Source organism: Globicephala melas, chromosome 6 (genome assembly GCF_963455315.2).
Source record: "Globicephala melas chromosome 6, mGloMel1.2, whole genome shotgun sequence".
Taxonomy (NCBI): Eukaryota; Metazoa; Chordata; class Mammalia; order Artiodactyla; family Delphinidae; genus Globicephala; species Globicephala melas.
In genome coordinates, this window is record NC_083319.1 from 91,601,252 (window position 1) to 91,673,340 (window position 72,089).

The 72,089-nt window shown below is 37.3% G+C and overlaps 1 protein-coding gene across 3 annotated transcripts; it reads left to right on the top strand.

Annotated features, from left to right (window-relative positions):
* Positions 1 to 35,098: 35,098 nt before the first annotated feature.
* ZNF658 (zinc finger protein 658) lies at positions 35,099 to 53,937 on the top strand. Of its 3 annotated transcripts, none has more exons than XM_030832480.2 (6): positions 35,118 to 35,213; positions 36,864 to 36,907; positions 37,712 to 37,770; positions 43,139 to 43,265; positions 43,508 to 43,618; positions 50,640 to 53,937. In XM_030832480.2, exons 3-6 carry the CDS (start codon positions 37,756 to 37,758, stop codon positions 52,976 to 52,978), a joined length of 2,592 nt encoding a protein of 863 aa, XP_030688340.1. In that variant the 5' UTR covers positions 35,118 to 35,213; positions 36,864 to 36,907; positions 37,712 to 37,755; the 3' UTR covers positions 52,979 to 53,937. The 3 variants fall into 3 exon arrangements, with proteins under 3 accessions (XP_030688343.1, XP_030688340.1, XP_069901908.1); XM_070045807.1 differs by having other exon boundaries at positions 43,523 to 43,618; XM_030832483.2 differs by lacking the exon at positions 36,864 to 36,907 and having other exon boundaries at positions 35,099 to 35,213.
* The last annotated feature ends 18,152 nt before the right edge of the window (positions 53,938 to 72,089 follow it).

The following is a 72,089-nucleotide window of genomic DNA, read 5'->3' on the forward strand; positions in this document are numbered from 1 at the left end:
ATGCACCAACATTCGAATTATAGGGGTTCCAGAAGAAGAAGAGAAAAAGAAAGGGACTGAGAAAATATTTGAAGAGATTATACTTGAAAACTTCCCAATATGGGAAAGGAAATAGTTAATCAAGTCCAGGAAGCACAGAGAGTCCCATACAGGATAATTCCAAGGAGAAATACTCCAAGACACATATTAATCAAACTGTCAAAAATTAAATACAAAGAAAACATATTAAAAGCAGCAAGGGAAAAACAACACATAACACACAAGGGAATCCCCATAAGGTTAACAGCTGATCTTTCAGCAGAAACTCTGCAAACCAGAAGGGACTAGCAAAACATATTTAATGTGATGAAGGAGAAAAACCTGCAACCAAGATTACTCTACCCAGCAAGGATCCCATTCAGATTTGATGGAGAAATTAAGACCTTTACAGACAAGCAAAAGCTGAGAGAGTTCAGCACCACCAAACCAGCTTTACAACAAATGCTAAAGGAACTTCTCTAGGCAAGAAATACAAGAAAAGGAAAAGACCTACAATAATGAACTCAAAACAATTAAGAAAATGGGAATAGGAACACACATATTGATAATTACCTTAAATGTGAATGCACTAAATGCTCCCACCAAAAGACACAGATTGGCTGAATGGATACAAAAACAACACCCATATATATGCTGTCTACAAGAGACCCACTTCAGACCTAGAGCTGCATACAGACTGAAAGTAAGGGGATGGAAAATGATATTCCATGCAAATGCAAAGCAAAAGAAAGCTGGAGTAGCAATTCTCATATCAGACAAAATAGACTTTAAAATAAAGACTATTAGAAGAGACAAAGAAGGACACTAGATAATGATCAAGGGATCGATCCAAGAAGAAGATATAACAATTGTAAATATTTATGCACCCAACATAGGAGCACCTCAATACATAAGGCAAATGCTAATAGCCATAAAAGGGGAAATCGACAGTAACACATTCATAGTAAGGGGACTTTAACACCCCACTTTCACCAATGGACAGATCATCCAAAATGAAAATAAATAAGGAAACACAAGCTTTAAATGATACGTTAAACAAGATGGACTTAATTGATATTTATAGGACATTCCATCCAAAAACAACAGAATACACATTTTTCTCAAGTGCTCATGGAACATTCTCCAGGATAGATCATATCTTGGGTCACAAGTCAAACCTTGGTAAATTTAAGAAAATTGAAATTGTATCAAGTATCTTTTCTGACCACAATGCTATGAGACTAGATATTAATTACAGGAAAAGATCTGTAAAAAATACAAACACATGGAGGCTGATACACTAGTTAATAACGAAGTGATCACTGAAGAAATCAAAGAGGAAATAAAAAAATACCTAGAAACAAATAACAATGGAGACACGATGACCCCAAATCTATGGGATGCAGCAAAAGCAGTTCTAAGAGGGAAGTTTATAGCAACAGAATCCTACCTTAAGAAACAGGAAACATCTCGAATAAACAACATAACCTTGAACCTAAAGCAATTAGAGAAAGAAGAACAGAAAAACCCCAAAGTTAGCAGAAGGAAAGAAATCATAAACATTAGGATAGAAATAAATGAAAAAGAAATGAAGGAAACGATAGCAAAGGTCAATAAAACTAATAGCTGGTTCTTTCAGAAGATAAACAAAATTGATAAACCATTAGCCAGACATGTCAGGAAAAAAAGGGAGATGACTCAAATCAATAGAATCAGAAATGAAAAAGAAGTAACAATTGACACTGCAGAAATACAAAAGATCATGAGAGATTACTACAAGCAACTCTATGCCAATAAAATGGACAACCTGGAAGAAATGGACAAATTCTTAGAAATGCACAACCTGCCAAGACTGTATCAGGAAGAAATAGAAAATATGAACAGACCAATCACAAGCACTGAAATTGAAACTGTGATTAAAAATCTTCCAACAAACAAAAGCCCAGGACCAGATGGCTTCACAGGCGAATTCTATCAAACATTTAGAGAAGAGCTAACACCTATCCTTCTCAAACTCTTCCAAAATATAGCAGAGAGAGGAACACTCCCAAACTCATTCTACAAGGTCACCACCACCTTGATACCAAAACCAGACAAGGATGTCACAAAGAAAGAAAACTACAGACCAATATCACTGATGAACATAGATGCAAAAATCCTCAACAAAATACTAGCAAACAGAATCCAACAGCACATTAAAAGGATCATACACCATGATCAAGTGGGGTTTATTCCAGGAATGCAAGGATTCTTCAATATATGCAAATCAATCAATGTGATAAACCATATTAACAAACTGAAGGAGAAAAACCATATGATCATCTCAATAGATGCAGAGAAAGCTTTTGACAAAAGTCAACGCCCATTTATGATAAAAGCCCTGCAGAAAGTAGGCATAGAGGGAACTTTCCTCAACATAATAAAGGCCATATATGACAAACCCACAGCCAATATTATCCTCAATGGTGAAAAACTGAAAGCATTTCTACTAAGATCAGGAAGAAGACAAGGTTGCCCATACTCACCACTCTTATTCAACATAGTTTTGGAAGTTTTAGCCACAGCAATCAGAGAAGAAAAGGAAATAAAAGGAATCCAAATCGGAAAAGAAGAAGTAAACCTGTTACTGTTTGCAGATGACATGACACTATACATAGAGAATCCTAAAAACTACTAGAACTAATCAATGAGTTTGGTAAAGTAGCAGGACACAAAATTAATGCACAGAAATCTCTGGCATTCCTATACACTAATGATGAGAAATCTGAAATTGAAATCAAGAAAACACTCTGATTTACCATTGCAACAAAAAGAATAAAATATCTAGGAATAAACCTACGTAAGGAGACAAAAACCTGTATGCACCAAATTATAAGACACTGATGAAAGAAATTAAAGATGATACAAATAGATGGAGAGATATACCATGTACTTGGATTGGAAGAATCAACATTTTGAAAATGACTCTACTACCCAAAGCAATCTACAGATTCAGTGCAATCCCTATCAACCTACCACTGGCAATTTTCACGGAACTAGAACAAAAATTTCACAATTTGTATAGAAACACAAAAGACCCCAAATAGCCAAAGCAGTCTTGGGAACGAAAAATGGAGCTGGAGGAATCAGGTTCCCTGACTTCAGGCTTTACTACAAAGCTACAGTAATCAAGACAGTATGGTACTGACACAAAAACAGAAAGATAGATCAATGGAACAGGATAGAAAGCCCAGAGATAAACCCACGCACATATGGTCACCTTATCTTTGATAAAGGAGGCAGGAATGTACAGTGGAGAAAGGACAGTCTCTTCAATAAGTGGTGCTGGGAAAACTGGACAGGTACATGTAAAAGTATGAGATTAGATCACTCCCTCACACCATACACAAAAATAAGCTCAAAATGGATTAAAGACGTAAATGTAAAGCCAGAAACTATCAAACTCTTAGAGGAAAACATAGGCAGAACCCTCTATGACATAAATCACAGCAAGATCCTTTTTGATCCACTTCCTAGAGACATGGAAATAAAAACAAAACTAAACAAATGGGACCTAATGAAACTTCAAAGCTTTTGCACAGCAAAGGAAACCATAAACAAGACCAAAAGACAACCCTCAGAATGGGAGAAAATATTTGCAAATGAAGTAAGTGACAAAGGATTAATCTCCAAAATTTATAAGCAGCTCATGCAGCTCAATAACAACAACAAAAAAAGTAAGCCAATCCAGAAATGGGCAGAAGACGTAAATAGACATTTCTCCAAAGAAGATATATAGACTGCCAACAAATATATGAAAGAATGCTAAACATCATTAATCATTAGAGAAATGCAAATCAAAACTACAATGAGATATCATCTCACACGAGTCAGAATGGCCATCATGAAAAAATCTAGAAACAATAAATGCTGGAGAGGGTGTGGAGAAAAGTGAACACTCTTGCACTGCTGGTGGGAATGTGAATTGGTACAGCCACTATGGAGGTTCCTTAAAATACTACAAATAGAACTACCATAAGACCCAGCAATCCCACTACTGCGCATATACCCTGAGAAACCCATAATTCAAAAAGAGTCATGTACCAAATTGTTCATTGCAGCTCTATTTACAGTAGCCCGGAGATGGAAACAACCTAAGTGTCCATCATTGGATGAATTGATAAAGAACATGTGGCACATATATACAACGGAATATTACTCAGCCATAAAAAGAAACAAAAGCGAGCTATTTGTAATGAGGTGGATAGACCTAGAGTCTGTCATACAGAGTGAAGTAAGTCAGAAAGAGAAAGACAAATACTGTATGCTAACACATATATATGGAATTTAAGGAAAAAAAATGTCATGAAGAACCTAGGGGCAAGACAGGAATAAAGATACAGACCTACTAGAGAATGGACTTGAGTATATGGGGAGGGGGAAGGGTAAGCTGTGACAAAGCAAGAGAGAGGCATGGACATATATATACTACGAAACATAAGGTAGATAGGTAGTGGGAAGCAGCCACATAGCACAGGGAAAGCAGCTCAGTGCTTTGTGACCGCCTGGAGGGGTGGAATAGAGGGTGGGAGGGAGGGAGATGCAAGAGGGAAGAGATATGGGAACATATGTATATGTAAAACTGATTCACTTTGTTATAAAGCAGAAAGTAACACACCATTGTAAAGCAATTATACTCCAATAAAGATGTAAAAAAAAGAAAAAGAGAAAGTGTCCCTGTGAAAGAACAGACGCTGGACTTACTAGACTTTAAACCAAATGTCTTAATATGGTAGAAGAGCTAAAGGAAGCCATGGACAAAAGAATCAATAAAACTGAGAACAAAATGTATGAAGAAATTACAGAATATAAACACGGAAATAGGGGGGACCTTGAAGATGGCGGAAGAGTAAGACGCAGAGATCACCTTCCTCCCCACAGATACACCAGAAATACATCTACACGTGGAACAACTCCTACAGAACACCTACTGAAGGCTGGCAGAAGACCTCAGACCTCCCAAAAGGCAAGAAACTCCCCACATACCTGGGTAGGGCAAAAGAAAAAAAAAAAAAAGAAAAAACAGAGACAAAAGAATAGGGACGGCACCTGCACCAGTGGGAGAGAGCTGTGAAGGAGGAAAAGTTTCCACACACTAGGAAGCCCCTTCGCGGGCGGAGACTGCGGGAGGCGGAGGGGGGAGCTTTGAAGCCGCGGAGGAGTGCACAACAATGGGTGCGGAGGGCAAAGTGGGGAGATTCCCGCACAGAGGATCGGTGCCGACCGACACTCACCAGCCCGAGAGGCTTGTCTGCTCACCCGCCGGTGTGGGCGGGGCTGCGAGCTGAGGCTCTGTGGCTCGGGTTTCGGTTTCAGACTGGGGTTGGCGGCTTGAACATAGCCTGAAGGGGTTAGTGCACCACGGCTAGCCGGGAGGGAGTCCGGGGGAAAAGTCTGGACCTGCCGAAGAGGCAAGAGACTTTTTCTTCCCTCTTTGTTTCCTGGTGCGTGAGGAGAGGGGTTTAAGAACGCTGCTTAAAGGAACTCCAGAGACGGGCGCGAGCCGTGGCTAAAAGCGCGAACCCCAGAGACGGGCGGGAGACACTAAGGCTGCTGCTGCCGCCACCAAGGGGCCTGTGTGAGAGCACAGGTCACTCTTCACACCCCTCTTCCGTGGAGCCTGTGCAGCCCGCCATTGCCAGGTTCCCGGGATCCAGGGACAACTTCCCCGGGAGAACGCACGGCGGGCCTCAGGCTGGTGCAAAGTCACGCCGGACTTTGCCGCCGCAGGCCCGCCCCGCACTCTGTGCCCCTCTCTCCCCGCCGGCCTGAGTGCGCCAGAGCCCCCGAATCAGCGGCTCCTTTAACCCCATCCTGTCTGAGCAAAAAACAGACGCCCTCCCGCGACCTACACGCAGAGGCAGGGCCAAATCCAAAGCTGAGCCCTGGGAGCTGTGAGAACAAAGAAGAGAAAGGGAAATCTTTCCCAGCAGCCTCAGAAGCAGCGGATTAAAGCTCCACAATCAACTTGATATACCCTGCATCTGTGGAATACCTGAATAGACAACCAATCATCTCAAATTAAGGAAGTGGACTTTAGGAGCCAAATCTATGATTTTTTCCCCTATTCCTCTTTTTGTGAATGTGTATGTGTATGCTTCTGTGTGAGATCTTGTCTGTATAGTCTTGCTTCCACCATTTGTCCTAGGGTTCTATCCATCCATGGTTTTTTTAAAAAATTTTTTTCTTAATAATCAATTTTAATTTTAATAACGTTATTATACTTGATCTTCTTTCTTTCTTTCCGTCCTTCCTTCCCTCCTTTAGACAACGAATCATCCGAAATTGAGGAGGTGGTCTCTGACAGCAAGATTTATGATTTTTCCCCCTTTACCTCTTTTAGTGAGGGTGTATGTGTATGCTTCTGTGTAAGATTTTGTCTGTATAGCTTTGCTTCCAACATTTGTCCTAAGGTTCTATCCGTCCCTTTTTTTTTCTAAATAAGAACTTTTTAATTCAATAACTCTATTATACTTTATTTTATTTTTACTGTATCTTCTTTCTTTGTCTTTTTTCCTTCTTTCCCTCCTTCCTTCCTCCCTCCCTCCCTCCTTTCTTTCCTTCTTGCCTTCTTTCCTTCGTTGCTTCTTACTTTCTTTCTTTCTTCCTTCCTTCCTTCCTTCCTTCCTTCCTTCCTTCCTTCCTTCCTTCCTTCCCTCCTTTCCTTCTTTCTTTCCTCATACTTCTACTAATTCCCTCTACTTTTTCTCCCTTTTATTCTGAGCCGTGTGGATGAAAGGCTCTTGGTGCTCCAGCCAGGAGTCAGGGCTCTGCCTCTGAGGTAGGAGAGCCAACTTCAGGACACTGGTCAACAAGAGACCTCCCAGCTCCACATAATATCAAATGGCGAAAATCTCCCAGAGACCTCCATCTTAACACCAGCACCCAGCTTCACGCAGCAACCAGCAAGCCACAGTGCTGGACAACCTATGCCAAACAACTAGCAAAACAGGAACACAACCACACCCATTAGCAGAGAGGCTGCCTAAAATCATAATAAGGCCACAGACACCCCAAAACACACCACCAGACGTGAACCTGCCCACTAGAGAGACAAGATCCAGCCTCATCCACTACAACACAGGCACTAGTCCCCTCCACCAGGAAGCCTACACAACCCACTGAACCAACCTTAGCCACTGGAGACAGACATCAAAAACAGCGGGAACTACAAACCGGCAGTCTGCAAAAAGGAGACCCCAAACACAGTAAGATAAGCAAAATGAGAAGACAGAAAAACACACAGCAGATAAAGGAGCAAGATAAAAATGCACCAGACCTAACAAATGAAGAGGAAATAGGCAGTCTACCTGAAAAAGAATTCAGAATAATGGTAGTAAGGATGATCCGAAATCTTGGAAATAGAATGGACAAAATGCAAGAAACAGTTAACAAGGACCTAGAAGAAATAAAGATGAAACAAGCAATGATGAACAACACAATAAATGAAATTAAAAGTACTCTAGATGGGATCAATAGCAGAATAAATGAGGCAGAAGAACGGATAACTTACCTGGAAGATAAAATAGTGGAAATAACAACTGCAGAGCAGAATAAAGAAAAAAGAATGAAAAGAACTGAGGACAGTCTCAGAGACCTCTGGGACAACATTAAACGCACCAATATTCGAATTATAGGGGTTCCAGAAGAGGAAGAGAAAAAGAAAGGGACTGAGAAAATATTTGAAGAGATTATAGTTGAAAACTTCCCTAATATGGGAAAGGAAATAGTTAATCAAGTCCAGGAAGCACAGAGAGTCCCATACAGGATAAATACAAGGAGAAATACGCCAAGACACATATTAATCAAACTGTCAAAAATTAAATACAAAGAAAGCATATTAAAAGCAGCAAGGGAAAAACAACAAATAACACATAAGGGAATCCCCATAAGGTTAACAGCTGATCTCTCAGCAGAAACCCTACAAGCCAGAAGGGAGTGGCAGGACATACTGAAAGTGATGAAGGAGAAAAACCTGCAGCCAAGACTACTCTACCCAGCAAGGATCTCATTCAGATTTGATGGAGAAATTAAAACCTTTACAGACAAGCAAAAGTTGAGAGAGTTCAGCACCACCAAACCAGCTTTACAACAAATGGTAAAGGATCTGCTCTAGGCAAGAAACACAGAGAAGGAAAAGACCTATAATAACGAACCCAAAACAATTTAGAAAATAGGAAGAGGAACATACATATCGATAATTACCTTAAATGTAAATGGACTAAATGCTCCCACCAAAAGACACAGATTAGCTGAATGGATACAAAAACAAGACCCTTATATATGCTGTCTACAAGAGACCCACTTCAGACCTAGAGACACATACAGACTGAAAGTAAGGGGATGGAAAAAGGTATTCCATGCAAATGGAAACCAAAAGAAAGCTGGAGTAGCAATTCTCATATCAGACAAAATAGACTTTAAAATAAGTACTATTAAAAGAGACAAAGAAGGACACTAGATAATGATCAAGGGATCGATCCAAGAAGAAGATATAACAATTGTAAATATTTATGCACCCAACATAGGAGCACCTCAATACATAAGGCAAATACTAACAGCCATAAAAGGGGAAATCGACAGTAACACATTCATAGTAGGGGACTTAAACACCCCACTTTCACCCATGGACAGATCATCCAAAATGAAAATAAATAAGGAAACACAAGCTTTAAATGATACATTAAACAAGATGGACTTAATGGATATTTATAGGACACTTCATCCAAAAACAACAGAATACACATTTTTCTCAAGTGTTCATGGAACATTCTCCAGGATAGATCATATCTTGGGTCACAAATCAAGCCTTGGTAAATTTAAGAAAATTGAAATTGTATCAAGTATCTTTTCTGACCACAACGCCATGAGACTAGATATCAATTACAGGAAAAGATCTGTAAAAAATACAAACACATGGAGGCTAAACAATACACTGCTAAATAATGAAGTGATCACTGAAGAAATCAAAGAGGAAATCAAAAAATACCTAGAAACAAATGACAATGGAGACACAACGACCCAAAACCTATGGGATGCAGCAAAAGCGTTCTAAGGGGGAAGGTTATAGCAATACAAGCCTACCTTAAGGAGCAGGAAACATCTCGAATAAACAACCTAACCTTGCACCTCAAGCAATTAGAGAAAGAAGAAAAAAAAAATCCCAAAGCTAGCACATGGAAAGAAATCATAAAAATCAGATCAGAAATAAGTGAAAAAGAAATGAAGGAAACAATAGCAAAGATCAATAAAACTAAAAGCTGGTTCTTTGAGAAGATAAACAAAATAGATAAACCACTAGCCAGACTCATCAAGAAAAAAAGGGAGAAGACTCAAATCAATAGAATTAGAAATGAAAAAGGAGAGGTAACAACTGACACTGCAGAAATAAAAAAGATCATGAGAGATTACTACAAGCAACTCTATGCCAATAAATTGGACAATCTGGAAGAAATGGACAAATTCTTAGAAATGCACAACCTGCCAAGACTGAATCAGGAAGAAATAGAAAATATGAACAGACCAATCACAAGCACTGAAATTGAAACTGTGATTAAAAATCTTCCAACAAACAAAAGCCCAGGACCAGATGGCTTCCCAGGCGAATTCTATCAAACATTTAGAGAAGAGATAACACCTATCCTTCTCAAATTCTTCCAAAATATAGCAGAGGGAAGAACACTCCTAAACTCCTTCTACGAGGCCACCATCATCTTGATACCAAAACCAGACAAGGATGCCACAAAGAAAGAAAACTACAGGCCAATATCACTGATGAACATAGATGCAAAAATCCTCAACAAAATACTAGCAAACAGAATCCAACAGCACATTAAAAGGATCATACACCATGATCAAGTGGGGTTTATTCCAGGAATGCAAGGATTCTTCAATATACGCAAATCTATCAATGTGATAAACCATATTAACAAATTGAAGGAGAAAAACCATATGATCATCTCAATAGATGCAGAGAAAGCTTTTGACAAAATTCAACACCCATTTATGATAAAAGCCCTGCAGAAAGTAGGCATAGAGGGGACTTTTCTCCACATAATAAAGGCCATATATGACAAGCCCACAGCAAACATCATCCTCAATGGTGAAAAACTGAAAGCATTTCCACTAAGATCAGGAACAAGACAAGGTTGCACATTCTTACCACTCTTATTGAACATAGTTTTGGAAGTTTTAGCCACAGTAATTAGAGAAGAAAAGGAAATAAAAGGAATCCAAATCGGAAAAGAAGTAAAGCTGTCACTGTTTGCAGATGACATGATCTTATACATAGACAATCCTAAAGATGCTACCAGAAAACTACTAGAGCTAATCAATGAATTTGGTAAAGTGGCAGTATACAAAATTAATGTACAGAAATCTCTGGCATTCCTATATACTAATGATGAAAAATCTGAAAGTGAAATCAAGAAAACACTCTGATTTACCATTGCAACAAAAAGAATAAAATATCTAGGAATAAACCTACCTAAGGAGACAAAAGACCTGTATGCAGAAAATTATAAGACACTGATGAAAGAAATTAAAGATGATACAAATAGATGGAGAGATATACCATGTTCTTGGATTGGAAGAATCAACATTGTGAAAATGACTCTACTACCCAAAGCAATCTATAGATTCAATGCAATCCCTATCAAACTACCACTGGCATTTTTCACAGAAGTAGAACAAAAAATTTTGCAATTTGTATGGATACACAAAAGACCCCGAAAAGCAAAAGCAATCTTGAGAATGAAAAAAGGAACTGGAGGAATGAGGCTCCCTGACTTCAGACTATACTACAAAGCTACAGTTATCAAGACAGTATGGTACTGGCACAAAAACAGAAAGATAGATCAATGGGACAGGATAGAAAGCCCAGAGATAAACCCACGCACATATGGACACCTTATCTTTGATAAAGGTGGCAGGAATGTACAGTGGAGAAAGGACAGCCTCTTCAATATGTGGTGCTGGGAAAACTGGACAGGTACATGTAAAAGTATGAGATTAGATCACTCCCTAACACCATACACAAAAATAAGCTCAAAATGGATTAAAGACCTAAATGTAAGGCCAGAAACTATCAAACTCTTAGAGGAAAACATAGGCAGAACACTCTATGACATAAATCACAGCAAGATCCTTTCTGACCCACCTCCTAGAGTAATGGAAATGAAAAGAAAAATAAACAAATGGGACCTAATGAAACTTCAAAGCTTTTGCACAGCAAAGGAAACCATAAACAAGACCAAAAGACAACCCTCAGAATGGGAGAAAATATTTGCAAATGAAGCAACCGACAAAGGATTAATCTCCAAAATTTACAAGCAGCTCATGCAGCTCAATAACAAAAAACCAAACAACCCAATCCAAAAATGGGCAGAAGACCTAAATAGACATTTCTCCAAAGAAGATATACAGACTGCCAACAAAATCATGAAAGAATGTTCAACATCATTAATCATTAGAGAAATGCAAATCAAAACTACAATGAGATATCACCTCACACCAGTCAGAATGGCCATCATCAAAAAATCTAGAAACAATAAATGCTGGAGAGGGTGTGGAGAAAAGGGAACACTCTTGCACTGCTGGTGGGAATGTGATTGGTTCAGCCACTATGGAGAACAGTATGGAGGTTCCTTAAAAAACTACAAATAGAACTACCATATGACCCAGCAATCCCACTACTGGGCATATACCCTGAGAAAACCAAAATTCAAAAAGAGTCATGTACCAAAATGTTCATTGCAGCTCTATTTACAATAGCCCGGAGATGGAAACAACCTAAGTGCCCATCATCGGATGAATGGATAAAGAAGATGTGGCACATATATACAATGGAATATTACTCAGCCATAAAAAGAAACGAAATTGAGCTATTTGTAATGAGGTGGATAGACCTAGAGTTTGTTATACAGAGTGAAGTAAGTCAGAAAGAAAAAGACAAATACCGTATGCACATATATGGAATTTAAGAAAAAAAATGTCATGAAGAACCTAGGGGTAAGGCAGGAGTAAAGACGCAGACCTTCTAGAGAACGGACTTGAGGTTATGGGGAGGGGGAAGGGTGAGCTGTGACAGGGCGAGAGAGAGTCATGGACATATACACACTAACAAACGTAGTAAGGTAGATACCTAGTGGGAAGCAGCCGCATGGCACAGGGATATTGGCTCGGTGCTTTGTGACAGCCTGGAGGGGTGGGGTAGGGAGGGTGGGACGGAGGGAGATGCAAGACGGAAGACATATGGGAACATATGTTTATGTATGACTGATTCACTTTGTTATAAAGCAGAAACTAACACACCATTGTAAAGCAATTATACCCCAATAAAGATGTCAAAAAAAAAACAACATGGAAATAGAAACTATAAAAGGAACCAAATAGAAATTCTGGACATGAAAAGTACAATAAAAAAAATGAACAAGCCACTAGAGGCTTTCAAACAACAAATGTGAGGAGGTAGAAACAAGAATAAACACACTTGAAGACAGGACATTTTAAATTCTTCAGTCTGAGGACCAGAAAGAAAAAAGAATGATCAAAAGTGAGTAGTACCTAAGAAACCTGTGGAACACACATATAAACGTATACATAATGGGAGTGCCAGAAAGAGAGGACGAAAAGAAAGAGGCATAAAGAATATTTGAATAATGGCTGAGACATTCCAAATTTGGTAAAAGACATGAAACTACACATCCAAGATGCTCAATCAAGTCCCAAGTAAGATAAACACAAAGAGATACACACCAAGACACATTATACTCAAATTGTCAAAAGCCAAAGCCATAGCCAAAGAGAGAATCTAGAAAGCAGTAAGAGAGAAGTAACTTGTCAAGTACAGGGAATCCTCAATAAAATTAACAACAAATTTCCCATCAGAAACCATGGAAGCCAGAGAGCAGTGTGAAGACATATGTAAAGTGCTCAAAGAAGTAAACCATCAATCAATAATTCTATATCCAACAAAATTGTTCTTCAGAAATGAGGGATAAATAAGATATTCCAGGATAAACAGAAGAATAGGGAGTTTGTTTTCTCTACAACAGTCCTAAAAAATGTTAAAAGGAGTCCTTCAGGCTGAAATAAAAGGACACTAGACATTAACTCAAAGCCAAATGATGAAATGAAGAATACTGGTAAAGATAATTAAATAAGTAAATATAAAAGCCACTGTTGTATTTTGGTTTGTAACTTTTTTGTATATGATTTAAAAGACAAATGCATAAAACAGTAATTACAAAATCTGTCAATGGGCAGAATGTATAAAGATGTATGTTGTGACAATAAAAACATAAAGTGGAAGGGACTGAGCTGTAAAGGAGTTCAATTGTATACTACTGAGACTAATTTGTATACTATTGAACTAAGTTGGTATTAATTCAAAATATATTGTTAAAATTTAAGATAGTAACTGTAATTGCCAGAATAACCACTAAGAATATAAGTGTAAAATACACAGAAAAAGACAATGAGAACAGAATCAAAACAGTACACTAAATAAGACTGATTAAGCTCAAAAGAAGACCTAATGGAGGAAGTGAGGAACAAAAAAGATACAGAAAACAAATAAAACGGCAGACTGATTTGCTTATCAGTAATTACATTAAATGTAAATGAATCATAATCTCTAGTTCTTTATCTGGTAGAAAAGATAAAGAAAACAAGATCCAAAGAAAACAAGATATACTCTTCTAGTTACTCATTTTAGATCTAAGGACATATATAACTTGAAAATGAAAGAATAGAAAAAATCTCCACGCAAATATTAATCAAAAGAGATCAAATGTGGCTATACCAACAGAAAAGATAGACTTTAGGTCAAAAAGTGTTACAGGAGACAAAGAAGAACATTATATAATGGTAAAAGAGTCAATTCACCAAGAATATGTCACAATTATAAATACATATGCACCAAATATTATGAAGCAAACACTGACAGAATTGATGGGGAAAATGACAGCTCTACACTAATATTAGGAGACTTAAACACTGTATTAAACAACCAGACAAAAGATCAACAAGGAAACAGAGGATTTGAACAACATTATAGACCAATTGGATACAACAAACATATACAGAATATACCACCCAACAACAGCAGAATACACATTTTTGCAAGTGTACATGGAACATTTTCCATGATATACCATGTTAGGACACAAAACAAGTCTTAATAAAATTTGAAAGACAAATCATACAAAGTATCTTTTCTGATCACAAAGGAAAGAAACAAGAAATCAACATCAAAAGGAAAATTGGAATATTCTCAAATATGTAGGAATTAAACACACTCTTTAATAACCAATTGGTCAAAAAAGAAATCACAAGAGAAATTGTAAAATATCTTGAGACATATGAAAATGGAAACAACATACTAAAACTTATGAAATACTGCAAAAGCAGTACTGAGAGAAATTTATAGCTGAAAAGCCTTACATAAAAAAAAGTCTCAAATTAACAACCAAACTTCACACCTGAAGTAACCAGAAAAAGAAGCAAAAGTCAAAGCAAATGCTAGCAGAAGGAAGGAAATAATAAAGATTAGAGCAGTGATAAACACAATGGAGAATAGAAAACAATAGAAAAAAATGAGTAAAAATTAGTGTTGGTTCTTCTTAAAGTTCAACAAAATCAACAAACTTTTAACTATATTAAGAGAAAAAGACTCAGATAACTAAAATCAGAAGATACTAAATTTACAGAAATTAAAAGAATTCTGAGAGTACTATGAACAATTGTATGCTAACAAATTGAAAAACCTAGATGAAATGGACAAATTCCTAGAAACAGACATCTACCAAGATGGAATCATGAAGAAACAGAAAATCTGAAGAGACCTATAAGTATTATAAAAATATTGAATCAGTAATCAGACTAAATCAAATTAAATCAAGTTGAATTAATAATCAAGTCAAAAACTTCCAAACAAAGAAAAGCCCAGGACCAGATGTCTACACTAGTGAATTTCACTAAACATTTAAAGAAAAAGTTACACTAACCCTTCTCAAACTCTTCCTAAAAAATTAAAGAGGATGGAACATTTCCTAACTCATTCTGAGAGGTCAGCATTGCCCTCATATCAAAGCCAGACAAATACAATATAAGGAAAGTACAGACCAACATTTCATATGCATGTTGATGCACAAATTCTTAAGAAAATACTATCAAACCAAATTGAGCAACTTATTAAAAGTATTATGCACCATGACCAAATGGGATTTAATTTTATAATGCAAGGATGGTTCAAGATATAAAAATCAATGTAATACCCCACATTAACAGGACAAAGAAAAAATATCACTTGATCATCTAAATTGCTATAGAAAAAGGATTTGATAATATTTGACATCCTTTAATAATATAAAAACTCAACAAACTAGAACTAGAAGGGAACTACATCAAGAAAACAAAAGCCATATATGAAAACCCACAGCCAGTATCATACTCAATGGTGAAAGACTGAAAGCTTTTCCTCTAAGATAAGAAACATGACAAGGATACCCTTGCCACTTCCATTAAATTGACAATACTTCTATTAACCAGTACTGTGAGTCCTAGCCAGAGTAATTAGGCAACAAAAAGAAATAAAAAGCATGAAAATTGGAAAGGAAGTAGTTATCACTCTTCACAGGCAACATGAACTTATAAGCGGAAAATCCTAAAAATTCCACATTAAACTAATTAGAACTAATAAAAAGTCAGCAAATTCAGTATGAAGAATACAAAATTAACATGCAGAAATCAGTTGTGTTTCAATACACTGGCAATGAACAATTGAAGTGGAAATTTAAAAAATTAAATTTAGGGGCTTCCCTGGTGGCGCAGTGGTTGAAAGTCTGCCTGCCGATGCAGGGGACATGGGTTCATGCCCCGGTATAGGAAGATCCCACATGCTGCAGAGTGGCTGGGCCTGCCACTGAGCCTGTGCTTCTGGAGCCTGTGCTCCACAAAGGGAGAGGTCGCAACAGTGAGAGGCCCACGTACCTCAAAAAAAAAAAATTAAAATTTAAAAGTAATTCCACTTATAGTAGCATCAAAAAAATAAAATTAAAATATGTAGGAATAAACAACCAAGGTGGTGAAAACTTGTAGACTGAAAACTACAAGGTGGCTGAAAGATGTTAAAAAAAACACAAATAAATAGAAAGATATCCCATGTTCATAGATTTGAAGACTTATTACAGGCATACCTCAGAAACATTGCAGGTTCAGTTCCTGACCACCATAATAAAGTGAACATTGCAATAAAGTGAGTCATATGGATTTTTTGGTTTCCCAGTGCATAAAAACTATGTTTACACTGTATAGTAAGTGTGCAATAGCATTATGTCTAAAAAATATACATACTTTAATTTAAAAATTTTATTGCTAAAAAATGCTAACCATCATCTGAGCCTTCAGCAAGTGGTAGAAGTAACGTCAAAGATCACTGATCACAGATGACCACAACAAATACAATAATAATGAAAAAGTTTGAAATATTGTGAGAATAACCAAAATGTGACAGAGACGTGAAGTGAGCAAATGCTTTTTAAACATGGTGCTAATAGACTTGCTAATAGACTTGCTCAATGCAGGATTGCCAAAGTGCAATAAAACAAGACATGGCTGTATTGTTAAGGTGACAATACTACTCAAAGCTATCTACAGAGTCAATACAATCCTTATCAAATTCCCAATTAAGGCAGGAGATAGATGGGCCAACAGGCTGAGCAGCTGGAATCTGTCCCCTGTGGACAGATACTCCAAGATAAAGATAATGGCAGGAGCAAGGAAGAGCTGAATCCCGCTTGGATAAAAGATAAAGAAACCACATATTTCTCATATTTCTCATCCTTGAGGTCAAGGAAACTTCCCCGACTACATATGTTCAGAAATACCCCCTTGGGGGGTCAAGAAGGGAGGGAGTGCCACCCCATAATAGGTGGTGTCAACCTGCCCATAGGTCTCTGTGCTGGAATCCATCTTGGCAAAAAGATGCGCATGCATGTTGGACAGGGCCCTAGGAAAAGAAATGAGATAAATGGCCAAAGGTAAACAAAGACCCAGAAGAACTGCCCCATATAAGTGATTTGAATCACTTTTCTGGTGTGCTCCTCCTCATTAGGGAGGACTCCCACGCCATTTCTCTCCAGGTATGTACCTCTGCCTTGCTTCTGTTTTAAATAAACAAACTGTTTCTCTGTGTGTTCTCCCACATGTTGTGTTGTGTCTCTAACAATAAACTTTTTTTTCTGTTTCTACAGTTTTTGCCTCCTTAAGAAATTCATTTTTCAATGGGGACAAGAATCAGGGCAACTTTGCTTCTAGCCTCTAGTCCCTGGTGGACTGGTGGCTAGGATTCCTGGTTTTCACCCAGGCTACCCAGGTTCAATTCCTGGTCAGGGAACTAAGATTTCACTTTAAGCCGCCACTCACTGCTGTCTCCTCAAGATCACAATGACTGTTTTTTTGCAGAAATAGAAAAATTAATCCTAAAATTCATATGAAATCTCCTAGGTTCATCTCCTAGAATTCATATGAACCCTGAATAGCCAAAATAATCTTGAAAAACAACAAGTTGGAGATCTCATACTTGCTGATTTCTAAACTTACTACAAAGCTATTGTAATCAAAATAGTGTGGTTCTGTCATTAAGTCAGACAAGTAGACCAATGGAATGAAATGGATATCCCAGAAATAAACCCTTGCACACATGGTCAAATATTTTTGACAAGGAAGCCAAGAGCATTTAATGGAACAAGAACAGTCTTTTCAACGGATGGTGTTGTGAAAACTGGATATTCACATACAAAAATAAAAATGAAATTGGTCCCTTATCTTATATACAAACATTAACTCAAAATGAATCAGAGACTTAAATGTAAGCTCAAAAGCTATACAACTCTTAGAACAAAACAGGGGGAAATCATGACATTGGCATTGGCAACGATTTTTTGAATATGATACCAAATGCACAGGCAGCAAAAGAAAAAATAATTGGAATTCATAAAAATCAACAAGTTTTGTACATAAAGCATTATCAACAGTAAAAAGGCAACCCATGGAATCAGAGAATATAGTTGCAAATCATGTAATTGATAACGGATTGATAGCCAGACATATAAGGAATTCTCAAAACTCATTAACAGAAAACAATCTTATTCAAAATGGGCAAAAGACTTGAATAGCCATTTCTCCAATGATGATATACAAATGGTCAATAAGCAAGTGAAAAGATTTTCCATATCATTAGTCTTAAGGAATATAAATTAAAACCACAATGAGATAACACTTCATACTCATTAGTATGGTAATTATTCAAAAACAAAACAAAACAAAAAACCACTGGAAAATAACAAGTGTTGATGAGGATGTGGAGAAATTGGAATGTTTGTACATTGCTGCAAAGGTGTAGCTATTGTAGGAAAAAATATAGTCGGTCCTCAAAAAATTAAACAGCATTACCACATGATCCAGAAATTCCACTTCTGGGCATATATCTAAAAGAATTGAAAGCAAGAACTCGAATATTTATATACTCATGTTCACAGCAGCATTATTCATAACAGCCAAAATGTGGAAGCAAACCAAGTGTCCATTAACTGATAAATGGCTAAACAAAATATGATATACACATACAATCGAGTATATTCAGAATGAAATTCTGAGACCTGCTACCACATGGATGAATCTTAAAGACACTATGCTAGGTGAAATAACCAATCATAAAAGGACCAATATTGTATGATTTTACTTATACAAAGTACCTAGAGTCGTCAAATTCATAGAATCAGAAAGTAGAATGGTGATGTCCTGGGCCTGGGTTGCTCTTCTCCACCTGAAGCTCTATACTCATTAAACAATAACTCTCCATTTTTACACTCACCTTCCATGGAAGCCACAGTCCCTTGACCGGAAGCAAGAGAGCAACATCCAAACGCAGAGGCACAGGGCCAGGTCTGGGGCTCTCCACCTGGTTTCTGCCTCTAAGGACAAGTTCTGGGGACTGGGGATAAGTGGGGAGAGCCCAGAGAACCAGGTATGATCTGCTGGGTTTGTAGTCCTTGCCCTTTTCCAGTACCACTTTTTTCCTTCACCCTCTATAGTCCCATTCTCACCAATTTCCCTCTATCCACACTGATTCCTCCAACACACACGTATGCACGTACGCATGCATATAAACACCCTCGTCTTCCCCACTTTCCCAGTGGGATCTCAGGGCTCTGGGCAGTTGCAGGAGGGGTTGGAGGTAGAGGGAGTCTAGAGGTCTCTCATTCTTCCCCCCACAGTTCCCTTCCATGATGGTGGGGTTTTAAAAGAAGGCTCACTTAGAGGGGGAGGCAGAGAAAGGGATGTGTTGGGAGGAGTGAAATGCATGAAGAGCTCTGGGATAAGGGCAGGGAGTAGACTCTCCTCTTTTCACCCATGTCAGGCAATTTAGAGAAAGTGCCAAACAACTAAGTGATGCACCTTTTCACGTCTCTGCCTGACAAACCCCTTCACATGCCCCAGTTATCCTGGAGATCTGATCCCTGCAGTATTTTTTTCCTACGTCCTGGGAAAGACAGGGTGTAGGGTACATATCTCTTCCATTATATAAATGCTAAATAACTCAGAATGATTCTCCAAAGAGCTAAGGCCAACTTATATCCCACCAGACTTCTAAATAGCCCCCTTTCTGGTGGTACATAATAGGATTTTGGTATTTTTTCTCACTAGTTCTTGCTCTTGCTCTCCATTTCTTTGATTATCATTGTCTTGGTCTAGTTAAACTGGGAGAGATGAACATTTTCATATATTGAACTTTTAAAAAAATAAGAAGTAGTGACTTTATAAAGGAAAGAAGTGCACATTGCTTTGCATTCTTTATTACTGAAATTTCCTTAACAATCTAGCTGATACAAAAGAGGAACTAGTTCAATAGTCTGACTTGTTCTCTTTGAGCAAATCAAAGGAAAATTGTTAAAGGCCTCAAGTTATATACAGTTATTTTCTATAACTGTAACAAAATCTCCTATACAGGGACTTCCCTGGTGGTCCAGTGGTAGAGAGTCTGCCTTACAGTGCAGGGGACGTGGGTTCGATCCCTGGTCAGGGAACTAGGATCCCACATGCTGCAGGGCTACTGAGCCCGCACACCTCGACTAGAGCCAGCGTGCCACAAACTACAGAGCCCACATGCTCTGGAACCCGCGTGCCACAGATAGAGGGAAGCTCGTACACCACAACGAATATCCCGTGTGCTACAACTAAGACCCAACGGAGTCAAAAATAAATTAAATAAATAGATAAATAATAAATAAATCTTAAAAAAAAATCTCCCATACAGGGCTCTTGCTTTTCCTGCCTAAGGGCTTACTCCTCCATTCATCACATGGTTTTCTTCTTCACATGGTTTCCTCCATGTCATCCTTCAAATCTCAGTTTAAGTGCCACCTCTTCAGAGAAACCTTCTCCAACTACCTTGAGAATTCCCGTCCTTGCCTTCTGCTCCCAACATGGTCCTTATCTCCACCTATAGACTCTAAGCTCCAGGAAGGCAAGCTATGTCCTGTGTATCACCAGGAACCAGCTTTTTAGTAGTATCTGGCAGATGTAGATAGTTTTTCTTTACTGAGGAAATATTTTTAAATACACCTCATCAGTGAAACAGAGACAAGATCCCTGTCCTCAGGAAGCTGACCTTCTGTTGCAATAGACACACTTAGGAAAAGTTATGAAGTGAAAGAACTAAGGGAAAAAGAAAGATAATAGTAACTAAGGAGTGTAATGCTACTATGAACACTCACCAACTCAATTAGCTTTACTTCTATGAAAATATATTTCCTGAAATAACTAGAAACCTGGAGGTAAGTCACTCAGGATTTGGTCATTCAATGAACTAATGACAACAAGACTCTTATATCTACTCATCATGTTGGTTTAACCTTAGAGCTCTTCTTATGGTTATGAGAGACTACACTACAGTCTATAATAATGACTAAAGGAAGCAAAGGACAGTTTATTCCTTTTGAGTATTTTTCTGTAATAAAGAGTCTGACACCATTTTTTAATGTTTGATGACAGCTTTTAAGCTTCACCTCTCCCTCTACCCTTTGTGCCCACATCTAGGTAAGCTGATAAGAAAGCCTGAGTGATCCTTTTTAGTACTGGCAGCAAAATGTACCCTACTGAGGCTTGGAAATTTTCACCCCAACCCACTCTCTAACCGCCAATAATAACCCAGGCTGGTCTCCTTTCCTTGCTCTCTCAAGCCATTTTAGATCTTGAGAGGCATGTTCTTTTCTCCCCAAGGACCTCATTTATGTAAGTAATAAACATTTCATACAATCTTGGTGTGTCTGTGACATCATTGATCTTTACATCCAAATCAGTATTTGGATGGGGGACCATCTGTCTCTGCAGACCATACCACTGTCTGTGAGGAAAAGATTTCTGAGAACTCTCTAGAGCCTGTTGCTCATAGTTGATTGCCCGAATCAAGTCACATTTTTACATGTAAGAAAATATCTCTTAAAGGAAAGGAGGTCAACATGATTGGCTTTAGACCAATGACTATTAAAGCCTTAGGCCAGGTCTTGATCCCCAAACCTTGTGCAAAATGAAGCAATAGCTTCCTCCAGTGGAACAGTCATTCCCAGATAGTTCCAGGTTCAAAATTAGATTGGCCCCTTTGGATTGAGTAAGCTGTGAGCATTCTTGGACAATTAAGGCAGAAGGAGATTTTGGGGGGAAGAGATATCCTGGGCTCTCTTTCCTCAGAGAATTGTAGCTTAAGTGATGGAGAATAAATATGCTGCTATTCATTCCCAAGCTGTGGAATGGTCACATGGGTCTATTGAGAAATATTTATGTATATAGACACAAAAGTGTGGTGTTAATAAAACAAAAACTTAACTTTTGACAGATGGTTTTATGATTATTTTATCAATCTGTCTAAAAGTCCTTCACACTGTATATAGGCATTGAAACACATGTTTAACTGACTCTAAATTCAGGGTTTATTTCCAAATCTTACCTAGACAAGGAAGGCAACTAACTCAGATAGTTCTAGTGGCAGAATTCCCCATCTTATAAAGAGCTATCAGATTTCTAGAAAAATATCCATAAGTGAGAGACCAAGATTGACGAATGTACTAAGAAAATATGAATGTATATGTTGTATTTATGTTTTTATAACTGTATAGGGAAGGCATAATGTTAAGTCTGTACTTGAACAAAACAACTATTTGGGATGCATAGAAACAATAACATCACAATTTTAAAAAGGGAAAAAAAGAAAAGATAACATTTCCCTGTGGTCATATAATTTTAATCAGAAACTACACAATTCAAATGCGCAAGGACTTGCAAAAAAATTCAGATCTAAAAATACTGTGAATAAATAAATAACTGCCCAGTTTTACCTCCTGAATTGGAGGTCCCAGTCTATGAAAACAGGGACAACTAGTAATCCACCCCAGAACAAAAACAAATAATATTTGAGGTAGATAACTAATCATCCACCATTGACTAGGCAAGTACAAGTTTTAGAATTCAACTTAATTTACTAAAGTTTTAAAAGTATGTATTTTAACTTAAAATTTCAATAAAAGTTGAAATAAGTAAATAATAATTTCAATAAAAGTTATCTAGTATACACTAAATTAGAAATATCTGTATTTATGAGTCAGGAATTTTTCATTGACTTTCCTTTACATTTAACATGTATATTGATGATATAAATTGTGACAGTGTGGATTCAGATCTTTGGGGTGTGTGTGTATGTGTGTGTGTGTCCAAAATCGTTAAAATAAAGTGTAAATGAAAAGGTATGAAAAAGGAGTCCAACTGCAAGTTGATCCTATACAAAGAATATATAAAATGTGATTCTGAGACAAGTTGGGGCCATTTCTTGGCACTTTACTCTGTTGCAGTTACCTTTTTTAAAACTTTTAAAACTTTACTTAAAGGAGAACTAGTAGCCAATCATTCTGCTTCAATTCACATTTTAGCTTATGTCTGAAAATAATTTTTGCCATTTTGCTGCAAGAGTATTTTTCTATTTGCTAGTTCTAGGGTATCATTCTAATTCTAAAGCACTAACATTAGCATAAAACAATGACAAAATATTCAATCATTTTTTTCCCTCCTGAAAACTGCTATGCTATCTACACTGAAAATAGAACATCCAGGTAGGCTTTTTCTGTAAAAAGGATAAAAACACATCACAAGGGATCACAACGTACACATCCTAAAGCAAACAACCTACCTGAGGTAACTATTAATGTACATATTTAAAATAATTTCCCTTATTAAAATTTCCATGGTCAGAGAATGTGTTTCAGACAAACCATTATTTTCTTCTTGCATTTCACTACTTTACACATTATGCTAAAAAAATTGTTAATATCACAAATGCCTATTTTCAAAGTCCAGCTTCTCAGCATTTTTATTGATCACATTTGGAAAGCCTTATGCTACTATTTAAAAGTCATCATAAGCTAATTCATTTGGTCAAATAATTCTACATCATTAATTTGAAATAATTAAATGGCTACAGCATCAAGAGATTGAATTTTAATTGTAAACTACATAAATGACAAAACACTTCATACTACTTTCTAAAAAATACTGAAAACTAACAAAAGAGATCCTGAGAGAGCTTCCCTGGTGTCACAGTTGTTGAGAGTCCGCCTGCCGATGCAGGGGACATGGGTTCATGCCCCGGTCCGGGAAGATCCCACATGCCACAGAGCGGCTAAGCCCGTGAGCCATGGCCGCTGAGCCTGCGCGTCCAGAGCCTGTGCTCCACAACGGGAGAGACCACAACAGTGAGAGGCCCATGTACTGCAAACAAACAAACAAACAAAAAAAGAGATCCTGAGAATTACATCAGCACCCCAAGGTAAGCATAGAGCATCATGTATGGAGTTTGACTAAATTTCAAAAGATATGTTCATACAGCTTAAAAACAATGAAATTCAAAATACAATAAACAAAAATAAACTTCTGGTTTCCATCTGATATGTAAAAAGCCTGAAAGTCATCACTCCCATCCTCACAACAAGAATAAAGCTGAACAAACTGAAACCCAACAACTCTTCTTAGATCTACCAGAAAATTGAGATCATAGGACAAACTATTGTCCTGGAAACTGAAGAAACAGGCAGTTATAGAAAATTATAGCTTACCAAGAGCAGAAGACCAGAGCTGAAGTTGGTATATTTACACTGTAATTGATGAATTGCTGGAGGCTCAGTGTGAACAAGATTTAGAGTTTAAAACTCTGAAGGACCCTAGTGTTAGGGAGGCTCCCAGACTTTCCATAGTTTCTCTTGAAAGAACCCTACCAGTTTCTTACTATGAAGATCAGAGAAAGATCCTCTAATGTTTCCCACAGAGAGAGAGGAAAAGTAACCATTTTTGAAACATATCTCTTCTCCTTAAACAAGACCTGCCCTCGAAGGAAACTATTTACTAGAGTCTAACGTAATGGGGTTTCACCAAAGCCTAACGAACCTGGGAAAGGGAAACACCCAACTCCAATCCTCTTTAGACTTTGACAAAGAGGATGGGAAATACATAACTCTGGCTTGCTAAGAGTCTGAGACCTAATCATAAAACTAGAGAAGGCTTGCCCTCCTCCCACCATCATATCACTAGGACCCCTGCACAACAGCAGGAGATTATAGATCATATGCCTACAAATTTAATAACCTAGATGAAATGGACCAATTTCTTAAAAGACACAATCTACCAAAATACACACAAAGAGAAAGATATAATTTGAATAGCTCTATATCTATTAAAGAAATTGAATCAATAAATAATAACCTTTCTAAAAAATGCTCCAGGCCCAGATGGCTTTACTGGTAAATGTTACCAAACACTTACATGAAATGATACCAATTCTCTACAATCTTTTCCATAAAATAGCAGAAGACACACTCCTAACTCATTCTATGAGGCCAGCATTACCCTAATACTAAAATCAGTCAAAGACATTAGAAGACAGGAAAAGTGCAGGACACAGGAGTATAGATGCATAACCCCTCAACAAATTATTAGCAAATTGAATTACATAAGCAATTATGTACCATAATCAAGAGGTATTTATCCAAGGTGTGCAAGGCTGCCTCAACATTTAAAATCAATTAAAGTAATCAATGATATCAACAGGCTAAAGAAGAAAAGCATATGATCATATCAATACATAAAATACACTTGCATAAAATACACCTGACAAAATCCAACACTCATTCATAATAAAAACTCAAAGGAAATAAATTATGGAGAGGACTTATTCAACTTGATAAAGAACATCTACAGAAAACTGACAGCTAACATCATACTTAATGTTGAGAAAATAAATGAGCTCCCCCAAGATAGAAAAAAGGAGGAAATGTCCTCTGTCATCACTCCTATTCAACAATGATACTGGAAATCCTAACTAATGGAGCAGCAGAAGAAAATGAAATAAAAGACACAGAGATTGGGAAAAAAGAAACAAACTACTTTTGTTCATAGATGACATTATTGTCTATGTCAAACAATTGAGCAAAAAATGTCCTGAACTAAAAAGTGATTGCAGCAAGGGTGCAGGATTTAAGGTTATTATAGAAAAGATATAGAAAACTTTGTCTTTCTACAAACTTAGAAACTTTGTCTTTCTACAAACCAGCAATAAGTAACTGGAATTTGTAATAAAAAACACAATACCATTTGCATTCACCAAAATAATAAAATATTTAAGCATAAATCTAACAAAACATGTACAAGTTCTATATAAACTACAAAACTCAGATAAAATAAGTTTAAGAAGAACTAAATAAATGGAGAGATGTTCCATGGATACTAATGGATAGTAAGTAAGTTTCTTTCTTCAGACCAGCCATTCCTTCATTGTCTGTTAATCTTGTTTACAATAATCTAGACAGAAATTTTCTCAAAATGATGGTGACTGTCAGATAATCTCTAGGCTTAGAAGGAAACAGAACACTGTCTAGGAAGGTAGCAAAAGATTCACTTTGGTCTTTCACCAGTTCTTCAAATAGCCAGTCCTTATGCCATTTTTTACCTTGTTCATTTTATTTTTAAACATCTTTATTGGAGTATAATTGCTTTACAATGGTGTGTCAGTTTCTGCTGTAAAAATAAGTGAATCAGCTATATGTATACATATATCCCCATATCCCATCCCTCTTGCATCTCCCTCCCACTTTCCCTATCCCATCACTATAAGTGGTCACAAAGCACCGAGCTGATCTCCCTGTGCGATGCAGCTGCTTCCCACTGGCTATCTATTTTACATTTGGTAGTGTATATATGTAATTGCTACTCTCTCATTTCGTCCCAGCTTACCTTTCCCCCTTCCCTTGTCCTCAAGTCCATTCTTTATGCCTGCATCTTTATTTCTGTCCTGTCCCTCGTTTTGTCAGAACCTTTTTTTTTTTTGATTCCATATATATGTGTTAGCATACGGTATTGTTTTTCTCTTTCTGACTTACTTCACTCTGTATGACAGACTCTAGGTCCATCACCTCACTAGAAATAAATCAATTTTGTTTCTTTTTATGGCTGAGTAATATTCCATTGCATATATGTGACACACCTTCTTTATCCATTCATCTGTTGATGGACACTTAGGTTGCTTCCATGTTCTGGCTATTGTAAATAGTGCTGCAATGAATATTGGCGTACATGACTCTTTTTGAATTATGGTTTTCTAAGGGTATATGCCCAGTAGTGGGATTGCTGGGTTGTATGGTAGTTACATTTTTAGCTTTATAAGGAACTTCCATACTGTTCTCCAGAGTGACTGTATCAATTTAGATTCCCACCAACAGTGCAAGAGGGTTCCCTTTTCTCCATACCCTCTCCAGCATTTATTGTTTGTAGATTTTTTGATGATGGCCATTCTGACTGGTGTGAGATGATACCTCACTGTAGTTTTGATTCGCATTTCTCTGATGATTAGTGATGTTGAGCATCCTTTCATGTGTTTGTTGGCAATCTGTATATCTTCTTTGGAGAAGTGTCTGTTTAGGGCTTCTGCCCATTTTTGGATTTGCTTGTTTTTTTGATATTGAGCTGCATGAGCTTCTTGTATATTTTGGAGATTAATCCTTTATCAGTTCCTTCACTTTCAAATATTTTCTCCCATTCTGAAGGTTGTCTCTTCGTCTTGTTTATGGTTTCCTTTGCTGTGCAAAAGTTTTTAAGTTTCATTAGGTCCCATTTGTTTATTTTTGTTTTTATTTCCATTTCTCTAGGAGGTGGGTCAAAAAGGATCTTGCTGTGATTGACGTCAGAGTGTTCTGCCTATGATTTCCTCTATGAGTTTGATAGTGTCTGGCCTTACATTTAGGTATTTAATCCATTTTGAGTTTATTTTTGTGTATGGTGTTAGGGAGTGTTCTAATTTCATTATTTTACATGTAGCTGTCCAGTTTTCCCAGCCCCACTTATTGAAGAGGCTGTCTTTTCTCCATTGTATATTCTTACCTCCTTTATCAATAATAAGTTGACCATATGTACATGGGTTTATCTCTGGGCTTTCAATCCTGTTCCATTGATCTATATTTCTGTTTTTGTGCCAGTACCATACTGTCTTGATTACTGCAGCTTTGCAGTAGAGCCTGAAGTCAGGGAGACTGATTCCTTCAGCTCCATTTTTCTTTCTCAAGATTGCTTTGACTATTTGGGGTCTGTGGTGTATCCATACAAATTATGAAATTTTTTTGTTCTAGTTCTGTGAAAAATGCCATTGGTAGTTTCACAAGCATTGCATTGAATCTGTAAATTGCTTTGGGTAGTATAGCCATTTTCACTATGCTGATTCTTCCAATCGAAAAACATGGTATATCTCTCCATCTGTTGGTATCATCTAATTTCTTTCATCAATATATTATAGTTTTCTGCATACAGGACTTTTGTCTCCTTAGGTAGGTTTATTCTTAGGTATTTTATTCTTTTTGTTGCAATGGTAAATATGAATGTTTCCTTTATTTCACTTTCAGATTTTCCATCGTCAGTGTATAGGAATGCAAGAGATTTCTGTGCATTAATTTTGTATCCTGCTACTTTACCAAATTCATTGCGTACCTCTGGTAGTTTTTTGGTAGCATCTTTAGGATTCTCTATGTATAGTAGTATCATGTCATCTGCAAACAGTGACAGTGTGTCTTCTTTTCTGATATGGATTCCTTTTACTTCTTTTTCTTCTCTGATTATTGTGGCTAAAAACTTCCAAAACTATATTGAATAACAGTGATGAGAGTGGGCAACCTTGTCTTGTTCCTGATCTTAGTGGAAATGCTTTCAGTTTTTCACCATTGAGGATGATGTTGGCTGTGGGTCTGTCATATATGGTCTTTATTATGTTGAAGTAGGTTCCCTCTATGACCACTTTCTGGAGAGTTTTTATCATGAATCACTGTTGAATTTTGTCAAAAGCTTTTTCTCCATTTGTTGAGATTACCATATGGTTTTATCCTTCAATTTATTGATATGGTGTATCACATTGATTGATTTGCATATATGGAAGAATCCTTCCATTCCTGGGATAAACCCCACTTGATCATGGTGTATGATCCTTTTAATGTGCTGTTGGATTCTGTTTGCTAGTATTTTGTTGAGGATTTTTGCATCTATGTTCATCAGTGATACTGGCCTGTAGTTCTCTTTTTTTGTGACATCTTTGTCTGGTTTTGGTTTCAAGGTGATGGTGGCCATGTAGAATAAGTTTGGGAGTGGTCCTCCCTCTGCTATATTTTGGAAGCGTTTGAGAAGGATAGGTGTTAGCTCTTCTCTAAATATTTGATAGAATTTGCCTGTGAAGCCATCTGGTCCTGGGCTTTTGTTCGTTGGAAGATTTTTAATCACAGTCTCAATTTCAGTCGTTGTGATTTGTCGGTTTATATTTTCTATTTCTTCCTGGTTCTGTCTCAGAAGGTTGTGTTTTTCAAAGAATTTGTCCATTTCTTCCAGGTTGTCCATTTCATTGGTATATAATTACTTGTAGTAATCTCTCATGATCCTTTGTATTTCTGCAGTGTCAGTTGTTACTTCTCCTTTTTCATTTCTAATTCTGTTGATCTGAGTCTTCTCCCTTTTTTTCTTGATGAGTCTGGCTAGTGGTTTATTAATTTTGTTTATCTTCTCAAAGTACAAACTTGTAGTTTTATTTATCTTTGCTATGGTTTCCTTCATTTCTTTTTCATTTATTTCTGTTCTGATCTTTATGATTTTTTTCCTTCTGCTACCTTTGGGGTTTTTTGTTCTTCTTTCTCTAATTGCTTTAGGTGTAAAGTTAGGTTGTTTATTTGAGATCTTTCTTGTTTCTTGAGGTAGGATTGTATTGCTATAAACTTTCCTCTTAGAACTGCTTTTGCTGTATTCCATAGGTTTTGGATCATCATGTTTTCATTGTCATTTGTTTCTAGGTATATTTTGATTTCCTCTTTGGTTTCTTCAGTGATCTCTTGGTTATTTAGCAGTGTATTGTTTAGTCTCCATGTGTTTGTATTTCTTACAGTTTTTTTCCCATAATTGATATCTAGTCTCATAGATTTGTGGTCAGAAAAGATAGTTGATATGATTTCCATTTTCTTAAATTTGCCAAGGCTTGATTTGTGGCCCAATAAATGACCTATCCACGAGAAAGTTCCATGACCACTTGAGAAGAAAGTGTATTCTTTTGTTTTAGGATGGAATGTCCTATAAATATCAGTTAAGGCCATCTTGATTAATGAGTCATTTAAAGCTTGTGTTTCCTTATTTATTTTCATTTTGGATGATCTGTCCATTGGTGAATGTGTGGTGTTAAAGTCGCCTACTATGATTGTGTTACTGTCGATTTCCCCATTTATGGCTGTTAGCATTTGCCTTATGTATTCAGGTGCTCTTATGTTGGGTGCATAAATATTTACAATTGTTATATCTTCTTCTTGGATAGAGCCCTTGAACATTATGTACTGTCCTTCTTTGTCTCTTGTAATAGTCTTTATTTTACAGTCTATTTTGTTTGATATGAGAATTGCTACTCCAGCTTTATTTTGATTTCCATATGCATGGAATATCTTTTTCCATCCCCTCTGTTTCAGTCTGTATGTGTCCATAGGTCTGAAGTGGGTCTCTTGTAGACAGCATATATACAAGTGTTGTTTTTGTATCTTTTCAGTTAGCCTGTGTCTTTTGGTTGGAGCACTTAATCTTTTTACATTTAAGGTAATTATCGATATGTATGTTCCTATTACCATTTTCTTAATTGTTTTGGGTTTGTTTTTGTAGGTCATTTCCTTCTCTTGTGTTTCCTGCCTAGAAAAGTTCCTTTAGCATTTGTTGTAAAGCTGGTTCAGTGGTGCTGATTTCTCTTAGCTTTTGCTTGTCTGTAAGGTTTTAATTTCTCCATCGAATCTGAATGTGATCCTTACTGGGTAATCTTGGTTGTAGGTTTTTCCCTTTCATCGCTTTAAATATGTCCTGCCACTCCCTCTGACTTGCAGAGTTTCTGCTGAAAGATCAGCTCTTAACCTTATGGGGATTCCCTTTTATGGTATTTGTTGTTTTTCCCTTGCTGCTTTTAATATGCTTTCTTTGTATTTAATTTTTGATAGTTTGATTAATATGTGCCTTGGCATGTTTCTCCTTGAATTTATCCTGTATGGGACTCTCTGCACTTCCTGGACTTGATTGACTATTTCCTTTCCTATATTAAGGAAGTTTTCAACTATAATCTCTTCAAATATTTTCTCAGTTTCTTTCTTTTCCTCTTCTTCTTCTGGGACCCCTATAATGTGAATGTTGGTGTGTTTAATGTTGTCCCAGAGGTCTCTGAGACTGTCCTCAATTCTTTTCATTCTTTTTTCTTTATTCTGCTCTGCGGCACTTATTTCCACTATTTTATCTTCCAGGTCACTTATCTGTTCTTCTGCTTCAGTTATTCTGCTACTGATTCTCTCTAGAGACTTTTTAAGTTCATTTATTATGTTTTCATCCATGTGTTTTCATCATTGTTTGCTCTTGTGTTTTCATCATTGTTTGCTCTTTAGTTTTCCTGGGTCCTTGTTAAATGTTTCTTGTATTTTCTCCATTCTATTTCCAAGATTTTGGATCATATTTACTCGAATCATTCTGAATTCTTTCTCAGGTAAACTGCCTATTTCCTCTTCATTTGTTTGGTCTGGTGGGTTTTTAACTTGCTCCTTCAACTGCTGCATATTTCTCTGTCATCTCATTTTGTTTAACTTACTGTGTTTGGGAGTTCCTTTTTGCAGCCTGCAAGTTCACATTTCCCGTTGTTTTTCGTGTCTGCCCCCAGTGGATAAGGTTAGTTCAGTTGCTTGCGTAGGCTTCCTGGTGGAGGGGAGTGGTGCCTGTGTTCTGGTGAGTGGGGCTGGATGTTTTCTTTCTTATGCACAGGGCCGCATCTGATGGTGTGTTTTGGGGTGTCTGTGAACTTAGTACAATTTTAGGAAGCCTTTCTGCTAATGGATGGAATTGTGTTCCTGTCTTTCTAGTTGTTTGGCATGGGGCGTCCAGCACTGAGGCTTGCTGGTCATTGGGTGGAGCTGGGTCTTAGTACTGAGATGGAGATCTCTGGGAGAGCTCTTGCTGATTGATATTACGTGGGGCTGGGAGGTCTCTGGTAGTCTAACGTCCTGAACTCAGCTCTCTCACTTCAGAGTATCAGGCCAGAGCACCAAGACCCTGTCAGCCACACAGCTCAGAAAAAAAGGGAGAAAAAAAGTAATAATAATAATATATTTTTTTAATTATTAAAATAAAAAAATAATTTAAAAAGGAAAGAAAAAGAGAAAGAAGAGAGCAACCAAACTAATAAACAAATCCACCAAAGATAACAAGTGCTAAAATCTATACTAAGAGAAACCTAAAAATCAGAAGCAAATCAGTCACAGAAAGCAAACCCCAAGTCTACAGTTGCTCCCAAAGTCCACTGCCTAAGTTTTGGGATGATTCATTGTCTATTCAGGTATTCCATAGATGCAGGGTACATCAAGTTGATTGTGGTGATTTAATCTGCTGTTCCTGAGGCTGCATGGAGAAATTTCCTTTTCTCTTGTTTGCAGAGCTCCTGGGGCTTAGCTTTGGTTTTGGTCCCACCTCTGCATGTAGGTTGCCCTCAGGCATTTGTTCCCGCCCAGACAGGATGGGGTTAAAGCAGAGGCTGATTAGGGGGCTCTGGGTCACTCATGCTGGGGGGGGGAGGGGTACGGTAGTTATAATTAGAATGTGGGGTGAGCCTGCAGCGGCAGAGGCCAACATGACATTGCAACAGTCTGAGGCACACCGTGTGTTCTCCTGGGGTACTTGTCCCTGGATCATGGGGCCCTGGCAGTGGTGTGGATAGTGACCTGTGCTTGCACACAGGATTCTTGGTGGCTGCAGCAGCAGTGTTAGCATTTCATGCCAGTGTCTGGGGTCCAAGCTGATAGCCACAGCTTGTGCCCATCCCTGGAGCTCGTTTAGGCAGTGCTCTGTCTTCTGTGGGCACACAGGGAAGGAATCCCTTTTCCTCATGCACCCTGAAACAATGGTCTCTTGCCCCTTAGGCAGGTCTAGACTTTTTCCCGTACTCCCTCCTGGCTAGCTGTGGTGCACTAGCCCGCTTCAGGTTCTGTTCATGCAGCCAACCCCAGTCCTCTCCCTCGGGTTTGACCTCCAAAGCCCAAGCCTCAGCTCTCAGCCACCCCCTCGCCCCCGGTGGGTGAGCAGACAAGCCTCTCAGGCTGGTGAGTGCTGGTTGGCACTGATCCTCTGTGCAGGAATATCTCTGCTTTGCCCTCTGCACCCCTATTGCTGCGCTCTCCTCCATGGCTCTGAAGCTTTCCCCCTGCCCCCCATCCCCGTCCCTGCCAGTGAAGGGGCTTCCTAGTGTGTGGAAACTTTTCCTCCTTCACAGTTCCCTCCCAGAGGGGCAGGTCCTGTCTCTATTCTTTTGTCTCTGTTTTTTCTTTTTTCTTTTGCCCTACCTAGGTACGTGGGGATTTTCCTGCCTTTTGGGAAGTCTGAGGTCATCTGCCAGCATGCAGTAGGTGTTCTGTAGAAGTTGTTCCAAATCTAGATGTATTTTTGATGTATTCATGGGGAGGAAGGTGATCTAAACGTCTTACTCCTCTGACACCTTGAAGGTCCCCTTGTAAGTTTCAATATGGTTAAGAAGTCAGTTCCAACTAACTTGATCAATAATTTCAACTCAATTTCAGTCAGAATCACAGCAACTTATGTTGTAGACACCAAAAAATTGATTCTAAAGTTTACGTCAAAATGGAAAAGATCCAGAATAGCCAACTGAATATTTAAGAACAAAGCCATAGAACTGACAATACCTGACTTCAAAAATTATTATAAAGCTACAGGGTCAAACCAGTGTGATACAGGAGAAAGAATCAACAGAAAGATTATTAAAGCTGAATAGAGAGCCCAGAAATATATTCACACAAATATTATCAACCAATCTTTGACAAAGAAGCAAAGACAATTCAATGAAGAAAAGACAGTCTTTTCAACAAATGTGCTAGAACAATTAGACATTCATGTGCAAAAATAAATAAATGTAGACACAGACCTTATACTTTTCACAAATATTAACTCAAAATGGATGATAAATTTAAAACTAAAATGCAAAACTATAAAACTTTTAGAAGATAACATAGAATAAAATGTTTAGGTAACCCTGAGCTTGGCAATGAAATTTTGGATAACATCAAAAGCACAAACCATGAATGAATCGTTAGAATTCATCAAAGTTAAAAACTTCTGCTCTGTGAGAGAATGGAAAGACAAGTCACAGACTGAGAGAAAATATTTGCAAAAGACAGATCTACCAAAGAAATTTTATGTAAAATATACAAATAACTATTCAAATGTAATATCTTCACAAAGGAAGATCCACTTTTATATGGCAAATAGGCATATAAAAAGAATCCTAGCATCAGATGTTATTACAGAATTGCAAATTATGATATACCACTACACTCCTATTAGAATGTACAACAGCCAAAACACTGACAACACCTACTGCTGGTGAGGATATGGAGCAAGAGAAGTTTCATTCATTGCTGGTGAGAATGCAAAATGATACACCCACTTTTGGAAGACAGAGTGGCAGTTTTATAAAGCTGAACATAATTTCCACTATACAAGCCAGATTAGTAATTGATCACAATTATTAATTGATAATGATTTCCTCATTTTGGGTTGTACATACTTTCAAGTATTACTTGTATAATTTTGAACAACTAGCTTACTCCCTCCTCCTCCCTGCTGCTGATCACAGAATTTACTCTTTTATGTTAATACTGGCTCCATTTTCTAATATTTGTTCTATTTCACAGTCGTATTCATAACAGATAGTTGTGTATAACTTCAGTGCTCCTGGCAGCTTGATTTTAAAAGGTACACTTCTGGAGGGGCAGTAAATTCTCCCTAACCCTCCTCCCCAAGGTTCCCAGCCCTAGCCACATGTCTTTTACGGTATGTTAAAAAGAAATTCAAACATTCAGAATAATAGAAATAGTAAAATGAGCATCATGTACACAGATTTAACGATTCTTAACCTTTTGCCATATTTGTTTCCTCAAACTGTTTTGATGAATTTTTCAAAAGTAAATTACAAATACATGATTTCATAATTGTAAATATTTCAGTATGTATCTTTAAAAAATGAGAGCAATTTCCTACATCGTCCAAATATTATCACACTAACCAAAGTAATGTTAATTTTCCTTAATATTTCTTATACCTAGTCCATATTTATATTTCCCAAATTGTTGTCTATTGCACCGTTATTTTTTTCCAACCAAGATCCGATGGAACACCACACTGCAATATGTTGTTATGTCATAAAGTTAAAGTCTAACCCATACCACTGCGAATTCAGGCAAAGTCGCCACGAATCAGCTCCAGACGTTAAGACTTTCAGTTTACTAACCAAGCGGAAATGCTTCAAAAATTACTTCCTACGCTCTCAAACACTTATGGGAAATGTAGTCTTGAATGTTATGGGCCCACATCTCAGGCCTCGGGGAATGGGTTTTCAGAGCTCACTCTGCGCATGTGCACGTCCCGACACGCCTGCTGCCGAACGACCTGTCCGGCCTAAAAGGAGCAACATCTTCCCGTCTTTGGGTCGGTGCTGAAGCCAAGGCTGCCCACTGGAGGTGAGAGCACGGGGTCCGGTTCCGCGCGGCTTGAGGTCCTGCTGGGTCCGGTAGGCTTGTGTGCGGGGGACGGGAGCGGGAAGTCCCGGGAACCTCTAGGCGGGCCCGCCCCTCCCCCAGCCCGCTAGCCCGGGCAGGTCCGGCCCTGCCTGCTCCAGGAGTGCAGGTGAGGCTGAGTCCTTGTCTAGAGGAGGTGTTTGGTGCCGGCCAGGTGCGGGCGGAGAATGCAACTTTATAACATGCACGGTGAACAGGAGGCTACTAATAGTAGCTTGTGCAGTTATTCTGAGAATTAAATAAGGTGTCATCTACAAAACATTTTGTCAAGTGATTGTAATAATCACTGTGTAAGCTGCTATCATGAGACACTTTGTTCCCTTTGTTTGGTATTTCGTTTAACCCTCACAACAAGTCTACTTGTTTTTATAAACACGCCATTTTTTAAAAATGAAAGGAATTTAGTGTGTGCGGAGTGATATAGCCCAGGATACAAGCTGGTAGGTGAGAGTTAGGATGCAAATACAAATAGATTTTACTCCCTATCTCTTGCTCTTTCTGATATCCTCCCTGCCTCAGACCCAGAATTGCAACCTGCGGAGCAGCTCCTGGCAGCCTGTCCTCAAATTCCCAGGGACATGATTGTGAAGTGAATGCAGACAGAATGTCACCATGTGGGAAATATATACTGGGATTTGTGGATTCTCAGAGTGAGGCCCTTGAACCTTACTGAACTGTCCAGGCTGTTTCCATTCTCAAAAGAATAGTCTGATAATGTAACGCAGTGCTGGCCAGTAGAAAGATAATGCAAACCAAATGTAATTAAATTTTTTTCAGTATGAGCAGTAAAAATTAAAAAGGTGAAGTTAATTTTACTGGTGTATTTAATTAAGTACATCCAAAATATTATTTAGACTTGTGTCACTAGCCACACTTCGGGTGTAGTAGTTGAACGCAGCTAATGGCTCCATACTAGATAGTACATTTCTAGTGAATGCCCAAAGAGATTTTGAGTGTTAGGTGAAGGTTTCAAATAAAGTGAATTTGTTTCTCTGGCCCCTCTGGGGCAAAGTAGCTCTTTTAAAGCAGGAAAGAACAAATGCCACTTGGCAGAACAGCTCTTCTGACAGAGCTTCAGAGCAGAGGCAAAAAGTTCTAGAAAGGAGAGGGTTCTGAGTTGCTCCACCAGAAGCAGTTCTTGATCCCTGTATAGCATGAGTCAGATTTGGTCAGTCAGACTTGATGATGTTGTTGCATCTAGAAGCCATCACAGACTGTGACAGTGGACACTTGTGGACCAACTTGCAGAAGGTGGTAACCTGGGATTGAGAGGTATGGGTGACTGTCAAGCTACACAGGAAAAGGTACTTTACTGGATGGCTGGTAAGGACATGATGTCCAGGGAAGGTATAAGCAGCCAGAGTTGATGAAATCCTAAACAGCACCCCATTTCCTTCATTTTCCCCTCTTTTCAGATTCTGAGCTGCTCTCACACCATGAGCATTAGATGCCACATTTGGTGATGGACGTTAACATAGAGAATTTTTTCTATGTATTTGAACATAGAGAATAATAAAATGGTAGTAGAAAAAGGGTTTTCTATATTGGACACTTTTGGAAGCCCCAAAATACTGAAATGAATGTTTTTTGTAGAGTCACCAGGGCAGAACCAAGCACAATGATATTTACTTACACAGGTAAGTACTATAAGCATCTTATCAAAATATCTTTTTTTTTAGAAATAGCAACTATTTTAGAACAAAGGATTAAAAAACATATTTCTTGCATAGAGCATTCCATCTTTATTTCAGCTCTAACTCAAGTTGTAAACTCAACAAGAACTTGATTAACAATCCAGCCTGAGTAGTTTTTTGACAACATTATTATCATTATTATTATTATTATTTTTTGCGGTACGTGGGCCTCTTACTGCTGTGACCTCTCCCGTTGTGGAGCACAGGCTCCGGACGTGCAGGCTCAGCGGCCATGGCTCATGGGCCCAGCCGCTCCGCAGCATGTGGGACCCTCCCGGACCGGGGCACGAACCTGTGTCCCCTGCATCGGCAGGCGGACTCTCAACCACTGTGCCACCAGGGAAGCCTGACAACATTATTTTTAATGAAGGTAGAGGATGTCACCCCTGGTGTACCTGAATTTGTTTAACCAATCCTCTGTTGTTTTACTTTTGTTGTTGTTGTTTTTATTGTTGTTTATTATTAGAAGGGAATATAAATTGTTAATTCATTGATAAAAAGCAGTTTACCTTACTCAGTGAAAATGCAAGGTTAAGACCAACATAATCGTATCAGAGATGCACATGTTCAGGTGGTGCTACCTTTGTATGGTCTTTCATGTCCCTTCTCAAGAATGTTGAAAGGAACATTCTCCCATGGGGAAGCCTTTTCTCCAGCTGGTGTTATGAGATTGTTAGGCAGATGAATATAGGAGTTGTAAGGCAGAGTAGGTTTTTCATGACCCCGTTTCTTTTTCCTCTTCCCCAGCTGAACCTTCACAGTTCTTTACATTTTTCCAGAAGCAGTAGAAAATGAACACAGCTCAGGTGAGTTCAGTTTTAATAACCTGTTTGTTTTGCAATGGATTTTATAAGGGTTTAAGTGTCTATACATTAACATGGAAAAGTAGAAATAGAAATGAATCAGATGTATTCAGGGAACATGTAGAAATACAGTTGACCCTTGAACAACACAGATTTGAACTGCCCAGATCCAGTTATATGTGGATTGTTTCTTTTTGTTTTTAACGATAAACTATAGTACTACGTGATCTGTAGTTGGTTGAATCCAGGGAGGTGGAACCGCAGATAAGGAGAAACCGTGTATACAGAGGACTGACTATAAGTTATATGCAGATTTTCAACTCTGCAGAGTGCAGGTGCCCCTAACCACCGAGTTGTTCAAGGGTCAACTGTACAGATGCATAACAAAGCAAAGAGGAAAGGTGGTATGTGGATATAAGCAGATCCTCTGATATTACAAATTTATCAAATTGGAGCTCCAAATTTATTTCTGAGGTTTTTGGTAGCCATGTCAGAGTGTCAGACAGACAACACTTCTTTAAAGGTTCACATTGGTGGGAAGATAAAGCCAACTGATTCCTCATAGAAAGTAAAGACAGTCGAAGATAAAAACATATCTTTGTTATTCTTCAAATAGGTGATTTAGTTAACAGCTTCCTGGTGATAACCCTAGGATTGCTAGAATGTTGCCTCCACATGTTCTTCAATAAAAGTAGAAGGCATAAAGCTAAATGAGAACTTGGTTAGTACTGTTTTTCAGAAACTCCGACATGGGTTGAATTAGACATTTTTCTGATGAATCAACTGAATATTCTTAAATTTACTCTCCATAAATATCTCAAGTACCCATGATATTCAGATTTTTCAGCAGACAGTTTAAAATTCTGTTCTCTTTCAAATGTTTCAGCGCTTCCCATTCACACTTCAATTCTCTGCATGATGCCTTGGTTCCTCTCACCACTTGCCTGTGATCTCCAGTGACCAGAGACTTGATTATAATCAAATCCATTGAGTTTTGTCTAATCATTTCCCTTGGACTTCTCTGTAGTGCTTGCCTCTACTTCTCACATTATCATTCTGGAAAGTTTCTCTGTTAGTGTCTGACACCCTCCACTGGCTCTTTCCTTCCCCTGCTAATGTCTTCATGGAGTCATCTTGTTTTCCATATCCTTTTACATGGCTTATCCCATCTCCATGCTTGGCCCTTTAATCTTCTCTTTTGTCTCAGAATGATTTCATCCTCTCTCATTTTTTTAAAAAAACAGCTTAATTGAGATTCAAATCATATACCATACAATTCACCCTTATTTAAAGTATAAAAAAACTCATTTTTTTAGTATGCTCACAGATGTGTGCACACATCATCACAATCAGTTTTAGGACATTTCCATTACCTTAAAAAGCAACTGTATACACTGTAGTGTATATGCACTACATACAACTATCCCCCTCCTGTAATCCCATTACACCCCTTACCCCCAGGCCACAAGCAACCACTAACTTACTTTCTGTCTCTACAGATTTGCTCAATGACTTCCTGTATTATTTCTTATAGGGCAGTTTTGCCTGTGACAAATTCTGGTTTTTCTTATCTAGGAAAGTTTTAATTTTTCCATTTTTGCTGGGTGTGGAATTCTTGGTTGACAGCCTTTTTCTTTCAGCACTTTGAATATGTCATACCACTGCCTTCTGTCATCCATGGATTCTGATTAGTAATCAGCTTTTACTACTCTTGTACATGATGAGTCACTTCTTTCTTAATGCTTTTCAATATTGAGTTCTTGTCTTTTTGACAGTTTGGTTATCCTGCGTCCAGGTGTTGATCTCTTACTCGAGGTTTATACTACTTGGAGTTTGTTGAGTGTCTTGGATATGTAGATTATTGTTTTTCATCAGATTTGGAGACTTCTTGGTCAATATTTTTTTCAAGTGTTCTTTCAGACTTTTTCTCTCCTCTCTGTCTGGGACTCTCATTATGCATATGTTTGTAAACTTGATGCTACCCCATAGTTTATTTTTTGTCATTATTTTATCTTTGTTTCTCATATTGTAGAATTTCAATAGGCATATTGTCCAGTTTGTTCATACTTACTTTCACCTGCTCAGATCTTCTGTTGAACCCTTCTAGTGAAAGTTTTGTTTCAGTTTTTATACTTTTCAACTCTTCAGCTTCTGTTTAGTCTTTTTTATTTATCATTTCTGTTTCTTTACTGATATTCTTTAAGTAGAGAAATATAGTTCACATACTTTTCCTTTGGTCCTTAGGCATTATTTCATCTACTAGGTCTTTGGCCATATTTAAAATAGCTAATTTAAAGTCATTGCCTAGTAAGTCTAACATCTTCCTCAGGAGCAGTTTCTATTGATTACACTTTTTCCTGCATATGTGTCTTACTTTCTTATTGTATTGATAATTGGACATTTTAAATAAAACAGCAACCTCAGGAATCTGAGTTTCTCCCCTCCATTGTGGTCATTGTTGAAATGTATTTGCTTAGTGACTTTTGTGAGCTAATTATGTACAGCCTGTATTTCTTGTCATCTGTGGCTGTTGAAGTCTCTATAGAAATTCCTTAAATGCCTGGAACCAGGAGGTCTCCCAGTTTTTGCTAAGGGGCTCTGTGCATGTCGGGGCATTCTTTCAACAGTCAGACAGGCAGTTTACAACTCTGTATCAGCCTTCACTTCCTTCTTACACCAAACCTCAAGAGTACCTAGAGGTGAGAGCTTAGGGCCTTCTCACATCTTTCTGGAGCATGCTCATAGCCCTGGGCATATGCACAGTTCTGTGCATGTATGTGCCCTTTTAGATTCTCAGGAATATATGGGAGTTTTTCAGGACCTTTATAGACATCTCATTCCTCAGCTTTTCCTTTTAAGCTTTTTGATTAGGCCATTGGTTGCCCCAACTGTTAAACACTGCCTCAGGTAGCCACTAAGTTAAACAAATGCCTTTAAATGTTTTTGACAAATGCCTCTGAGATAAGACTTTTCATACTATGTGAGCTCTGAGTTAGCTCAAATAAAGACATACTTGCAAGTGAGGTCTTTCAGGGAACCTCCAAACAGAAGCAAGTAATGAGTTTTCTTGGAGTGAGGCTTTGACAGAACTCCAACCCAGTTCTGCTGCTCCTGTGGTTGCCAGGCTGCTAATTTTAACTGTGATTGCAGACTGTTGGTTCTTAAACTACTTCAGAGATGGCGAGAGAGGAATGGAAACAGGGTAAGTTAGAAGGACACAATATCACTTTCTTAGTGTGCTTCAGCCTTTTTTTCCCCTTGTATAAATGATCCGTAGATTGCCTTTATTAACTTCTACAATTTTTGCCATTTTTTTCATTGCTTTTATGGAGGAGAAAATTTTCTTGGATCCCACTTCATCATTTTCACTTTTGTCACTTGTTAGCTTATTTTTTTAAATTCAGCTGAGTTTTATTAAGCCAGATATTAAAGAGATTGGCAAAAATGAAGACAGTGACACTTTTCTCATTAATTTTTTTCATTTTGGGAAATACAGTTAACTTGTCTTTATTTTTCTTTTAGATTAAAAAAAATTTATGAGAAGTGTTTCTGTTCTTTTATTCATTTATTTTATTGATAGTTACCAACTGCTAACATTGAGCTTCACACAGGAGGTATCTACTCAGTATCACTGAAGACATGAATGAACAAATAATTGCATAAATAACACTGGGGAAAGGCTATTTCTGTCCTTTTACCTCTTAATCTAGTTCTGTTTCTTCCTTTTTTTTTTTTTTTTTTTTTTTTTGCGGTACGCGGGCCCCTCACTGCTGTGGCCTCTCCCACCGTGGAGCACAGGCTCGGGACGTGCAGGCTCAGCGGCTGTGGCTTACGGGCCTAGCCGCTCTGCGGCATGTGGGATCCTCCCGGACCGGGGCACAAACCCGTGTCCCCTGCATCGGCAGGCAGACTCTCAACCACTGCGCCACCAGGGAAGCCCTCTTCCTATTTTTAATTGTGATAAGAACACTTAACATGAGATCGACACTTTTTTTTGCGATATGTGGGCCTCTCACTGCCACGGCCTCTCCTGTTGTGGAGCACAGGCTCCGGACACGCAGGCTCAGCGGCCATGGCCCACAGGCCCAGCCGCCCCGCAGTATGTGGGATCCTCCCGGACCGGGGCACAAACCCGTGTCCCCTGCATCAGCAGGCGGACTCTCAACCACTGCACCTCCAGGGAAGCCCGAGATCAACCCTTTTAATACACTTTACGTGTACAATACAGTATTGTTAACTATAGGCACAACGTTGTACAGCAGATCTCTAGAACTTAATGATTTTGTATAACTGAAACTTCATACCCGTCGAATTAGCTACTTACTATTTCTCCCTCCTGCCAGCCTCTTTGAAGTCTTTTGCTGTGGAAACTTTCCCTTTTCTCAGTTTCTAAGACTGTTCTCTCATAATTACTTTCCAGAAAACTTCTCTTCTGGCTTTGTGACCTCTACTTTTTCTGCCAGCCTCTTTAATATTCATGGTTTCTCAAACACTGTTTTTTGATACTTTTCTTTCCTCAGTCTGTATGTGCTCAAGTTGTTGTCTGATTGCCTCGGATAACTTCAGTTACCACCTAAATTGCTAGTAGTTCCTTAAAGCTTGTCTTCATCCTTGACCTCCCTTCTGTGTTCTAAAACTATGTGTATACTCGCTTAAGGGACTGTTCCAGCTTTATGTTTCACAGACCCTTTAGTAGCAACATGAACAGATCTATCTCACTAAAACTTCTAACACATTTCTTTCCCTTTATTTCCCAAATATCAGTGTTTGGAACCAGCATTAAGGAAGCTGCTCATACTGCTAGATGGGTAGCTACACAAGAAAGTAGTTATCAGATTGGTTGCTGTTTCTGCTGTCTGATTATATCCCTATTCCTATATCTGTTACTTCAGTGTTGATAGTGTTCTTTCACACCCATCCTTGGTATGTTGTTCTTCACTCTTCATGAGTTCTATACATTTATTTATACATAAATTCCATCATGTCTAATATCTCTACAACTTATGTATATCTCTAACATGTCTCCCATTATTTACGGTGATGATGTCCAAAGAGAGATGGACATTCTAGAATTATCTAGAATACCCAGTATAATCCCTTGGGATATAGAAGAAGAGTTGTAAGAAGTCTCTTTATATTGAATTTTTTTAATCTTAAAAAAATCTGTAATTCCTAAATATATATAAATGAATTAAGTTAAAAATGAATTGCTAAAATCTTTTTAACTAATTGGGTAACTCCAAACTTAGAGACATACTAGGTCAAAAATAAGCATTCTTTATAATGATTTGGTTTAAAGCCTTAAAAGTAAACAGGAGAAATAATAATTTTCAACTAATTTTGAACTTTTGAATAAAATTTGTTGTTACAGGGATCAGTGTCATTCGAAGATGTGACTGTGGAGTTCACCCAGGATGAATGGCAGTATGTAGGCCCTGCTCTGAGGACCCTGTACAAAGATGTGATGCTGGAGAACTACAGTCACCTCGTCTCATTGGGTGAGCAGACCTTACCATGTGACTCCCTCTGGAGTATTTTCTTTTTTTTTTAATTATCAAAACACATGAACCATTTATAGAGATTGTTGTTCAGGCTTTGATTAAGAAGTTTAAGGTAACTGAGACCTTTACAGAAACAGAAACAGTGTGTCATTACTTTCCCTTTGAAAACTTCAAATGAGCACATTCATTTTGCTTCACCTTCAGAAATGCTCATGGTTCTGGTCTATATATAGCTTTAGTTGTTACATTTGCAGGTTACTGCATTATCAAACCCCAGGTGATCTTCAAGTTGGAGCACGGTGAAGAGCCCTGGCCCTCAGAGGAAGAATTCCTAAACCAGAAGTACCCAGGTGAGTGAGCGTTGACACAAGGAAGTACCTGGGGTAGTTAGACTTTAGAAGGGACCACTTTTGAAAGTTTATTTTCTTTTCTTTTAAACAGCTTTACTAAGATACAGTTCAATATACAATTGTATATATCACACAATCCACCCATTTAAAGTGTACAATTCACTGGCTCTTAATAGACTCACAGATATGTATAAACATCACCACAGGGCTTCCCTGGTGGCTCAGTGTTTGAGAGTCTGCCTGCCGATGCAGGGGACACAGGTTTGTGCGCCGGTCTGGGAAAATCCCACATGCTGCGGAGTGGCTAGGCCCTTGAGCCATGGCCGCTGAGCCTGCGCGTCCGGAGCCTGTGCTCTACAACGGGAGAGGCCACAACAGTGAGAGGCCTGTGTACTGCAAAAAAAAAAAAAAAGAAGAAAAGAAAAAAAACCCCATCACCACAGTCAGTTTTCTTCACCTCAAAAGGAAACCCTGTACCCTCCAGCTATGACCTCCCTCTCTCCCTGTCCCCTTCAGCCCTAGCAACCACTAATCTACTTTCTGTCTGTAGATTTGTTTATTCTGGACATTTCATATAAATGGAATCACACATTATATGGTCTTTTGTGATTGGTTTCTTTCACTTAGCATTACAAGGTTCATGTTGTAGCTTGTATCAGTACTTCATCCTTTTTATGGCAAAATAATATAATATAACATTGTCAGGATATACCACATCTGTTTGTCCATTCATCAGTCAGTGGACATTTGGGATCCTGCCTTTTTGCTATTATTGAGTAATGCTGATATAAACATTTATTAACAAGTGTTTTCATGGGCATATGTTTTTATTTCTCTTGAGTTTATACCTAGGAGTAGAATTGCTGGGTTATATGGTAACTCTGAAGAACTACCAGACTTTTCTAAAGTGGCTGCACCATTTTACATTCCTGATGATAGCATGTGAGGGTTCTAATTTCTCCACATCTCCACCAACACTTATTTTTGTTCTAGCCATCCCAATGGATGTGAAGTGGTATGTTATTAAGGTTTTGATTTGCAATTCTGTATTAGCTGGGCTGGCATGACAAAATACCATAGCTTAAACAAAAAAAATTTATTTCTCACTGTTCTGGAGACTGGAAGTACAAGCTCAAGGTGGCAATAGGGTTGATTTTTTTTGTGAGGTCTCTCTTCCTGACTTGCAGATGACCTTCTCACTGTGTCCTCACATGGCCTTTCCTCTGTGCATGCATGGAGAGAGAGAGAGCTCTGATGTCTCTTCCTTTTCTTATAAGAACACCAGTCCTATAGAATTAGGACCCCACCCTTATGAACTCATTTAACCTTAATTACCTCCCTAAAGGCCTTATCTCCAAAAACAGTTACATTGGGGTTAGGGCTTCAACATATTGAACAAATTGTCCATTACAATTTCCGTGATCACTAATGCTGTCAAGCATCTTTTCATGTGCTTAATGACCTTTGTCTAAACTAATAAACAATTCCAGGAATTTCAAAAGTTATAATTTCAAAATAATTCCTGGAGTAAAAAAATAAAATCACCTTAAGTGTATTTATTGAAAGTTTATTTATTGAAAGTTTGTGAAGCCATTTTTTTTAACACCTTTATTGGAGTATATTTTCTTTACAATGTTGTGTTAGTTTCTGCTGTACAACAAAGTGAATCAGTTATATGTATACATATATCCTCATATCCCCTCCCTCTTGCATCTCCCTCCCACCCTCCCTATCCCACCCCTCTAGGTGGTCACAAAGCACTGAGTTGATATCCCTGTGCGATGCAGCTGCTTCCCACTAGCTATCTGTTTTACATTTGGTAGTGCATATATGTCAAGGCTACTCTCTCACTTCATCCCAGCTTACCCTTCCCCCTCCCCGTGTCCTCAAGTCCAATCTCTATGTCTGCGTTTTTATTCCTGTCCTGCCCCTAGGTTCATGAGAACCTTTTTTTTTTTTTTAAGATTCCATACATATGTGTTAGCATACAGTATTTGTTTTTCTCTTTCTGACTTACTTCACTCTGTATGACAGACTTTAGGTCCATCCACCTCACTATAGGTAACTCAATTTCATTTCTTTTTATGGCTGAGTAATATTCCATGTATATATGTACCACATCTTCTTTATCCATTGTGAAGCCATTTAAATAGCCATAACATAAAGATTGACGTTATTTAGATGAAGAATATCTCCCAGTCACTAAATGTAAATGATTGGATCATACTGATTGGCTAAAAAAGTTGTCCCTAAATAAGTATCTTAGAAAGATTGTAATAAAAAAATGATAAAGTTATTCAGTCAATAAAAATAATTCAGAGTTTCATATTCTGTTATTCAAGTTTGAATTTAGGCAATAAATACATTAACTTAAAAGAAAGTCCTCTAGCTCAGGAGCACAGGTTAAAATAAACCTTTAAGCATTGGAGTGACTGCACCAAAGAATACTATATCAGTGATCATAAAACACAAAATAGGGGGCTTCCCTGGTGGCGCAGTGGTTGAGAGTCCGCCTGCTGATGAGGGGGACGCGGGTTCATGCCCTGGTCCAGGAGGATCCCACATGCCACGGAGCAGCTAGGCCCGTGAGCCATGGCCACTGAGTCTGCATGTCCGGAGCCTGTGCTCCACAGCAGGAGAGGCCACAGCAGTGAGAGGCCTGCGTACCGCAAAAAAAAAAAAAAAAAAAAAAACCAACACAAAATAATGGAGTTCTAAGGACTTAAAATTCACTAGGAGTAGGATATTATATCTCATTAAATAATAGATACTGTGGACATTAAAATGTATGCCTATAGAAGATATAAATGATAATTTTATTAAAATGAAACATTTGTGTATGTGTATGCTGAAATCAAATAACAAGCCTTTCAGCTTCCCATAGAATATAGTCGTAAGATAGTGAAAATATAGTTAGTCTAAAAAGAAAATACCAATAAATCCAACAAGTTAAAAGCACCACAGGTAATATTTTCTCTACATAGTTTGATAAATCTAAAAATTGATAAAATGAGTAAAAAAAAAATTCTTTGGACGTGAAAATTTAAAAAATTATCTGTTTAAATAATAGTACATAAAAGAAAACCAAATCCAAAACTGCATGACATTTATAAAATAATAATAAATGTTACATGTTAGAAACCTTATGAGATAGCTAAATAGTTAACAGGTAAATTTTTAGTTTCATATTTATGTTAATAAATTAAGCAAAAACAATAACAAAAATATACTAATGAAAACAGAACTTAAAAGTGAAGTTAAAAGTTAATAAACTGGGGACTTCCCTGGTGGTCCAGTGGTAAAGAATCTGCTTTACAATGCAGGGGACACAGGTTCAATCCCTGGTTGGGGAACTAAGATCCCACATGCCATGGGGCAACTAAGCCCATGCGCTACAACTACTGAGGCCATGCACCTCAACTAGAGAGCCTGAATGCCACTAACTACAGAGCCCATGTGCTCTGGAGCCCACATGCCACAACTAGAGAGAGAACCCGCATGCCACAATGAAAGATCCCACATGCTGCAACCAAAGATCCCGCATGCTGCAACGAAATATCCCGCATGCTGCAACAAAAGATCCCACATGCCACAACGAAGATCCCGCATACCACAACTAAGCAAAAAAACACAAAAAAACGACGCAGCCAAAAAAATTAATAAACTGGAAAACAAATTATAGAATGGTTCTTAGAATAAAAATCAAATAGATTAAACTTTAGCTAACCCTAACAAGGACAAAGGAAAGGAAGAACTGAATAAGTTCAAGTGGGGGTATATTAGTAAAGATTTAATGCAATATCAAACTAAATCCCATTCATAATGAAGAGTGATGTGGGAAGGACTTGCTCTTCCAGATATCAAGGCTTTATGTAAATCTCAGGGTAGTTAAGTATTATGGAGCCGAGAGTGGGATAGTTTAATAAATTAGTGAAACAGAAGAGAAAGCTCAAGAAAAAAAATGTACTTTATAGACAGCTGGTCTTTGACAGGTGGCACTACCCCACAGAAAAGTGGAGAAAGAATCCCAAGGTAACCTTATGGATCAAAGCAAAAAACTGCATTAAGGTGGCTTAAAAACCTGATTATCAAAGCAAAACTAAAAATATTCTATATGATACGGAAAACATGTTTATGACTCTGTTTAAGGAAGGCATTAATAAGATATGAAAAGCATTAACCAGGGAAAAGATGGAGTAAATGTATTCTTTCCTACTCCATCCACTAAGTACAGTTAAATATGTATATTTACATATACATATGTGTGCATATGCATACATATGTATGCATATATATAGTACATATATATATAACAGATATAAGATGCTTAAAGTTTTAAGGAAGAATGAAGATGGCATCTTAACAATATAGAGTCTTCCAATTGATAGACAACATATTTATTTAGGATTTATTTAGGATTTCTTTGAATTCTTTTATCACTGTTTTTGCAGCATACAGATACCAAGTTTTTTGGGGTTTTGTTTTTTTAGTGCTATGGTAAATCGTGTTATTTACCTGGTTTCACATTTTAATTGACCATTGTTTGTATGTGATTGGATTTTGTATATTGGCTTTATATTTTGCTCTTGCAAAACTTATTAGTTCAAGGAGGTTTTTTAAAGATCTTCATGTGATTTTTCTGTGTAGACTTACTCAGTATCTTCATTTTTATTCTTGCCTTTTTACGTTGTTTGAGTAGAAGTGCTAAGAGTAAACACCCTTGTCTTTTTCCAATCTTAGGGTTAAAGTGTTCACTCTCTCACTCTTAAGTATGAGGTTAGCTGCAGGCTTTTTATAGATTCCCTTTATTAGGTTAATGAATGGATTTTGAATATTGTGAATTTTTTTTGCCAGAATTTCTGTGATTTTGTAGTTTTAATTCCATAGATGATTAATATAATGGATTATATTGATTGGTTTTTTTTAAAAACATGCCAACAGTTTGCATTCTTGGGATGAATTCCACTTGATCCTGATTTATTATTTTTATATATTGCTCTGTTCTTTTGGCTACTTTTTTTTTTTCAGGACTTTTGCACTGATGTCATGAGGGGTATATTGGTCACTAGGTTTCTTTTCTTGAATTATTTTGTTTGGTTTTGCTGTGAGGATAGTACAGGCCTCATAAAATATTTAGGAAACATTCCCTCATCTTGTATTTTCTAGAAGAGACTATATAAAATTGGTATTATTTCTTATTTAAATGTTTGGTGGTACTCACTAGTTAAAACAGTCTGATCCTAGAGCTGTTTCTTGGAAGTATATGTTTTTTTGACCACATATTCAGTTTCTTAATTACTGATCTATTTGGGTTATTTCATTTTTCTTGAGTGAGTTTAGTTGTTTTGTTTTATTTTTCAAGACGTTTGTCTATTTCATGTAAGTTGTCAAATTTATAGGCATAGAGTTTCTCTTAATCTTTTATTATCTCTTTAATGTCTGTTGTGTCAGTAGTTATATCCCCTTCTGCATTCTTTCTGATGTTGATAATGTATGTCTTTTTTCTTCTTTTGGTTTTTATCATTAAAAAAATGTTTAAATAAATAAGCTTTGGTTTGATTGATTTTTCTCTGTTGTTTTCCATTTTATTGTTTTCTCTAATCTTTATTATTTTTTATTTTGCTTTCTTTAGATTCACCTTCTCTTTGTCTAGTTTCTTAAAGTAGAAGCTTAGGTAATTGTTGGAGGGCTTTCTTTTCTCATATAAAAATTTTAAGCTATAAATTTATTTCTGAGTACTACTTTAGCTGCATCCCACAAATTTCTATATGTTTTTGACAGTTTTGTTTTCATATATATAAAATACTTTAATTTTCTGTGAGACTTTCTCTTTGACCTATGGGTAATTAGAAGCTTATTAATTTACAAATATTTTGTATTTCTCCAGATAATTTTGTGTTACTGATTTCTAGTATGATGATTTCTCTATGGCTTGAGATTATACTTTATGTGACTTCTTTTATATTTGTGAATATTTGTCTTACAGTCCAGAATATGGTCTATCTTCATGAATGCTTCATACACATTTGAGAATAATGTGAATTCACCTGTTTTTAACTATGCTGTATTCTTGAGTTTGAGGGTGTAATTTTTACAAGTCCTACTTCATCTTTTCTAGCTGTAATATTGGGCCTACCATATATTCCTGCTTCTTTTCTTGTTTCTGTTCTTTATTTTCCTTCTCTCCTTCCTGTACCTGCTATGAGTTGCTACCAGTGCCCTAAAACAACAGATTTGTTACTCTTGACTTTGCAGAGTCCATAGAGTCAGTAGGAATATGGTTCCAGGCAGAATTTTGGTGGTGGTTGCTGTTACCATCTCATAGAGTGTCCCATGAATTGAACTTTCTCAGAATTCATGATCTTTCTTGTGAGCTGTTGGTTTGGCTCATAGAGGAAAATTTTGGAAGAGTGTGCGAATTCTTTATATCTGTAGCAGGACCATAGGGAAGAGTGTTCCTTTTTCTTTTTGGCTTGAGTAGGGTGAATATTGTCAAAAAGTTTTCTGTTCTGTGGGACCACCTTTTTCTCAAATGTTTGACTAAGAAGGAACAGATTTTTCTTGAAGCTCTTATTATCTCCCCCTATTGTTGACTTTGTTTTTTAGGCTCCTCCAGCTCAACAGTACCCCGTATAAGATATATGGGAAGCAGAAAGAAAAGCCTTGGAATTCTTTGCCATGTCATTTCTAAAGTTCACCTCTGTTCCATTTTGTAGCATCTTCATTTGTTTGTATGTTTTTTTTTGGTCCAGGAAATTTTAATTGTAAGAGGGTGGACCTTGGAAAAATGAGGCTTCTCCATCTCGGCCAGCACTGGAAATAATATCTTTTTTTTTTTTTTAATAACATGGATGAGGAGAGATTGAGTGTATGTGTCTGTCTTTCTCTGTGTGTGAATTATTAATCTTTGGAAATATGACTAGAAACAATAGATACAATAAATAACAAAACATATGACCTTAAGCTTCTCTCCATAAGAAATGTAGGGTTCATAAGATGTTTTCAATTTTTCTCATTTTAGGATGTTACAGAGTTGATGTCCATATTGAGGAGAACCAGGAAAGACAAGAGAAACCTCTGTGGCAAGTAGTATTCACTGATAACAAAATATTGAGTAAAGAAGAGCAGAAAGCTTTAGAGAAACCATTTTATTTCAGTATAACTCCAGATTTTTCAGGAAAAATGCCCTCTAAACGTGACTCATGTAGAATGAATTTGCCGGTTGTTTCTGAATTAATTCTTAGTGATAGGAATTATTCACGAAACAAGACTGACTACATAAATGTATGTGAGAAGTTGCAGCTGGATATTCAGCATGAGAAAACTCATACTGGAGAGCAGTGTTACAAATATAATGAAAATATGAAAGCTCTCAGTTATGTGAAAGATCATCATAAATTTCAAACTCTGGAGCAATCTTTTGAATGTAATGAATATGGAAAAGTTTTACATGATAAGACCATCTGTGTTACAGCTAAGAGTTCAGTAAAAGGAGAGGAATCCTGTGAGGATAATGAATTTAGGGGAAATTGTGATAAAGCAGCTCTTTTTAACCACATGAGAACTGGCACAAGGAAGAAATGCTTTGATCTTAATGAATGTGGTAAATCCTGTGAATACAATGAGGTTCACATGGCTTTGGCACACTATGAATGTAATGAAAGTGGGAATAACTTCAGTGGGAATTCACCCCTCACTCAGCCTCAGAGAACTGTTACAGGACAAGGTGCCTTTGAAAGCAGTAAGTGTGAAGAAAACTTGAGCCAGAGCTCAGGCCGTATAGTACATCAGAAGACACAAACTAGAGATACATTCTGTGTTTATAATGGATTTACAAACACCATCTACCAGAAGTTAGACTTTACAGTACATCAGAGAATTCACAAAGAAGAGAAATTCTATCAATGTGATAAATACGAGAAATCCTCCTATCAGAACTCAGCCCTCAGTGTACATCAGCAGTGTGACACAGGAGAGAAGTCATTTGAACTTACTGAATGCAGGAAATCATTTTACCAGAAAGCACACCTCATTCAGCATCAGAGGACCCACCCAGGGGAGAAACCTTATGAATGTGAGGAATGTGGGAAATCCTTTTGTTCATATTCACATCCTATTCATTATCCTGGAACTCATATGGGAGTCAATCTGTATGAATGTAATGAATGTGGGAAAACTTTCGCTGATAATTCAACCCTCAGAGCACATCAGAGAATTCACACAGAGGAGAAACCCTTCAAATGTAATGACTGTGAGAGGTCTTTTGCCCATAATTCAGCCCGCAGAGCACATCAGAGAATTCACACAGGTGAGAAACCGTATGAGTGTAATGACTGTGAGAAAACTTTTGCCCATAATTCCACCCTCAGAGCACATCAGAAAATTCACACTGGGGTGAAACTCTACAAATGTAATGAATGTGGGAAAACTTTTTCCCAGAAGACACGTCTTAGTACACATCAGAGGATTCACACAGGTGAGAAACCCTATGGATGTAGTGAATGTGGGAAAACCTTCTCCCAGAAATCATACCTCAGTGGACATGAGAGAATTCACAAAGGGGAAAAACCTTATGAATGTAATGAATGTGGGAAAACTTTTGTCTATAAGGCAGCCCTCATTGTCCATCAAAGAATTCACACAGGAGAAAAACCCTATGAATGTAATGAATGTGGGAAAACTTTCTCCCAGAGGACACACCTCTATGCACATCAGAGAACTCACACAGGGGAGAAACCTTATGAATGTAAGGAATGTGGGAAAACTTTTGCAGATAATTCAGCCCTCAGGGCACATCAGAGAATTCACAAAGGGGAGAAACCCTATGAATGTAGTGAATGTGGGAAAACTTTCTCCAAGACATCACACCTCAGAGCACATCTGAGGACTCGCACAGGGGAGAAACCCTATGAATGTAATGAATGTGGGAAAACTTTCTCCCAGAAGTCGTATGTTAGTGCACATCAGAGAATTCACACAGGGGAGAAACCTTACGAATGTAACATATGTGGGAAACCTTTTGCCCATAATTCAACCCTCAGAGTACATCAGAGAATTCACACAGGTGTAAAATCCTACAAATGTAATGAATGTGGGAAAACTTTCTCTCAGAAGTCACACCTTAGTGCACATCAGAGAATTCACACAGGAGAGAAACCCTATGAGTGTAATGAATGTGGGAAAGCTTTTGCCCAAAATTCAACTCTTGGAGTACACCTGAGAATTCACACAGGTGAGAGACCCTACAAATGTTATGAATGTGGAAAAACCTTTGTCCGTAAGGCAGCTCTTAGAGTACATCACACCAGAATGCACTCCAGAGAGAAAACCCTTGCATGTAATGAATTTGGGATGTGCTAAGGGAAGTTACACCTTATTAGTTAACACAGTAGAAAAGCTCAAGTCACATAGACTGGCAAATTATTTTCCTTAACTGTTTCCTTTTCCACTGAGCACATAGCTTGTCTTAGTTTCCCAATTTTTCCTTCGTCTGGGTGGGGCTGGTCATGGAGTATGATGCTATTACATTTAAGTAATAAATGGCCTTAATAAGTCACCTTACATTCTTCCTATCCTGTGTTATACTGGAATTGAGAGATTTCCATGGCAGACTTGGGTGCTGTGTATTAAATATGGCAGAGCACAAGGTGAAAGAAGCTAGAGTCAATAACTGAGTGAAACAATTCTCCACTGACAGATCTTCACCAATTGTTTTTTGGGGTTTTTTTGTTGTTTTTTTAAGCCAGAATTAAGTTTTTATTCTGTTGAGCTCTTAAAGATTTTGGCCTGTTGGTTAAATGCATATAGCTTAGCCGACTGTCTGTTGAGTTGGATGAAACCAATGAATATAATAAATGTCAGAAGACCTTTAAGAATTTAACCTATAGGTTTGTATCAGAGATTTTTCATGGGGAAGAAAACTTCTGTCAATATCCTAAATGATCAGAAGGCTTCAATAAAAATCAGAAATCTCAGGGAAAAACACAAAAGTCTTTTCTGCAGAGTAAACTTCTTTAAACATCAAATAGTTAAGATTAGACTAAAATCTTATATTTTGATAAATGACATTTTTAAACAATTACTGAGTTTGCTTCAGATAAATTTTTTCTGAGGGAATGTATGAGTTTCAGAATTGAAAATAAAATTCTCAAAACTGATGTACCAAAATTTGTGTTTTATATGTAATATCAAGTTTTATAGAAACTATATAAGAATATATTTTCCTGTACACAAACTCATTATGTAATGTGAAGTTTTTGAGATGGAGGGATAACTTGAATTCTGTGGAAAACACCAATAAATATTTGACTAGTCTCCGAGCTATGTGGTACATCTGTATGAGTCTGTGTAACAGAGGATTCATTATTGCTGGTGAGTTCTAGTAGAAGGCAGTAGCCAAACCTGCTCTGGACTGTTCCTTTCCTTTTTTTGAGTGACAGTCTATGTCCTTCTGTTGGCTTTGCTCTAAAAGCTTGATGCCGTATATATGTATCTAATATAGCTTGCCTGCTATGTCTGAATATTAGTCTGGCCTTGTTTTTCTGGGACATCCATCAGATTTCTCAAGCATTCCTGTGTGTTTAGGGGGAGGGGTGGGTGTTGATTCTTAAAGGTTTGGGGGCCTACATTTTATGCCACTCTTGTGGTTCATTTTGTAATTATAAAGCAAGTCCTCTTATATGCATGTAGCCTGAGCATCCTGTCTAGGGTCTTTTTCCAATCTCAAGATGCTTGCTCACACTGCAGCATTGCAAACCATTGATATTTTTGGAATTGGAATGAAAATAGGGACTACTTCCATGTCATATGCACTGCACTGGTATTGAAAAGCAGACTTACTTTTGGGGAAACAATATATGTACTATAGTCTTGGCCAAGAAAATATTTGATCAATCTGCTGTCATTTCAAGCTGCATGGTTTGGTCAGCACAGAAAAGAAAGTAAATGAAATCCTGATTTTAAAACCTGAACCACTAAGAATTTCTACCATGGGCATGTTGCTTTCTGTAAATATTATCTGGTAGATTGAGCATGAGGACAATAAGTTTATTCCCTGAATTTTCTATTCCATATATGTTAATACTTTGTGAGGGAAAATGATGGTATATCTTTAGCATTAATTGGATAATAGACATTTCTTTGACACTGCGTTGCTATCACTTAACTTAGTGGCATCATTGTCAAAGAAAAGATCCAGGATCAAGAGTCCACCATTCGATGAGTGCTGTATCATACCACCAGGGCTAGCACACAAGAGATTGGATCAGCACTTGTGGTGGCAGGAGCGATCTAGCCACTAAGAGAATATGTTTGCCCCTCCTCAGTCTCTGACACCTTGATGCAACTTTAGCTTATTTCACAATGCCAAAAAGGGAAATAATAGTCAAAAAGCATATCTTTCTACATGGTTGAGTTTTACAGAAAATTATAGACAAAAAAATTAACCTGGAGCATTTTTAAAGAAATTTAAAATTAACTTCAAATAGTTCTAAATATAAAGAAAAGTTACAGGGATAGTTCCTATATACTGCTCACCCAATTCCCATTATTAACATTTTATATTACTCTGGTACATTTGTCATAACCCAGTAACATTGATACATTATTAACTAAACACTAATTTTTCAGATTTCACTGGTTTTTCCCCTAATGTGTTTGTATTCCAAGATCCCATTCAGGATGCCACATTACATTTAATTGTCATGTCTCTTTAGCTTCCACCGGTTTATGACAGTTTCTTAGACCTTCCATGTTTTTGTTACCTTGACAGTTTTGAGGAGTACTTGTCAAGTATTTTGTAGGATATCCCTCAGTTTTGGCTTTCTCATAGCTCTATATTTGCATTGCTGTTACAAGTTTTTTGTTGGAAGACCACAGAGATAAAATGTCATTCTCATCATATTAAAAGTATATGCTGTCAACATGAATGATCGCTGAAAAGGCTAATCCTGATCACCTGGTTGAGGTGTCCCTAAACTTAAAAGCATCTGTAGCAAGCATCATACATGCTACTTGGTAAAAATGTCTTTTATGAATTATTAGTCTGTCAATTGTATATAAAATAAGATCAGAATCCTTTTTATATGTTTTTGATTTTCATGTTAGGAACAATATAAATGCAGATTGGTTAAAAGTGATAACACCCAGAATAACACTCAGAAAAAGAGCCTCAAGCTGATTCAGTTCACAGTCCACATTTTTGGTTTTTAGTGTTTATTGAAGTATGAATGAATCATTGCCCTTTTCTTTGCTCCTCAGGACTTCGGGATTTTATTTGTCTTAATATCTCATCATGAGAGTGATGCCACACTCTTCTTACCTCTTAATTACAGGAGTTAAGACTGAGTAACGAATGGACTGAAAGAAAGTTTGTCTGCATTTCATGAACCAGTTAACCCAGAGGTTATTTATATTAACCCAGATAATGTCGGGAGATACAAAGAATGACCAGCCATGGTAACTAAGAAATCTACGATGATAGAAGAAATAAGTCAGGATTGAGAGCAAGATGGGATATCAAAAACCAACTGCTGGTATACAGTTTCCGAAAAGCACTGATAAATTTTGTGGTACTAGTAAGATTTAAAAGGAATGGCCATGTTATAATTAGAAAGTTAAGTTTAGACATGTAGGCTATAGGTGGATGACATAATGAGATAGATGTAGGAGCAGATGGTGACTCCCAGATAGTTGCTTAATAGTAAACTATGGAAAGATTATAGAGAAGCAAGAGTTACTAATGAAGCAAGAACATGTGGCCATATGTTATTGCACACATGCAATGGGTGTTGTGTTGGGAGGTGGAGATAATAATATAATAATATCCTCTGAACTGAGAAGGAACTTTGAGACCAAAAAACGCAGTAGGCAGTTCCATACAGTGCAATTATGAAGTTTACTGTAGGTAACTTACAGGTAGAAAGGATGTGGTGGACGGAAAATCCAGAGGCATTTGCAGCTGCACTGTGTACCACCGAAAGGGATACAGGGAAATTTAATAGAATCTGACTACCAAGTGAGAAACATGTCCACACAAACTGGAACCAGCGGTTTTTCCTCCCCCTGGGGGGTGGTCTCGTGACCATTAACCATCTGCATCAGTAAAAGGCATTCTTCTAGTTTTCATATCAGATGAGGCACGGGTAAAAGTTTATAGGGAACTCATCTGACTTAGGCACGTTCCTTGTGAGTTAGGCTAAAGCTCAGCCACATGGAAAAGAAAGGGGGTGGGACTGCAGGCCTAAGATGGAGCTGACAAAATGGAGTCAGTGTGGCTCAGCCACATATTTCATACCTAACATCTATATGACCTGCACAATCTTATCCACTATTCTTCTGCAAATACCCTAGGGCCAGATGTCAGGAGGTAGCCTGCATGCTTATACCTCAACAGCAATATACACAACACGAAGTACAAAGGATCCCTGCTAGATAAAGAATAATGCCTAACAGGGCAGTTCCCCATTTGCCAGGAAAGGAGGTCAACCAACAGGTGAAGGTGTATGCAAAAGAAATGTCTCTACGTGATTAGGGTTAGGTAGCAGTCCAGTCTCCATGTGCCAGGATCACCCCAGGTTTTGACACTTTTCCTGGAGGAAAATTCCAGACATTTTGTCCCTTTATTTCAGAAGTTTGCTGGGAGATACATGCGAGAACTTAAGTAGGAGCCCATAAGGGGAGCCCTACTTTAGTCCCCCATCTGGATCACCTTGGTTATGGCTGGGCCTTCACTTAGAAAGGTTGAGGAAATATTGATAGTATGCTGCAGGCTAGCCCTTCCCTCCAAGGTATAAGGATGCTAAGACACTTGGAAGGAGGATATCATTTAAGTCTCCAACCTTAGATAGTCTCCCCAAGTGGGAGGTCCTGTGGCACTGTTTTGTTTTTTTTGTTTTTGTTTTTTTTTGCGGTACGCGGGCCTCTCACTGTTGTGGCCTCTCCCGTTGCGGAGCACAGGCTCCAGACGCGCAGGCTCAGTGGCCATGGCTCACGGGTCCAGCCACTCCGCGGCATGTGGGATCTTCCCGGACCAGGGCACGAACACGTGTCCCCTGCATCGGCAGGCGTACTCTTAAACACTGTGCCACCAGGGAAGCCCCTGTGGCACTCTTTTAAGACCTGCATCCCGTTGGATGAGTCTCAGTCCTCCTAAGACTTTTACAGAAGCTTGCAGAGCAGGTGTAGTCAGTCTCTCACAAGCAGATATGTGGCCTGTGGTGGGCTCAGTGTTTAACAGCCAGATGGCCTCTAATAGTCTTGGAGATCATCCCCTTAAAGACCCATCTGGAGAAAACTTCAATGTCTCTTTCAGTAACCCATTCATTCTTAATACCAACCCTGCAGCTCTGGGGTTATACGACAGATGAAAGGTTCATAAAATCTCGCAGGGTTTAGCCCGTTCTTGTATGTCATGTCCAGTGAAATGGGTCCCTTGGTTGCTTTCAACGCAAGTGGGTAGTACTTTCCACTGTAATACTTTCCAACTTGGTCAAACCCCTAATAGTGGTTACTTGATTTGCCCTTTTACTGGCAAAAGTCTGTGTCAGCCCAATTGCTGGGTCCACACAGGTCAATGCATTCTTGTGTCCTTCTGTTAAGGGCAGGGGCCAATATCGTCCACTTGCCATCTGGTCACTGGCCTAGTAGCTCATCCGATATGACCAAAGGTGTGTCTCAGGGGTTGTCACTGCAGGTACAATGATGGAAGTTCCTATCTACTGCCTGTAGGTCACTGTATTTTAAAGGCAGGTGTAACCTTTTGGCTTCCCAAGTGGTACTGAGGCCTCGATGTCCTGACTTCCCATGAAGCCACTGCCACATCTGAGAGTCTGTGACCGTTCCAGAACAGCTGTCACCATGGCTAAGGCATCTGATTCGTGATTCTCAGGCAGTGTAGTTAGAGAATGTGCTGAGACATACCATATCATGATGGTGGTACCAGGTTGTGTGCACACGTCCCAGTTTGTCTGTATCAGTTCACCACAGGGGCCATCTCAAGATAGTCAAGCTTTTCTGATGCCATTGTGGCATCCATGGTCAGACCCTCCTGTACAGCCCAGCTGTCTGTGGCTATGTAGAGGGGCATAGACTTGTGAGTGATCACAATCCTTACCACCCTCAGTTCATCCATGATTGCTGTGCTTAGTACCTTCTTCAAACCAAGTGATGTCAGAATCCAGGAAAACTGTTGAAGCATGTCTAGTGAGGGTATTGCCTCAACTGCTGCCATTGGTGAACCATGTCTCCAGAGGGAGGCATGGGGTCCTGGTTCCCTCTCTGACTTGGCTGAGAGGGGGAGTGATGGGTGATGTCTAAGGAGCCACGTCCAGATCTACATAAGACACTGGCCCATGGAGGGCATGTAATTCTTCAGACAGCAGGCTTGAGTTGTACACACTACGTTGTTGCAGGTATGTGTGCCACTTTTGCAGTGCAATTACTTGGGCACAAGCACTTTTTGGTTTGGGGAATGTCCTTAATCCATCCACTTGCTGGGAGGGAAGTTCCAACAGACTCTGGTAAGTCCATGATGAAGCCTTCTGTTTGCTGCAGGGCAGGTAGATTGTTTTTCAATAGGACTATACCTCACTTGGGCTTTTGTAGATTCTGATGGAATCTACAAAAAAGAAACTAAAAACTAATAAGCTACAAGTTATTCTTAACTAATAAGTGAATAAAGTCTCTACTATTAGCAAGTTAATCAAGGTTGAAGGGTAATAGCAAATGTCTCCCTATATACTAGTAGTTGTAATCTAAAATTGTAATTTAAAAATTACAATTTACAATAGCACTGAAAACTATCAGATACTTATGTAAGTATATTATGTAAATATGTAAGATATTTCAACTGAAAACTACAGAAAAAATTGCTAAGAGTAATTAAAGAAGACATAAATATTGAGATATACTATGTTTTTTGGTCAGAAGACTCAATATTAAGATTTCAAATCTCCCAAATTATATATTATTATATGTATATAATACATATATTCAGTCCCATCCAATGACTGTATTATATACTTTCATCCAATCAAAAGCCCAAGTAACCCTTTCATAAAAATTGACAAGTTCGTAGTAAAATTTGTATAGAAATGCAAAGGACCTAGATTGGTCAAAACTATTTTGAAATGAAAAATGAAATGAAAAGTAAAGTTAGAGAATTAACATGACCTGATTTTGAGGCTGCTTGTAAAGCTATAGTAATCAAGACAGTGTGGTATTTGTGTAAAGATAAACAAGTAGAACATGAAATAGAATTGAGTCCAGAAATAAGCCTGCACATATGTGGACAACTGTCTTTTTAAACTTTAGTCCCTACCTTGCACTATATTTAAAAATGAATTCAAAATCGGTCATAGATCTCAATGTAAAAACTAAAACTAAAAAATTTCTAGCAGAAAACAATTTTTTCCTAATGTAAGGCAAACATGTCTTAGATATAATACCTAAAGAATAATACATAAAATAATTTAGAAACTGCACTTTGTCAAAATTATAAAGCCTCTGCTCTTCAAAAGACACTATTACATGAATGAAAAGCCACAGCCTAATAAAAATATTTTCAAAATTTATATCTAATAAAGGACTTGTATTCTTATAATATTAAGAAAATAACCCAATTTTTAAAAATATGGACAAAAGATTCGAAAAGATAATTCATTAAAGCAGATATACGGATAGGAAATAAGACTGTGAAAAGATGTATGTAAACATTAATTTTTAGGGAAATGTAACCCAAAAGCTTAGTGACATATTACCACTTACCTATTTGAATGGCAGGGATTAAAAAGAATGACTATATTGACTGCTGAAAAAGTTGCACAGAAGCTGGAATTCTCATATATTGCTGATATTAAGTTTTAAATTGGCATAGTTTTAAATTGGTAAATTTAAAAATGGTACAGTAGGGCCACTTTGAATGTTATCTTGATAGTTTCCTAAGAAGATTAACATATGCCCACAATTTGTTCCAGACATTCCATTCCTAAGTACTTACCCAAGCGAAAAAAAATGCATATATCTATACAGAGACTTGTACATGAATATTCATAGCCATTTTATTTTTACTAGGAAAAACTGGAATGAACCCAAATGTCCATCAACTGGTGAATGTGAAAATTATGGTATATCCATAATATGTAATATGGCCATAATATGTAATAATGCAATGTACTACTGACCAGTAAATATGAATGGACTGATGATGATACAGCCTGCAACAGGATGAATCTCAAAATAATCACAGTGAGTGAAAGAAGCCAGATAAGCAAGAGTATGTAATCATGATTTTACTTATATAGAATGCCAGAAAATGCAAACAAATCTATAATGATAGAAAATTAGTCAATGATTGCCTAGTAGGGAGGAATAGAAGAGAAGCATTGCCAAGGAAGGATTGCCTGGAAGATTTTGGGGGTGATGTATAGTTTTATGATCTCTATTTTTGGTGATGGTTTTTTGTGTTTATGCACATGTCAAATATCATCTGTACTGTACACTTCATATGCAGTTTGGTGTACATATTTATACCTCAATTCTCTTTAGGAATGAAAGATATTGAAATTACTCATTGAACTCAACCTATGTTATTTTCTTTTCAAGGGTTTCAGACAAGATGGGTGGGGTAAGGGGCAGTGGCAATCATAACTGTGATGGCTAAGTTGGCGCAAAGATCTATTTGAATTCAGTCAAAATGAAGATATGAATAATCACTTTACTTAAGAGTAATTTCTCTTTTTAACTTCTAATGTAAACAATTATGGATATGCCTTTTCCCTCTCTTTTGCCTTTTGATCTTAGAAATTAGGCAATCTCTGAATATTAACCTTCATTAGAGTGACAGGACAATGTCCTGTGAGGTCTGAACAAACTGTGGAACTTACCGCCTAGGTCTAATAACTTTCCCAGCTTCTTTCTCCTGGACACTGTGCTACCACACAGAGTCATTGCAGACATAAGGAAATTGATACTTCCTCTTGAAGCTATCAAGGGACTGAAGAATGAGTGAAATTGTCTCTTTTTTATAGATTGAGGTATAATTGACATATAACATTTTCAGATGTACAGCGTGATTCGATATTTGTATATATTGTGAAGTGATCACCACAATAAGTCTAGTTAACATCCATCACTGTTCATAGTTGTAAATTTTTTTCTTGTGATGAAGACTTCTAAGATCCACTTGTTTAGCAACTTTCAAATACACAATACGTATCATCAACTATAGTCAACATGCTATAAATTATATCTTTATTAATTTCTCCCACCCTCCACCCCCTGCCTCTGGCAACTACCAATCTGTAGTCTGTATCTATATGCTTAGTTTTTGTTGTTTAAGATTCTTTTTATTTTAAATTCTACATATAAATGATATCATAGGGTATTTGTCTTTCTCTGTTTCATTTATTTCACTTAGCCTAATGCTCTCAAGGTCCATCCATGTTGTTGCAAATGGCAAGATTTCATTCTTTTTATGACTGATAATATTCTATTGTGTGTATATATATTCTTTATCCATTCATCCATTCATCTATATATTCTTTATCCATTCACCTCCATATCTTGACTTTCTAAAATAATGCTGCTGTGAACATGTTGGTGCATATATCTTTTCAAGTTAGCGTTTTTGTTTTCTTCAGATATATACCCAGAAGTTAAATTGCCTGATTATATGGTAGTTTAACTTTTATTTTTTGAGAAACCTCTATGCTGTTTTCCATAGTGGCTGCACTAATTTACATTCTCACCAAGAGTGCACAAGTGTTCTCTTTTCTCCATAACCTCATCCATACTTATTATTATACTTCTTGTCTTTTAGATAATAGCCATTTTAACAGGTTTGAGATGGTATTTCAGTATAATTTTGATTTGCATTTCCCTGATGATTAGTTATGTTGAGCATCTATTCATGTACCTGTGGGTCATCTGTATGATTTCTTTGGGAAAATGTCTATTTAAGTTCTGTGCATTTTTCCTTGAGATTGTTCTTTGGCTAAATAGTTGTATGAGTTCTTTATATATTTTGAATATTAACCCTGTATCAAATATATTATTTGTAATTATTTTGTCCCATTTAGTATGTTGCCTTTTCATTTTGTTAATGATTTCCTTAGCTGTATAATTTTTAGTTTTATGTAGTCCTATTTACTTATTTTTGCTTTTGTTGTATTTTCTTTTGGAGTCAGATCCAAAAAATCATTGCCAAGACTGAGCTCAAGGAGCTTAACACCTAAGTTTACATCTTTTAGATTTATGGATTCAGATTTACATTCAATTCTTTAATCCATTTTTAGTTATTTTTGTGTATGGTGTAAGATAGTGGTCTAGTTACATTCTTTTGCATGGGGCTGTCCAGTTTTCCCAACACCATTTATTTGTTTGATCTTTCCTTTAAATTTTTTAAAAATTTATTTATTTTTAATTGAAGTATAGTTGATTTACAATATTATGTTAGTTTCAAGTGTACAGCACAGTGATACCGTATTTTTGCAGATTATATTCCATTATAGGTTAGGACAAGATAATGGGTATAATTCCATGTACTGTACAATGTATCCTTGTTGCTTATATATTTTATACATAGTAGTTTGTATCCATTAATCCCATATCCCTAATTTGTCCCTCCCTGTTTCCTTCTCCCTTTTGGTAACCATAAGTTTGTCTTATACATCTGTGACTCTGTTTCTGTTTTGCATATACATTTATTTATACTAATTTTTAGATTCCACATATAGTGATATCATACAGTATTTGTCTTTCTCTTTCTGACTTATTTCACTGAGCATAATATTCTCTAGGTCGACCCATGTTGCTGCAAATGGCAGAATTTCATTCTTTTTATGGATGAGGAATTCTCCATTATATATATATTTCACATCTTCTTTATTCGTCTGTTGATGGGCACTTGGGTTGCTTCCATGTCTTCACTATTGTAAATATTGCTGCTATGAACATTGGGGTGCAAGTATCTTTTTGAATTCGTGTTTTCATTTTTTCCAGATATATACCAGGAGTGAAACTGCTGGATAATATGGTAGTTCTATTTTTAATTTTTTGAGAAAACTTCATAATGTTTTCCATAGAGCTAAACTGATTTACATTCCCAAAAAAGTGCACAGGGCTCCCTTTTCTCCACATCCTCTCCAACATTTGTTCTTTGTAGACTTTTTTTTGTTTGTTTTAAACATCTTTATTGCAGTATAATTGCTTTCCAATGTTGTGTTGGTTTCTGCTGTATAATAAAGTGAATCAGTTATATGTATACATGTATCTGCATATCCTCTCACTCTTGCGTCTCCCTCTCACCCTCCATATCCCACCCCTCTAAGTGGTCACAAAGCACCTAGATGATCTCCCTGTGCTATGCGGCTGCTTCCCACTAGCTATCTATTTTACATTTGGTAGTGTATATATGTCAATGCCACTCTCTCATTTCATCCCAGCTTATGCTTCCCCTCCCCGTCTCCTCAAGTCCATTCTCTACATCTGTGTCTTTATTTCTGTCCTGCCCCTAGGTTATTTAGAACCATTCTTTTTTTAAGATTTTTTTTAGATTCCATATATACGTTGTTAGCATATGGTATTTGTTTTTCTCTTCGCTCTGTATGACAGACTCTAGGTCCATTCATCTCACTACAAATAACTCAATTTCATTTCATTTTATAGCTGAGTAATAATCCATTGTACATATTTGCCACATCTTCTTAATCCATTCACCTGTTGATGGACACTTAGGTTGCTTCCATGTCCTGGCTATTGTAAATAGTGCTGCAATGAACATTGGGTACTGACTCTTTTTGAGTTATGCTTTTCTCAGGATATATGTCCAATAGTGGGATTTCTGGGTCATATGGTAGTTCTAATTTTAGTTTTTTAAGGAACCTCCATACTGTTCTCCATGTGGCTCTATCAATTTACATTCCTACTCACAGTGCAAGAGGGTTCCCTTTTCTCCACACCCTCTCCAGCATTTATTGTTTGTAGATTTTTTGATGATGGCCATTCTGACCAGTGTGAGGTGATACCTCATTGTTGTTTTGACTTGCATTTCTTTAATGATTAGTGATGTTGAGCATCCTTTCATGTGTTTGTTGGCAAATCTATATATCTTCTTTGGAGAAATGTCTGTTTAGGGCTTATGCCCATTTTTGGATTAGGTTGTTTGTTTTTTTGATATTGAGCCGCATGAGCTTCTTGTATATTTTGGAGATTAATCCTTTGTCAGTTGCTTCACTAGCAGATATTTTCTCCCATTCTGAGGCCTGTCTTTTGGTCTTGTTTATGGTTTCCTTTGCTATGCAAAAGCTTTGAAGTTTCGTTAGGTCCCATTTGTTTATTTTTGTTTTTATTTCCCTTTCTCTAGGAGGTGGGTCAAAAAGGATCTTGCTGTGATTTATGTCACAGAGTGTTCTGCCTATGATTTCCTCTAAGAGATTGATAGTGTCTGGCCTTACATTTAGGTCTTTAGTCCATTTTGAGTTTATTTTTGTGTATGGTGTTAGGGAGTGTTCCAATTTCATTCTTTTGCATATAGCTCTCCAGTTTTCCCAGCACCACTTATTGAAGTGTCTATCTTTTTTCATTGTATATTCTTGCTTCCTTTATCAAAGATAATGTGACCATATGTGTGTGGGTTTATCTCTGGGCTTTCTATCCTGTTCCATTGATCTATATTTCTGTTTTTCTGCTGGTACCATACTGTCTTGATTACTGTAGCTTTGTAGTATAGTCTGAAGTCAGGGAGCCTGATTCCTCCAGCTCCTTTTTTCGTTCTCAAGATTGCTTTGGCTATTCGGGGTCTTTTGTGTATCCATACAAATTGTGAAATTTTTTGTTCTAGTTCTGTGACAAATGCCATTGGTATTTTGATAGGGATTGCATTGAATCTGTAGATTGCTTTGGGTATTATAGTCATTTTCTCAATGTTGATTTTTCCAATCCAAGAACATGATATATCTCTCCATCTGTTTGTATCATCTTTAATTACTTTCATCAGTGTCTTATACTTTTCTGCATACAGGTCTTTTGTCTCCTTAGGTAGGTTTATTCCTAGGTATTTTATTCTTTTTGTTATAATGGTAAATGGGAGTGTTTCCTTAATATCTGTTTCAGATTTTTCATCATTAGTGTATAGGAATGCAAGAGATTTCTGTGTATTAATTTATTATCCTGTTTACCAAATTCATTGATTAGTTCTAGTAGTTTTCTGGTAGCATCTTTAGGGTTCTCTATGTATAGGATCATGTCATCTGCAAACAGTGACAGTTTTACTTCTTGTTTTCCAGTTTGGATTCCTTTTATTTCTTTTTCTTCTCTGACTGCTGTGGCTAAAACTTCCAAAACTATATTGAATAATAGTGGTGAGAGTGGGCAACCTTGTCCTCTTCCTCATCTTAGTGGAAATTGTTTCAATTTTTCACCATTGAAATGATGTTGGCTGTGAGTTTGTCATATATGGCCTTTATTATGTTGAGGTAAATTCCCTCTCTGCCTACTTTCTGTAGGGCTTTTATCACAAATGGGTGTTGAATTTTGTTGAAAGCTTTTTCTGCATCTATTTAGATTACCAGATGACTTTTATCCTTCCATTTGTTAATATTGTGTATCACATTGATTGATTTGCCTATATTGAAGAATCCTTGCATTTCTGGGATAAACCCCACTTGATTGTTGTTTATAATTCTTTTAATGTGGTGTTGGATTCTGTTTGTTAGTATTTTATTGAGGATTTTTGCATCTATGTTCATCTGTGATATTCGCCTGTAATTTTCTTTTTTCTGTGTGACATCTTTGTCTGGTGTTGGTATCAGGGTGATGATGACCTCGTAGAATGATTTTGGGAGTGTTCCTCCCTCTGCAATGTTTTGGAATATTTTGAGAAGGATAGGTTTCAGCTCTTCTCTAAATGTTTGATAGAATAGATCTGTGACACCATCTTGTCCTGGGGTTTTGTTTTTTGGAAGATTTTTAATCACAGTTTCAATTTCAGTGGTTGTGATTTTTCTGTTTATATTTTCTATTTCTTCCAGGTTCAGTCTTGGAAGGTTGTGCTTTTCTAAGAATTTGTCCATTTCTTCCAGGTTGTCCATTTTATTGGCATATAGTTGCTTGTAGTAATCTGTCATGATCCTTTGTATTTCTGCAGTGTCAGTTGCTACTTCTCCTTTTTCATTTCTAATTTTGTTGATTTGAGTCTTCTCCCTTCTTTCCCTTGACGAGCCTGGCTAATGGTTTATCAATTTTGTTTATCTTCTCAAAGAACCAGCTTTTAGGTTTATTGATCGTTGCTATTGTTTCCTTCATTTCTTTCTCATTTATTTCTTATCTTATCATTATGATTTCTTTTATTCTTCCTTTGGGTTTATTTTATTCTTTCTCCAATTGCTTTAGGTGTAATGTTAGGTTGTTTATTTGAGATTTTTCTTGTTTCTGAGGTAGGATTGTACTACTATAAACTTCCCTCTTAGAACTGCTTTTGCTGCATCCCATAAGTTTTGGGTCAATTGTATCTTCATTGTCCGTTGTTTCCAGGTATTTTTTGATTTCCCCTTTGATTTCTTCAGTGATCTCTTGGTTATTTAGAAGTGTATTGTTTAGCCTCCGTGAGTTTGTGTTTTTTCCAGTTTTTTTCCCTGTAATTGATATCTAGTCTCATATTGTTGTGGTCAGAAAAGCTACTTGATAAGATTTCAATTTTCTTAAATCTACCAAGGTTTGATTTGTGGCCCAAAATATGATCTAACCTAGAGAATGTTCCATGAACATTTGAGAAAAAAGTGTATTCTGTCATTTGTGAAAGGAATGTCCTATAAATATCAATTAAGTCCATCTCGTTTAATGTGTTATTTAAAGCTTGTGTTTCCTTATTTATTTTCATTTTGGATGATCTGTCCATTGGTGAAAGTGGGGTGTTAAAGTCCCCTACTACGATTGTGTTACGGTCAATTTCGCCTTTTATGGCTGTTAGCATTTGCCTTATTTACTGAGGTGCTCCTATGTTGGGTGCATAAATATTTACAATTGTTATACCTTCTTCTTGGATCGATCCTTTGATCATTACATAGTGTCCTTCTTTTTCTCTTGTAATAGTCTTTATTTTAAAGTCTATTTTGTCTGATATGAGATTTGCTACTCCAGCTTTCTTTTGATTTCCATTTGCATGGAATATCTTTTTCCATTCCCTCACTCTCAGTCTGTATGTGTCCCTAGGTCTGAAGTGGGTCTCTTGTAGACAGCCTATATACAGGTCTTGTATTTTATCCATTCAGCCAGTCTATGTCTTTTGGTTGGAGCATTTAATCCATTTACATTTAAGGGAATTGTCCATACATATGTTGTTATTAGAATTTTCTTAATTGTTTTGGGTTTGTTATTGTAGGTCTTTTCCTTCTCTTGTGTTTCCTGCCAAGTGAAGTTCCTTTAGCATTTGTTGTAAAACTGGTTTGGTGGTGCTGAATTCTCTTAGCTTTTTCTTCTCTGTAAAGGTTTTAATTTCTCCATCAAATCTGATTGAGATCCTTGCTGGGTAGAATAATCTTGGTTGTAATTTTTTCCCTTTCATCACTTTAAATATATCCTGCCACTCCTTTCTGGCTTGCAGAGTTACTGGTGAAATATCAGCTGTTAACCTTATGGGGATCCCCTTGTATGTTATTTGTTGTTTTTCCCTTGCTGCTTTTAATATTTTTTCTTTGTATTTAATTTTTGATTGTTTGATTAATATGTGTCTTGTCATGTTTCTCCTTGGATTTATCCTATATGGAACTCTCTGCTCTTCCTGGATTTGAATATTTCCTTTCCCACATTAGGGAAATTTTCAGCTATAATCTCTTCAAATATTTTTCTCTCTCTCTTTCTTTTTTCTCTTCTTCTTCTGGGACCCCTATAATTCGAATATTCATGTACTTAGTGTTGTCCCAGAGGTCTGTGAGACTGTCCTCAATTTTTTTCATTCTTTTTTCTTTATTCTGCTCTTCAGTTGTTGTTTCCACTATTTTATCTTCCAGGTCACTTCTCTGTTCCTCTGCCTCATTTATTCTGCTATTGATTCCTTCCAGAGAATTTTTAATGTCATTTATTGTGTTGTTCATCATTGTTTGTTTGCTCTTTAGTTCTTCTAGGTCCTTGTTAAACATTTCTTGTATTTTCTCCATTCTATTTCCAAGATTTTGGATCATCTTTACTGTCATTACTCTGAATTCTTTTTCAGGTAGACTGCCTATTTCTTCTTCATTTGTTTAGTCTGATGGCTTTTTACTTTTCTCCTTCATCTGCTGCCTATTTCTCTATCTTCTCATTTTGCTTTTCTTACTGTGTTTGTGGTCTCCTTTTAGCAGGCTGCAGGTTCATAGTTCACATTGTTTCTGGTGTCTGCTCCCAGTGGGTAAGGTTAGTTCAGTGGCTTGTGTAGGCTTCCTGATGGGGGGGGGGTGACTGGTGCCTGTGTTCTGGTGTATGAAGCTGCATCTTTTCTTTCTGGTGGGCAGGACCACATATGGTGGTGTGTTTTGTGGTGTCGGTGAAGATATTATGATTTTAGGCAGCCTCTCTTCTAATGGGTGGGTTTCTGTGCCTGTCTTGCTAGTTCTTTGGCATGGGGTGTTGAGCTTTGGAGCTTGCTCATCATTGAGTTGAGCTGGGTCTTAGTGTTGAGATGGAGATCTCTGGGAGAGTTCTCACCAATTGATATTACATGGGGCTGGGAAGTATCTGGTGTCGAGTGTCCTGAACTCATCTCTCCCACCTCAGGGGCTCTGGCCCGACACCTGGCTGGAGCACCAATACTCTGTAAGCCACACGGCCAGGTACGTGGGGAGTTTCTAGCCTTTTGGGGAGTCTGAGGTCTTCTGCCAGTGTTCAGCAGGTGTTCTGTAGGAGTTATTCCACATGCAGATGTATTTTTGATATATTTGTGGGGAGGAAGATGATCTCCACGTCTTTCTCCTCTGCTGTCTTGGAGGTCCTTGCCTATTTGTAGATTTTTTGATGATAGCCATTCTGACAAATGTGGGATGAATCTCATTATAGTTTTGATTTGCATTTCTCTAATAATTAGTGATATTTGAGCATCTTTTCATGTGTCTATTGCCATCTGTATGTCTTTTTTGGAGATGTCAATTCAGGCCTTCTACCTATTTTTTGATTTGTTTGTTTTTTTGGATATTGAGTTGTATGACCTGTTTATCTATTTTTCATTTTAACCTCCTGTCAGCTGCATTATTTGAAAATATTTCCTCCCATTCCATAGGTTGTCCTTTAATTTTATCAATGGTTTCCTTTGCTGTACAAAGCTTTTAAGTTTCATTAGGTCTGATTTGTTTATTTTTTCTTTTCTTTATTTTGTTTTAGGAGATTCAAAAAAATATTGTCACAATTTATGTCAAAGAGTGTTCTGCCTATGTTCTCTTCTAGGAGTTTTGCAGTGTCAGGTCTTTATTCCAATATGAGTTTATTTTTGTATATGGTGTTAGAGACTGTTCTAATTTCATTCTTTTACATGTAGTTGTCCAGTTTTCCCAACACCACTTCTTGAAGAGACTCTCTTTTCTCCATTGCATATTCTTGCCTCCTTTGTCATAGATTAATTGACCATAGGTGTGTGTGTATTTCTAACTGTTGAACATTGATCTATGTGTCTGTCTTTGTGCCAGTACCATTCTGTTTTGATTACTGTAGCTCTGCAGTATAGTCTGAAGTCTGGGAGGGTTATACCTCCAGCTTTGTTCTTTTTTCTGAGGATTGCTTTGGCAATGCAGAATCTTTTGTGTTTCCATATAAATTTTGAGATTTATTTGTCCTGGTTCTGTGAAAACTGTCCTGGGTGTTTTGATAGGGATTGCATTAAATTGCTTTGGGTAGTATGGCCATTTTCATAACATTAATTCTTCCAGTCCAAGAACATAGTATATCTTTCCATTTATTTGAATCATCTTTAATTTCATTCATCACTGTTTTATATTCTTCAAAGTCTAGGTCTTTCACCTTCTTGGTAAAGTGTATTCCTGGATTTTTTTTTTGATGCAATTTTAAACAGGATTTTTTTAACTTTCTCTTTCTGATACAGTAAGTTCCCTAGATATGAATCTTCAAGTTGCAACTTTCAAAGATGTAAACGTGTGTTCACATGTCCAATCATGTAAGTTAGTTCATGTGTCTGGTGTACATTGTCACATGTATGCATCCTCTACAAGTAGTTGTGCTTTTGTGTAATGTACTGTAAAATTCAAAATGTTATGGGGTGGGATAGGAAAGTGGGAGGGAGACACAAGAGGGAGGGGATATGGGGATATATGTATGCATATGGCTGATTCACTTTGTTGTGCATTGGAAACTAGCACAACATTGTGAAGCAATTACACGCCAATAAGTATGTTAAAAATAAATAAAATAAAAGAATTGACACTAAAAAGAAAAAAGTTATCTTTACTTTTGTGTTTGTTTTTTATGTATTATTTGTGTGAAAATTATTATAAACTTATTACAGTACAGTACTATATAGCCAATTGTGTTAGTGGGGTACATAGGCTAACATTGTTGGACTTATGAACAAATAGGACTTACGAATGTGCTTTCAGAATGAAACTCATTATTATGTAGGGGATTTGCTGTATTTCATTATTAGTGTATAGAAACACAATAGATTTCTGTGTATCAATCTTGTATCCTGCAACCTTGCTGAAGTCATTTATTAGTTCTGACAGTTTCAAGGTGGACAGATACTCTCTATATAGAGTATCATGTCATCTGCAAATAGTGACAGTTTACCTTTCCCTTTCAATTTAGATACCACTTTATTTCTTTTTCTTGCCTGATTGCTGTGGCTAGAAGTTCCAATACTATGTTAAGTAGAAGTGGTGAGAGGGGGCACCCTTGTCTTGTTCCTGAGTTTGCAGGCAGGCTTTCAGCTTTTCATGGTTGAGTGTTACATTGACTGTGGGTTTGTCATAAATGGCCTTTATTATGTTGAGATATGTTCCCTCCATATCCACTTTGCTGAGAGTTTTATTATGAATGGATGTTAAATTTTATCAAATGCTTTTTCTGTGTCTATTGAGATGATGATGTGGTGTTTGTCTTTTCTTCTGTTAATGTAGTATATCACACTGATTGATTTACATATGTTGAACCATCCTTGTGACTCTGGAATGAATACAAATTGATCATGGTATATGATCCTTTTTACGTATTGTTGGATTTGATTTGCTAATATTTTGTTGAGGATTTTTGCATCTATATTCATCAGTGATATTGGCCTGTAATTTTCTTTTCTTGTAGTACCTTTTTCTGGTTTTGGTATCAGGGTCATGGTGGCTTCATAGGATGAATTTAAGAGTGTTCCTTCTTCCTCAATCTTCTGGAATAGTTTGAGATGGATCAGTATAAGTTTTTCTTTATATATTCAGTAGAATTCCCCTGTGAAGCCATCTGATCCTGGACTTTTGTTTGCTGGGAGTCTTTCTTTTTAATTACAGAT

Excerpts from the sequence above, each read along its gene's own strand:
- ZNF658 (XM_030832483.2), top strand. Across the intron at positions 43,266-43,507 it reads CAGTCACCTCGTCTCATTGG|TTGTTACATTTGCAGGTTAC; the intron begins GTGAGCAGACCT and ends ATATAGCTTTAG. Across the intron at positions 43,619-50,639 it reads CCTAAACCAGAAGTACCCAG|GATGTTACAGAGTTGATGTC; the intron begins GTGAGTGAGCGT and ends TTCTCATTTTAG.